Here is a 72,089-nt window from a genome sequence, read left to right as displayed (position 1 = left end):
CCGGTGGCCCAGGGCTTCCCTTGAGGGACAGTGTGCACCTGTGATGTAGCACAGCCTTCCCTCAGCAGAGGCCCTAGAAGGGCACAGCTGGGAAGAGGAACCCACCCAGAAATCCCAGGGACCCTATGGAATACTAAGGACTTGTGGTTCAGCAGCAGAGACAATCTGTGGTGAGACTGAAATGAAGGTTTAGACTCTTGCAACAGCCTTAAATCTCCAGGAATGCCTGGGAGGTTTATTAAAGCTTCCCTGCCTCCCTAACCGCTCAGACACATGCCCCACATTCAGGGTGGACAACACCAACAACACACCCAAACATGGTGCACCAATTGGACCCCACAAGAACCAGGCCCCCACACACCACAAAGACAAAGTAGGGGAGAACTGACTTGCGAGGAATAGGTGACTCGCGGATGCCATCTGCTGGTTAGTTAGAGAAAGTACACGCCACCAAGCTGTAGATTTGACAAATCAGAGATTGGTGTCTGAATAATCCTTTATATCCTAAAAGAACCCTATCAAGTAAAGCAAATGCCAAGAGCCCAAAAACAACAGAAAATGTTAAAGCATATGAAAAAGCCAGACGATATGGATAACCCAAACCCAAACACCCAAATCAAAAGATCAGAGGAGACACAGTACTTGAAGCAGTTAATCAAAGAACTAAAGACAATGAGAGCATGATACAGGATATAAAGGACATGAAGAAGACCCTAGAAGAGCATAAAGAAGAAATGGCAAGAGTAAATTAAAAAATAGATGATCTTATGGAAATAAAAGAAACTGTTGACCAAATTAAAAAGATTCTGGATATTCATAGTACAAGACTAGAGGAAGCTGAACAATGACTCAGTGACCTTGAGAACCACAGAAAAGAAAATGAAAGATCAAATGAAAGAATGGGGAAAAAATCAAAAAAATCAAAATGGATCTCAGAGATATCATAGATAAAATAAAACATCCAGGTATTCAGGAAAAAACATAATCAAAGCAAACTGGAGTCTATGGTCAACAGTAACATTGTAATATACCTCCATTAAATGTAACAAAGGCAATATGCCAATGCTAAATGTATATGAGAGGGGGATATAGGGGAGAAATATGGGATTCTTGGTAGTGGTGTTATTTGTTGTCCTTACTAGTACGTTGTATTGTATGACATGATATTTTTCTTTTTATCATTTTTTTATTGCTAAAAAAAAAAAACAATTTTTCTTGTAGTAATCAGTATGTTCAAGTGCTGATTGTGGTGATAAATGTACAACTTTATGATGATACCATGAACAACTGATTGTACACTGTGGATAAATGTATGGTATGTGAATATAACTATAAAATTGTAGGGAAATATATATATATATAGGAGTAAAAGTGTTGGAGAAAACATGGTGAGAGGGATGATGCCTCACCAATATGGACTAACTACAATGTGTAAACTCAGAATTGAATCTTAGAACATAGCCTAACATGGACATAATAATTTAAAAAAATAAATAAATAAAATAAAACATCCAAATTTAAGACTCATTGGTGTCCCAGAAGGGGAAGAGAAGGGTAAAGGTCTAGAAAGTGTATTCAAAGAAATTGTTGGGGAAAACTTCCCAAACCTTCTACACAATATAAATACACAAAACATAAATGCCCAGCAAACTCCAAATAGAATAAATCCAAATAAACCCACTCCAAGACATATTCTGATCAGACTCTCAAATACTGAAGAGAAGGAGCAAGTTCTGAAAGCAGCAAGAGAAAAGCAAGTCATCACATGCAAAGGAAACAACATAAGACTAAGTAGTGACTACTCAGCAGCCACAATGGAGGTGAGAAGGCAATGGCATGACATATTTAAAATTCTGAGAGAGAAAAATTTCCAACCAAGAATACTTTATCCAGCAAAACTCTCCTTCAGATTTGAGGGAGACCTTAAATTTTTCACAGACAAACAAATGCTGAGAGATTTTGCTAATAAAAGACCTGCCCCACTTCAGATACTAAAGGGAGCCCTACCGACAGAAACAAAGAAAGGAGAGAGATACAGAGAAATTTAACAGACATACATAGAACATTATATCCCAAATCACCAGGATACACATTCTTCTCTAGTCATCACGGAACTTTCTCCAGAATAGACCATACGCTGGGACATAAAACAAGCCTCAAAAATTTTTTAGAAGATTGAAATTATTCAAAGCACATTCTCTGACCATAATGGAATATAATTAGAAGTCAATAACCATCAGAGACAGAAAATTCACAAACATCTGGAGGTTAAAAACAAGGGGGAGATGAAAACATTCCTGGTTAATCAAAAGCTGAGGAACTTCATCACCAGTAGATCAGTCTGATAAGAAATGCTAAAGGGAATTGTGCAGGCTGAAAGGAAGGGACACTAAACAATTGACTGAAGCCACATGAAGAAGTAAAGATTTCCAGTAAAGATCACATGGTAAATATAAATGCCAATACTACTGTATTTTTGATTTGTAACTCCACTATTTACTTCCTACAGGATATAAAATATATAAAGTGTAATGATAAATCAGTGGTTTTGGACTCAATGTAAAATATGTAATTTTGACAAGAACTGTATAAAGGTGGGGGGATGGAGGAGTACAGGAACATAGTTTATGTGTCCTATTGAAGTTAAGTAAGGTATCAAAGAAAACAAGATTGTTATAGACTTAAGATGTTAAATTTAAGCCCCATGGTAAACACAAAGAAAGTATCAAAGAATATGATCACAAAGGTAAAAAGTAGAGTATGGGTTATGAGAAGTGGGAGAAGGGGCAATGGGGAGTTAATAAGAAATGAGTATAGTGTTTCTGTTTGGGGTGAAGGGAAATTTCTAGTAAATGGATGGTGGGAAGGTGATGGCATTGCAACATTGTGAATGTGATTAATCCCACTAAATGGAATGCTTGGTAGGGGTTGGAATGGGAAGATTTATGTTGTACATAGGTTTCCACAATTGAAAAAAAAAAAAAAAAGACAGTCTAAATAGATAATGACAATTAAATGCCATAGATGATCCTGGATGAGATCTCAGCATAGAGGAGAAAAGGCTCAAAAGGACACAACTGGGACATCAGAAAAAAATGAATTATTGAATGTAAGCTTTATATCAATGTTAAATTTCTTGAACTTAACTACACTTAATGCGATTACATAAATGAATATTCCTGTTCATAGGAAATGTATACGTGAATTATATTATTTGTTCAAGGATGTGTGCAACTTGCTCTCATATGTTCATAAGACAGAGCAATAGATGATGGATGATAGACAGGGAGGGAAAGAAAGAAATGGTAAAGTGACAAAATATTAAAGTTGGTAGATCGGGGTATTGGTGGAGGGGGGTTGGGGTATGTTGGAGTTCTGTGTATGGGGTTTGTATTATTTTTGCAGCTGTTAATGTAAGTTTGAATTTATTTCAGGATAGAAATTTAAAAAAAAAAGAAGACATAGCATAATTTAATGTGTATGTACCAAACAATAGAGCTGCCAAATGTGAGAAACAAAAGATAGAATTTGAAAGAAAAATAGACAAATCCACAATTAGAAGTACAGACTTCAACACTCCTCTCTCAATAATCGACAGAACTAAACATAAAATCAACAAGTATATAGAAAAACTCAACACCATAAGCCAACAGGATCCAATTGATATTTATAGAACACTCCACCTAACAGCAGCAGAATATATGTTCTATTCAAGTACCTAAATAACATACACTAAAATAGACCATATACTGAGTCATTAAAAAAAAAAACCTTAACAACTTTGAAATAATTGAAACCATACAGAGTATGTTCTCCAACCACAATGGAATTAAACTATAAGCCAATATCAAAAGACAACAGGATAATCTCCATACACTTGTGTTATCAATTTAATTGTGTCCCCCAAAAGGATATGTTCAAGTTCTAACCCCATGTTCTGTGAATATGAACTTATTTGTAAATAGGAATGTTGAAGATGTTATTAATTAAGATGACGCCAAACTGGATTAGACTGGGACTTAATACAGTATGACTGGTATCTTTATAAGTAGATGAAATCTGAGCCATCAGTAGAGACACAGAGATAGGAAATCACATGACAGAGGCAGAGGTTAAGTTATGCCACAAGCCAAGTAACACCAGAACCCTACAGACTTCAGAGGAAGCATGGTCAAATTAACATCTTGATATTGGATTTCTACCCTCCAGAACCATGAGGCATTAAGTTGCTATTGCTTAAGACAACTAATCTGAGGTACTATTTTACAGTAGCTCTGGCAAACTTGGAACAACTTGGACAATTTGTAAACTAAATAACACTTCTGAAATAATTCATGGGTCAAAGAGGAAATCTCAAGGGAAATAAAAACTATGTTGAGAGAGGGGGCAAGATGGTGATAAAGAGAGGAGTGGAATTTACTTAGTACCCTGGAACAACTAATGAACAACCAGGAACAATTAGTAAATAATTTGGAATAACTACTGGGGGACAACCGTGACGGTCCACACATCACACACCAACCTGGATTGGGAGGAATGCCTGAGATCACAGCATAAAATCTGTAAGTAAAAACTGCAGAACTGTGCTAGGATCCCCCTCCCCCAATGGCAGGCTTAGCTGCAAAACCTCGCTGTGGTAGAAAGCAGCACTCTCCCAGTTCCAAACTGGGGTTTTAATTAACAAATGTGGACTGCTGAATACAAGCTACAAACTGCCAATAAGTAGACAGAGGCTTTTAGTGACAACTGACCTCAAAGAACCAGAAGATTCATCTGTCCCAGGAGGGAGAGCCCAGAAGACCAGGTGTTACCTCTAGCCAACAAGTGAAACTGGGGGGCCGTGTACTGGCTCTAAAAGGGGGCTTTCTGTCCCTTTTTCTCTCTCTCAACCTGAGGGGCTCAGAGGAGAGAACCACAGCCATTTTCAGTTCGCAGGGCTCTGACCCAGACAGGGGCGGAGATAACAGAGTCAGAGAGACAATTTACATGCAGATGAAAGCTCTCTAAGGGGTGTATCTTCCCTAAGAGTAAGGAGGTGAGGCCCAGCTTTCCCTTTCAGAACCAGACCCCAGAACCTGGGGGAAAACAGCCAAAATAGAAACAGAAGGGCCACATCTCCTTACACCAGTTGGGAGCAACAGGCTGATAGGTGCCACCTGCTGGGCAGGTTAGGAAAAGCACAGCAACTGGGGACCTCACAGGAAAGTCTGTCATTCTTCTAAGATACACCCTGAATATAACCTCATTTTAAGACTGGAACCCATTCTGGTCTGGGAAAATCTGACTGGGGTAATCAAGGAAACCAGATGCCTAGACAACAGAAAACTACAATCTATACTAAGAAAATGAAGATATGGCCCAGTCAAAGGAACAAACTTACACCTCAATCAAGATACAGTTGAGATACTGTTTCACTTTAATGAAACAATCTATTAAAGATTTTCAAAGAAATATGCTAAACCAAATCAATGAGTTCAGGGAAGATAATAACAAAAGAGATGAAGGCTATAAAGAAAACACTGGGTGAACATAAGGTAGAAATTGAAAGCTTGAAAAAAAAACAACTTGGCAGAATCTATGGAAATGAAAGGCACAACACAAGAGATGAAAAACACAATGGAGACATACAACAGCAGATCTCAAGAGGCGGAAGAAAACACTCAGGAACTGGAAAACAAGACACCTGAAATTCTACACACAAAAGAACAGACAGGGAAAAGAATGGAAAAATATGAGCAATGCCTCAGGGAATTGAATGACAACATGAAATGCATGAATGTATGTGTCATGGGTGTCCCAGAAGGAGCAGAGAAAGGAAAAGGGAGAGAAGTAATAATAGAGGAAATAATCAATGAAAATTTCCCATCTGTTATAAAAGACATAAAATTACAGATCCAAGAAGTGTAGCATACCCCAAACAGAATAGACCTGAATAGGCCTAACGCTAAGACACTTAATAATCAGATTATCAAACATCAAAGACAAAGAGAGAATCCTGAAAGCAGCAAGAGAAAAGCGATCCATCACATACCAAGGAAGCTTGATAAGACTATGTGCAAATTTCTCAGTAGAAACCATGGAGGCAAGAAGGAAGTGGGGTGATATATTTAAGATACTGAAAGAGAAAAACCACCAACCAAGAATCCTATATCCAGCAAAACTGTCCTTCAAATATGAGGGAGAGTTTAAAATATTCTTTGACAAATAGACAAGGAGAGAGTTTGTGAACAAGATACCTGAGCTACAGGAAATACTAAAGGGATCACTACAGACAGATAGGAAAAGACAGGAGTGAGAGGTTTGGAACACAATTTTGGATGATGGTAGCACAGCAATGTAAGTACAATGAACAAAGATGACTGTGGGTATGGTTGAGGGAGGAGGGTTGGGGGCATGTGGGACACCAGATGGAAAGAAAAAAGATGGAAATTGGGATTGTGTAACTCAGTGAAACCTAGAGTGCTCAACAATTGTAATAAATTATATAAATATGCTTTTGTATGAGGGAGAACAAATGAATGTCAAACTTGCAAGATGTTGAGGATGGGGTGGTATTCGGGGGAAAGATGCAATCAATGCAAACTAGAGACTGCGGTTGGCAGAAACACTGCATTATGTTTCCTTTGATGTGGCAAGGGCAATGTGCCAAAGCTGGATGCCTTTAAGTAGGGGAGGGGTATGGGACTTTTGGCATTGGTGATGTTAACCTACTTTAGGTTAACTCTGTCTCTCCTTTTGTTGCTTTTTAGCTGCCATGGTTTTTTTTTTCTTTCTTTTTATTTTTCTTTTGTCTCTCTACCTTCTTTGACTCCCTCCTTCTTTGTGGAAGAAATGGAGATGTACTTATATAGATAATGGTGATGGTGGTGAATACATAAATACGTGACTATACAGGGAGCCACTGATTGCTTACTTAGGACAGAATGTATGGTGGGTGAACAAAACTGTCTTTTAAAAATAAATGGATTGATGAAGAAACCTTGAGGGCACCACATTGAATAAAATAAGTTAGACACATAAGGACAAAAAATGCATGGTCTCACTAATGTGAACTAATTATAATATGTAAACTCATAGACATGAAATATAAGTTACCAGGATATAGAATGAGGTTAAAGAATGGGAAGTGGTTGTTTATTATGAGCAAAATGTTCAACCAGGTTGAACTTAAGTGTTTGGAAATGGACAGAGGTGATGGTAGAATAACAGTGCTAAATGGTATGTGAATGTGGTGGAAAGGGGAGCTTACAGTCACATATGTCACCAGAAGGAAAGTTGGAGGTTAGAAGATGGGAATGTATAAAACAGTGAATTTTGTAGTGGACAATCTCCATGATTAACTGTACAAATATTAGAAATCTCTTTCATGAACTAGAACAAATGTATGACACTATAACTAGAAGTTAATAATAGAGGGGTATATAGAGAAAAAATATACCTATTGCAAACTATGTACTACAGTTAATAGTATTTTAACATTCATTCATCAACAGTAACAAATGTACTATACCAATACTACGAGTCATAATGAAGGGGGGTAGTTAGGGGTATGGGAGGATTTGAGTTTTCTTTTTTTGTCTTTGCTGCTTTTCTGGAGTAATGAAAATGTTCTAAAAATTGAAAAAAAAAGTTAATTGTGGTGATGGACGCATGGCTGTGTGATGATGCCATGGGCAGCTGATTGTGCACTTTGGATCTTTAGATAACTATATGGTATGTAAAGAGTCTCAATAAAGTTAAATTAAAAAAAAAAGTAATAGAAGTCTTTGATAATATTTTTAATATTATGGTTACACAATTGTGTGCCACATTAAATCTCAACATATTTCCCCCAAAGCAGAACCTAATTCTTTAATAAGCATACATACTCACTTATTTTTTTTTTCTACAGTGTGCATTTTTTATAGCATAACATATTGTCTTGGTTTTCCAGGGCTGCTATAATGAATATCACAGGCTGGTTGGGTTAAACAGCAGAAATTTATTGTCGCACAGTTAGGAAGGCTACAAATCCAAAATCGAAATCAAGGTGTCGACAGGCCATGCTTTCTGTTGAGTCTGTAGCATTCTGGTGGCAGCTTGCTGGCAATCCAAAACTCAATCTCTGCTCCATCTCTCTCCTTGCTCTCTCCTACCTCCTAACTCTGACTCCCATGGTGTCCAAATTTCTTCTGCCTGTAAGGACTCAGTCATGCTGGATTAACAGCTACCCTGATTCCCAGGGATGAGTCCAAATGTGACATCATGGGATTGAGAATGCCATCTTGACCAAGAGGAGGAAGAGAAATGAAACAAAACAAAGTTTCAGTGGCTGAGAGATCTCAAACGGAGTTGAGAGGTGATTCTGGAGATTATTCTTATGCATTATATAGATATCCCTCTGTAGTTTTTAGTGTATTAGAATAGCTCGAAGAGGATTGTTTAACTATGTAGCTTACACAGTGTGACCATGAGATTGTGAAAACCTTGTGGCTCACATTCCCTTTATGCAGTATATGGATAGATGAATAGAAAAATTGGGAGAAAAATTAAATGAATAATAGGGGGGATGGGATGTTTTGGATGTTTTATTTTGCTTTTATTTTTATTCATTTTTTTTGGAATAATGAAAATGTTCAAAAATTGATAGTAGTGATGAATGTACAACTACATGATGATACTGTGAACAACTGATTGTACATTTTGGATGATTGTACGGTATGTGAATACTCAATAAAATTGAATAAACATAAGAACTATGTTGAATTGAATGAACATGAAAGTACTGCATACCAAAATTTGTGGGACACAGCTAAAGTAGTGTTGAAAGGTAATTTTACAGTATAAAACATATATAGTAGAAAAGAGGAAAATCTCAAATCAATAATCTAAACTCCCACCCCAAGAACCAAGAAAAAGAAGAGCAAAATGAACTCAAAGCAACCGGAAGGATGGAGATAACAAAGATAAAAGCAGAAATCAATGAAATGAAAAATGAAAACAACAGAAAAGGTCAGTGAAACAAATAGCAAGTTCTTTGAAAAGATCAATAAAATTTACAAACCTCTAGCAAGACTTACAAAGAAAAAATGAAAGAAGATACAAATTATAAATTACCAAACACGCTGCAGACACCAAAGGATAAAAGGAGAATACTAAGAACAATTCTACACACAAATATTTGACAGCTTAGATGAAATGGACTGCTTCCTCCAAGAATACAAACTACCATAATTTACCCAGTATGAAATAGATAATTTGAATAGCACTATAAATATTAAGGAAATTGGATTTGTAACTTTAAAAAAGAAAACTCTAGGTCCATATAGTTTGGTTGGAGAATTCTACAAAACATTTAAAGAAGAATTAATACCAATTTTATAAAATCTATTCAAGAAAATAGAAGAAAAAGGAACACTTCCCAATTCATTTGATGAAGCTGGTATTACCCTAATATCAAAGTCAGATAAAGACAGTAAAAAAATTAAAACTATAGACCAATATCCCTTATTATTACAGATGTAAAACTCCTTAGCAAAATATTAGCAAACTGAATTCAGCAATATCTAAAGATAATTATAAACCATTACCAAGTGGGGTTTATTCCAGGGATGCAAAGCTAGTTTGATACCTGAAAATCAATCAATTTCACCCACCATATCAACAGGCTATATAAGAAAAATTATAGGATCTCTCAATCAATCCAAAAAAACTGACAAAATTCAACACTCATTCATGATTTTTTTAAAATGCTCAGAAAAATAGGAATAGAGAGAAACTTCCTCAACTTGATAAAAAGCATCTACAAAAACCTGCCACAAACATTATACTTAATGGTGAAAGACTGAATGCTTTCTCCTTGAGATGGTGAACAAGACAAAGATATCCACTGTCACCACTTTTACTCAACATAGTACTAGAAGTTCTATCCAGTGCAATAAGACAAGACAAAGAAATAAAATTCATAAAGTCAGAAAGGAAGAAATAAAACTTCTCCATTTGTAGATGATATGGTTGTCTTCATAGAAAATTTAAAAGAATCTACAAAAAAAAAGTCTGCATCTAAGAAGTGAGTTCAGCAAGGCAGCAGGATGTAAGATAAATGTAAAAAAAAAAAAAATCTATTGCATTTCTATATACTAGCAATGAACACATGGGCACCAAAATAAAAAACACAGTACCATCTACAACCACTCAAAAAAGTGAAATATTTAAGTGTAATTCTGAAAAAGCATGTATAGGACTTTTATGCTGAAAACTACAAAATGTTGATGAAAGAAATCAAAGAATTTCTAAATAAATGGAGACACATACCATGTTCACGGATTGGATGACTCAACACTGTAAACATGTCAAGTCTCCCAAACTGATATAAAGGTTGATGCAATTCCTATCAAAATCCCAACAAGAACTTTATGTAGATATAGACAAGATTATTCCAAAATTTATATGAAAAGACAAGGGAACTAGAATAGCTAAAACAATTTTGGGAAAGAAGACTAAGACTTCAGTAATCAAGACTGTATTGTATTACAGGAGGACCAGACACACAGATCCAGAAACTGGATCACTCATACATTGCTGGTGGGAATGTAAAATGGTACAGCCATTATGGAAAACACTGTTCCAGTTTGCTGAAGCTGCTGGAAATACAATACACCAGAAAAGGATTGGTTTTTACAATGGGGGTTTATTAGTCCACAAATTTACAGTCCTGAGGCCATGAAAATGTCCAAATTAAGGCATCAAGCAGTAGATACCTACTCTAAGGAAAAGGCTGATGGCATCCCAAACACCTCTGTTAACTGGGAAGGCATGAGGCTGGTGTCTGCTGCTCCTCTGCACCCAGGTTGTATTGCTTTCGGCTTCTGATTCCAGTGACTTTCTCCTTAAGCATCTGTGGGCTCTCACTTAGCTTCTCCAGGGCAAACTCTGGGCTTCATCTCTTAGCTTTGCATCTCCAAATGTGTGGGTCTGTGTCAGCTCTGAGCTCTCTTCAAAATGCCTCTCACAGAGGACACCAGTAAACTAATTAAGACCCACCTTGAATGGGCAGGGTCACATCTCCATGGAAACAACCTAATCAAAAGATCCCACCCACAATAAGTCTGCATCCACAAGACTGGATTAAAATAACATGGCTTTTCTGGGGGGGGCATAACAGATTCAAACCAGCACAAACACTCACCTTCTCTTTAAAAACTAAACATACAACTACCATATGCCCCAGTAATTGCACTCCTGGGCATTTACCCCACAAAATGAAGACTTATGTCCACACCAAAACATGCACATGAATGTTTATAGCAGCTTCATAAATAATAGCCAAATACTGGAAACAATTCAGATGTCCTTCAATAGGTGAATGGCTAAACCAGCTGTTGTACTTAACATGGAATACTACTCAACAATTAAAAGAAACAAACTATTAATGATTGCAACAACCTGGATATATCTCCAAAGAATTATGCTGAGTGAAAAAAGCCAATCCTAAGTACTTCATACTGTATGATTTCATTTATATAGCATTCTTGAAATTACAAAAATAAAGAAATGGAGAACAGATTACTGGGTTAAGGTGTGGATGAGGACAGGAGGAAAGTGGGTGTGACTATTAAAGGGTAAATTAATTAAGAAATTCTTGTTGTGATGGAAATTTTCTGTATTTTGACTGTGTCAATATCAATATCAATATCCTGGTTGTGATATTGTATTATAGTTTGTAAGATGCTACCTCTAGGGAAAACTGGGTAAAGGGTACACAAGATTACTCTGAGCTATTTCTTAAAACTGCATATGAATATACAATTACCTCAAAATAAAATGTTTGATTTTAAAAAATTCATAGGAAGCCTTTGAACTTTCTGAAAGGACTCAGAATATAAGAATCTTTATTTGATGTCATCCTTGTGTAAATAACAGATGGAAACCAGGAGTTGGCTTTGCTAAGAGATGTCAATACTTTCATCCCTTCAATCTGATTCAAAATATTAGAATAGATTTTAGAGATTTTGGAATGGATGAGAACATTTGGTAGAGGCATTGTTTTAGTATCCAAATTTTCCTCCAAGGCACAAACCAGCCTATTTCCAAAGCATATTACATCACTAAGATCTTTTATTTGACAATGCAGATGATTTTGCAGAATGACTCAAGACAATACTCTTGTGTTGAGGAAAATTCAACTTTGGTAGTGTCAGCTTTTTCCAAGTAAACCTTTTACTTAAGAAAAAGAGACAGACCATGCAATATATTTTCATGACAAAAGGGACCACTTCTGCTTTGTTGGCTTCATACTAAAGGTAAGAAGTTTGCCACACAAGATGTATTCTGGCTTTTGAGGTACATCACTTTAGTGATGCAAGTAAATTACAAGGATATGTAAATGTTGACCCACATTCTTTTGGTGATATTTCCTAATCTAAGCTGGTGTTAAGGTATAAAAAGACAGGTATTCATAATCATATTGAGAGGCTACATTTTCAATTAATATCAAATGAAAACTGTTTTTGATAATATAACATGTCAATGATGATATTTATAGAATGCCAAAATGTAGATTGCTTTGCATGCCACCCTTTGCTTGTTTAGTATGAAACGATACATCAATAAAAATATAATTTGTATGGAAATGCATCCCATTTTCATGGATCAGACTTAATACTATTAAAATGGCCATACTCCACAAGATAACCTGCAGATTCAACACAATCCCTATCAAAATCCCAGTTGGGGTTTTGCAGAAATTGACAATCTGATCCTAAAATTCCCAAGGTAATTCAAGGGATTCAGCTTAGCTGTTCTGGTTTGCCAGTGCTGCCCATTATGCAAAATACCAGAAATGGATTGGCTTTTATAAAGAGGGTTTATTTGGTTACAAAGTTACAGTCTTAAGGCCATAAAAGTGTCCAAGCAATGGCATCAACAAGTATACCTTCACCGAAGGAAAGCCAATGGCACCTGGAAAACCACTGTTAGCTGGGAAGGCACGTGGCTGGCATCTGCTGATTCCAGGTTGTGTTCCAGCTCCTATCTCAGCTCCTGTGCATTCTTCAAAATGTTGCTCTTGGGGCGTTCTGTCCTCTCTTAGCTTCTCTGGAGCAAACTCTGGGCTAGCATATGTCTGCTTTCAACGGCCGTCTCCAAAATGACTCTCAGTTGCTCTTCAAGATATAACTCACAGCGGCTCTACATCTGGGCCTGTTTGGCTCCTTTTAAAGTACTCCAGTGATCCAATAAAAACCCGCCCTGAATGGGTGGGGCAACACCTCCATGGAAATAAGCCAATGAAAGTCTCACCACAGTTGATTGAGTCACATCTCCATGGAAACACTAAGCCAGTAGGTTTCAACCTAATCAACACTAATAAGCATACCCCCACAAGACTGCATCAAAGATAATGGCATTTTGAGGGACATAGTACATTCAAACTGGCACAATAGCCAAAACCGTCTTGAGAAAGAAGAACAAAGTTGGAGTATTCCCATTTCCTGATTCCAAAATTTCCTACAAATCTACAATAATCAAGACAGTGTGGCACTGGCATAAGGATAGACATATAGATCAATGGAATAGAAATGAGAGTCCAGAAATAAATTCTCCTATCTATGGCCAACTGATTTTCAACAAGGGTTCCAGACAATTAAATAGCAAACAGAATAGTCTTTTCAATAAATGATGCTAGGACAACTGGATATCTACCTGCAAAAGAATGAAGTTGGACCTCTTCCTCACTCCATATACAAAAATTAACCCAAAATGGGTCAAAGACCTAAATGAAAAAGCTAAAATATATAACTTTTGGAAGAAAACATAGGCATAAATCTTCATAACCTTAGATTAGGTAATGTTTTCTTAGGTATGACACCAAAAACACAAGCAACAAAAGAAAAAATAGATAAATTAGACTTCTTCAAAATTAAAAATTTTTGTGCTTTAAAGGATACCATCAGGTTAAAAAAAAAAAAAAAAGGATACCACCAAGAAAGTGCAAAGACAACCCAAGGAATGGGAGAAAATATTTGCAAATCATGTATATTATAAGGGACTTTATCTAGAATATATAAAGAATTCTTACAACTCAATAATAGAAGGGCAACACAAACTTTTAAATGGGCAAATTACCTAAATGGACATTTCTCTAAATGGCCAATAATCACAAGAAAAGATAGTCAACATCATTGCTATCAGAGAAATGCAAATCAAAACCACAATGAGATATCTCTTCACACTCACTATGATGGCTATAATAAAAAAAGACACATAATAACAAGTGTTGACAAGGATCTGGAGAAATCGGAACCCACATCCACCACTGGTGAGAATATAAAATAGTGCAACTGCACAATTCTTCAAAAAGTTAGACATACAGTTATATTACTCAGCAATTCCACTTCTAGTATATAATCTTTAGAAAAATAAAAGCATATGTCCATATAAAAATTTGTACATGAATGTTCATAGCAGCATTATTCATAACCAAAATGTGGCAACAACCCAAATGTCCATTAACTGATGAATGGATAAATAAAATATAGTAAATTTATATAATAAAACATTATTTTGCAATAAAGGAAATGAAATGTTAGTATTTGCAGCAACATTGAAAACATTATGCAAAGTGAAAGAAATCAGTCACAAAATGTCACAAATTATACGATTCCATTAAGATCCAAAATAAGCAAATATATAGAAACAGAAAGTAGATTAGTAATTTTCTAGGGCTGGGAGGCCTGGGGCAGGGTGTGGGAGTGGGGAGTGACTGCTAATGAGTACAGGGTCTTTTGGGGGGTGAAGAAAATGTTTTAAAATTAACTACAGTGATGGTTTCACAACTCTATGAATACACTTAAAACCACTGAATTATAGACTTTAAATAGGTTAATTGCATGGTATGTAAAGTGTATCTCAGTAAAACTGTTATAAATACATATGTACAATTTGTATGGAAAAAAATCCATGTGTCCATACCAAAATAAATAAATAATCGAGTAAGTAAATGGGGGGAAACAGACAAATCTGTGCAGAATTTCAAATAATTTATGCATATCATCCACCCTCAAGAGCAGAGTATAATTCCCCCCTCCTTATGGGTGGGCTGCACATAGGGACTTCCATCCAAAGAGCACAGTATGAAAAGGGGGATAAAAGAGTAGCTTTGCAGTGGAGACACCTGAACAACGCTAGCTCAGCCAAGTGATCAAAGTCAACCTCAACAGCCACGTCCTGTTGATAATATGTACCCTTCATGTGATGTGATGAGAACGGCATTGTACCTGCGAGGTCTCCCTCCCAGTAACCCATAATTCTGGTCTAATCTTCAGAAAAACATCAGACAAATCCCAAATGAGGGACATGCTACAAACAGCGCCCCTCAAAACTGTCAAGGTCATCAAAACCAAGGAAAGCCTGAGAAACCGTCACAGTCAACAGGAGCCTAAGGAGGCATGACGACTAAATGTATTTTGGATGGGATCCTGGAACAGAAAAGGACATCAGGTAAAAATTATGGATATGTGAACAAGGTATGGACTTTAGTTAATAATAATGTTTCAATATTGGCTCATTAATTGTGGCAAATGTACCACACTAATGTAAGATGCTAATAATAGGGGGAACTGGGTATGAGGGATGGGGGAACTCTCAATTTTCAAAAAAAGGAAAGGCAGAGAGAGCTCTCCTCTTCGAGCTCGCAGAAGGCAAACTTCCCCTTTTTTTCTTGGTCCCAGATCCACACTAGCTGCTGCTACCATATGTGAGGAACTGACCCCATGTCTGCACTGGCCCCAAAGATTGGTCCCTGAGTCTATCCCCAAATAGGGTTGGTGACAACATTCCAACTGGCGATGGAAGCTGCTAAGGACAGCAGTGAAAAGGGCCTTCGGAATGGATAGGCCCAGCCTGGGACAGAGAGAAGCAGGAAAATATTGAGGAGGACAGAAATGTCACTATTGATGAGACTGTCTGCCTCACCCAACACAGGAGACACAGAGCTTTGGCCAAACATTAAATGAGATCCTGGGGGCGGCCCAATCTGTGTGCTACCAAGTTGTTGACCCCCATTCTCTCCAGCACAGATGGTGTCAGCAATAGAATATGGTTAGCTAAGAGGCAGAGAGGAGAATGTTTCAATAAACAATCATTTGACCACCACCATCACGAAAGTAAAGACCAACGTTATCTTTTTAAATCTAGATTACTTCTTGATCCTGGAGATAATAAGGTAAATCAATTTTCAGGAAAGCAACTTGATACTGTATTCGAAGAAACTTAAAAGTGTCAGCCCATTTGAATCAGTAATTTCACTTCTAGTTATTAAGGCTAAGGAAATAATCCAAATTGAGGTCAAAGCAACAAGAAATGTTCTTTATTGTTAATGAAAAATTGCTCACAATTTAAATAACCATTAGAGAAATGACTAAGTAAATTATAGTACCTATAATTTAGGTACTAATTTACAATTTGTGTGGCAATTACAGCCACACAAATTCATATAATAGAATCTTTTGTCACCATTAAAAATTATTGCTCAGAGTTTTCAATAATGTGAAAATATGATGAAAGAGCAAAATACAAAACTGAATACGGCATGACCCCAAAATTGAGGGGAATGAAGATTATATACAAGGTGAATAATAATTATCTTTAAGAAGCAGGATTAGTGTTCATGACTATTTTCTTTTTAATATTGCCCATATTTTGCAAATTTTCATCAGTGAGCATGTACAGACTTTTGAATTAAAAAAAAAAAAAAAAAAAAGAGTGTGATGTAAGGGACACTGTGGCAGACTGCTAGTTACCTCCCCAAACCTAGTCTTCACTCCCTTCCTCTTCCTTAAGAGAACCCTGATTTTTAGCTGGACACAAGGACACCCAGTTACAAGACTCATTTACCTGCCCTCCCTTCAGTCAGGAGACTGACTTGTCGAGGAGATGTGAGCAGAGCTTTGGAAGTAAAGGGGATTAAGGCTGAGTTTTGCCTGGGTCCTCTGGTCCTAGCAGGAAGGGCATTGTGGGGCAAAGTCAGCTGATGGGATTTGATGGCAGAGAAATAAGGAGATCAGAGGTGACAACTCCAGGAACAGGCAACCAAGGAGCCTCACCTGTGCTCAGGCGCTCCAGCAGGAAGCTGGAAGTTCCTCTGCAGAATAGATTGGGCCCTGGAGGGCCTGGGAACAGAGAGAGATGTGAGCCCCCTTGGGCAGCTGGGCCCCTGCCCTGGGTCCCCATTCCCCCATCAGAGTAGTCTGTACCTGCCTACAGGAAGCTCTCCCCAGTTGCCTTAGATGTGACATGTCCCAGACAGGCGCAATGCCTGGTGTCTTTCCCTCCATACCAAAAGCTCTGTGATCAGTCTCTATTTAACAACCAAAATCACATGACTGTGGTCAGCAAGTTTTATCCAGGATTAGAGTCCTCCTAAAACCTACAAGAATGTATGGCATTTGGTGAGGGACAATATTCATCAATAATCACGATGTTTCCCAGCGCTGTGTTCCATGCAACACTTGTTTGGGGAAGGGGAGGAAGAGGGGGATTCTTGTGGCCAAATATATTTGGAAAATGCTCCATGCTCTATCCCTATTCAGGAATTTCAAACTGTACATGAACATACTAAAGGCTCTGAAAAGTCCTGCAGTAAGGAAATCTTTCTCACTTGAGCATTTTCCCAAATACTTGAGCGAGAATCCTTTCTTCTTAGAGCACCCACTAACTTCTTTCAGAACACATCCAACAGGAAATGTTATCCTAGAGTTTATTTTGCCCCCTAGAATGTAAACTTCACATCCGTTGGGATAGCCATTAATGTTCGCCATTATTATGACTTCTGGAATTACAACTTCTTCATCTTGGAGTAAATTCCCTTTTGACTGAAAACTGCATCGTTTACTCCATTGCAGGACCAGGGACAATCTTTTTTGGAACATTCTATCATCTTCCTTTCTGGTTTTGTCTGTGTGGTCTGGGTAATATTATTTGCATTTGAACTATTCCCATTTCAGCTAGAAGTGAGTGATGCCAAGTTCAAACAACCAATTCATTCATCATTCATTCCCCATATATTTATGAAGCCCCTACTACATTCCAGGACATTGCACACAGTATTTCAAGTTCTCCAACACTGAAAGGAACTGCGATTATACCATTTCACAGGTGTGGAAACTGAGGCTGGCTAGGACTGAGTTACTTAGCAAAGGCCTCACAGGGACCAAGCTGGAAGCTGCACAGCCTGCCTGGTCCTGGAGCCTGCACTCTTTCCCCTCCTGTCCCCACATCATGGGGTTCTCAATTACTCCCTGGCCTGCATCTTTGACGCTGCACGGGTTTCAATTTGTATCCCTAACTGGAATCAAACATTTCTCAGTCTGGAAATAAATACTGACCAAAATGGCTAGTGCACAGAATAAATGAGTGTCTATTGCTCAAGAGGCTGCAGGGAGGGATGGGAGAGCAGGAGACAGATTCCAGCCCCCCAGTGGCCTCATCACCATGTCCCACCTCAAGTAGAGCTGAGGCTGGGCAGGTGGAGAAGTGAGCAAAGCATCCAGGGGCCTGCAGGGGACGTGCCCTGGAGAAGGCAGCATCTCTTCACCTCACTCCCCAGCCTATCACAGCCCCAGTGGAGGCAAATCTGATTATTCAAGTGAAGTTGGAAACCTCTATTTTCTCTTAAATTGGCTGAGTTTTAATCACTGGCAACCAACTCTAGTTTTTAGTAATTCCACATGGACCAACAAAACCTATTTGTGAGCCAGATACAGCCTGTGGGTTGCCAGTTTGTGACTGAATCAAAGGGTACCTCCTAACATGTCATTAACCTTCTCCAAAAGAAATGACACCACCCCTCAATAACTCTCCCCAGCCCAAACCACTTTCATGAGCCCCAGGTTCTGGGTTTTCCACATCTTCTCGGCATCTTCCTTTGCAAGACCTGCAGGCAACCCAAATTTAATGTGTCCAAAACCCTGGCTGCCTTCCCTATCAATTCCCCAGCAGCTTGCCCCAGTGGTGTGCTGGAGTCCATCATGCCAGCTGTTAAATATTCAGGAATTTTGCCAAGTGGTTGTTAAATGGTGCGTAGCTTAAAATTAACCATTATGGAAGTATTTGTACCACAGAAATTGAAACACTAGGCATTGGGCCTTGTTTTTTCAGAGAACCAGTTTATCAGCACACTGATCATCCAGGTGAGATCACCAGGTCTCACACCCAGCCACCAAATTCGGTTGACTGCAAATAGCATTAGTCTTCTTTCCATTGCAGATAGCAGGAACCCAACTCCCACCAGCTGAGTCAAAAGGGGAATTTACTAATTCATGTAACTAGGAAACCCAGGAGGAATGAGGCTGCAGCCTCAGCTATATCAGGGCTCCGGCTCATCTACCCATTAATTGGCCCAACTTCTCTTTGCCCGCTTCCATTCTCAAGTATGTTCTCTTCCCATGGGAGCCAAAATGACCTGCAGCTGCCCTGAATCACATCCTCCTAGCTTAACACAGTGCAATAGACTGTTTGCGTTCATGTTCCCGATTTTCAACCCTCCCTGTATCCAGGCCCTTTTCCATGTGACTTTGCAGGCTCCTCTTACGAAGGCAACAGAGTCTATTTCCCCAACCCTTGATTCTGAGCTCAGCCACAGGACTTGCTTTGGCCTATGGCATGAGCAAAGGCTCAAAGAAGTGCTGGTGCATCTCACTTGCTCCCTTGCTCCTCTGAAGCTGCCCTGAGAATGTGCCTGGGCCAGCCCACTGGGGAGCAGCCCTGCGGAACTTGGCTAAGCAGCCCAGTCATCCCAGCCAGGGCCAGGCTAGATCAGCAGACCCCCCAGCCACTGCCCAGATGCACGAGCCCACCCAGCCAAGGTGGCAGTCTCACAGGCTTGAAAGCTAAATATATAACAAAGAAGTTAGGATTTAGGGGGTGATTATGATTACTGAATCATTATAGAGATATTTCTTTTTTACTTTCTGGTATATTAGAATAGACAGAGGGAAATATCTGAAATCTCTGAACTGCAATCCAGCTGCCTTGACCTCAGATAATGAATTTATGCAACCTTTATCTTGTGACCTTGTGACTGTAAAAACCTTATGACTGACCCTCATTTGTAGCCCTTTATCCAGTTTTTCAGCTTTAGAGTCTCATGATCACTAAAGATGGCCCCTAATGTTTATTAATGAAAGGCCTTGAGTCAGCCCAGAACTAACCCACCCCAATTCCAAGTCATCTCTAACCTCATCAGCTCAAGCCATTGTGCTCATTAGCCTAAAACCTGCCCATCTTTTGATACTAGAAAAACATCAGAGTTACTGCAGTTCAGGGAGACAGGTTTTTAAGCCAGTAGGCCATCTGATCTCCTGCTTCACACCTAGTAATAAACTCTTTCTCTCTTTGAAACCCCAGTGTCTCAAGAATTGGTCACTTGAGCACATCGAGCAGAGAACCCACTGCTTTAGGTCGGTATCAATTTGGCGACAGTATCATATGCATTTTCATTGTTGTATGTCACAGATGTTTTGTGGTTGCTCATCAACAGAGCATTATTGTGGCATTAAATAAGTGCTACCTTAGTCAACTCACTGGAAAGAGAATTTCTCTCTGGTCTGTATAGCAATAGCAGGGAACACTGACTGGCTCAGCCCAAGCCCCCGGCCCGGCTCCTGAGCAAGGCAGTGACAAAGTGTGATCGGGCATCTGCGTCCCGGGAGAACAGCTCACCATGACTGACAGCCCCACCAGGAAGAGGAGAACAGAGTTGCACTTCCATGAGAAAGTCCCTCCCTGGCCTGACTCCTTCTGCTTCTCTGCTTTATCCCCTACGCTTTCCACCAAACACTCTGGCCGCCCCCTCCCCCCATCCTGAACTACCTGCCGTTCTCCAAACCTGTCACCTGCTTTCCTATCTCTTCACCTTTGCTCACATGCTCACCCAGCCTGGAAGGTCCTCCCCTCTGTCCTTTGCAAAGCCTTCTTTCATCCAACAGAACAGACTTCCCTGAGCAAGGACTCCAGACCCAAAGGGAGGAAAGAAGAGGGGTCAGCCTTGAAGACAGGGCCAAACCAGAAGGCAGGAACTGGGCCCAGGGGATGGGGCCAGAGCCACTCACAGAGCTAACCTCTGGACTCCATCCAGATTACGAATCTGGTGGGGAGCCCAGGGCCAGGACCTAGGGTGGTAACTAGGGCTAATGCCTGAGGGCAAGTCCAAGGGTTTACAGCCCCCTGCCAGGATCAACCGGGCTGGGGCAGAGCCTTGCTCTGACAAGTCAAGGAATAGGAGGCAGAGGTGGCAGCTGGCAAGGAGAGGCATTCCTGGCACAGGGTCTGCCCTGGACAAAGGCTCGGAGGCAGGATCAGCATCTAAGGGGCAGAAAGCAATAAATAACAACATTTTTCTGGCTCTTAGGGCATGCCAGGTACCATGCTAAAAGCTTGTTTACATGGACTTATTGAATTCTTACAACCTTACGGGACAGATGCAGTCATTATCCATGTTACATAGATGAGGAAACTGAGCAGAAGGAAGTGGAGGAGCCACCCAGGATCACTCAGCCAGTGAGTGGCAGAGCAGGAACACAAGGCCAAGCCTCCTGGACTTGCGTCCCTACTTCACCCCCGTGCTCTCCTGCCCAGGGTGTCGTTGAACTCGCCACTTCCCTGGTTATGATGAAGGAAGCCTCTGCTAACTCCAGCTCCAGATGCCTGTTATTCCTCTGCCTCCAGATAACTTCTCAAGTGTTGATTAACTTGATTTAATTCAAGGCCACCTCAAAGTTCAGCCAAGGACGCCCTTGCAAGAAAGCTCCCAGGACTCCCGGGTGAAATTCACCTCTTCCTCCCCCATGTCCCTGTGGCACTTGGCTTCAGCATCTGCTCAGGCACTGGCCCAGGCTAACAGTGTGACATCTGTGCTCCCCTGACTCTCCCACTGGCCGAGGCAGCCCCAGACAGCTGACCAAGTGTCATCAGGCTTCGGGAAACCTGGGGCTCCTGACCCGGGGCAGCAGACCCCGAGTTCCTCCTTGTTGAATTGAATGTGAGTGTTGGTTTGTCCCTAGCTCCAGCCACCTGTATCCAATAAAGCTGCCTTTTGCCAGTTACCAGATTTCTGTGAGCTGTGTTGAGTGGGTGACGGTCACAACAGTGAAACCGTCTTGAGCCAGGACCACAGATCACAGAATCCCACCCTTTGGGGCTTAGGATTGAGCATACCCCACAGATAAGCTTCGGGCTCTTCCTCCCCAGGCTCCAAAAACAACCGAGGCCGTTGGCTCCTACCTCCAGGAAAGGAGGTCCAAAAAGCCTCTTTCATTGGAGAAAAACCCCAGAGGCTTTCACCCTGCAGAGTAGCTGGGCAGAGTGGGTGTTTGGTCCTTTATGAGTGGGTGACTTTTTTGAACTTGACTTTGCTGGTGCAGCAAGCAAATTAGAGCCACAATTACTCTGTGATTTAGCAGGATTTGTTCCGCACACACAGCCAGCCACGCACCCTTCTCCTTGCCCTGTTAAAGGAACCTCAGGCCTGAGGCTGGCAGGAGTTAGAGGAGCATTTACTCATCCCCTCTGACCTCTCAGACACAGAGTTACAGATTAAATATGGAACACCCAGTTAAACTTGAATTTCAGATAAGCAATGAATAATTTTTAGTATAAGTATGTCCCATGCAATATTTGGGACATACTTATATTTAAAAAATACATTCTAATTTCACCAGGCATCCTGTGTTCTCATTTGATAAATATGGCAACCCTACTCAGGCAGGATCTTAAAGTGCTGGAGCTCAGGATCCCTGGACCACTTCCAGAGAGGGTCCTTATAAATGACAGAAGGAAGATGAGAGAAACCATAACATGGATCAGCTCTGCTATTTGGAGTTCACAAATGTTATGTCCAAATATTCGGCATAAAGAGCCTGATCAAGCATTCAATATAACTTACACAAAATATTTTCAAGGATATAATAGCTTCAGTAAAACCCATTAGCACACTTAAATTAATTCTGTACTTGGCATAACAACACATCCACTCTCCGTTACTTGCTCCTCCCAGGGAAATATGTGACGACTTCTTCAGTCACTTGCCTGAACGCTCAAGTTTACAGACCATGTGACAGCTGATGATTTTTGAAGAATGACATAGCTCTTCTGGACTATTATTGCTTTTTTTCAAACCTCACTTAATTATTCGATGATTTTTGATATTTTCTTTTCTTTCCAGAGAAATAAATGCAAGTGTTTATTCTCTGAAAGCCATAAACAGAGCTTGCAGGTCTGGTTTCTATGACAACCCCACTTGATACTGCAAACCTAGATTATCTCTAATGACAGACATGAAGTTTAAATTGCATATTCTGAACAAACAGTGCTCCACTGACCTTTTATTGAAAAATGGAATACAGGGTGATTAGCATAATGTGTTATATAAAAAGGGAAACCGTGGATCTGTGGGCAGTATGCACCAGCGATTAGCCGCACTGCTAGTCTTTAACAAACTGCTTGCTGGGGTGGAGAGCATGGGAAATTAAGATTTGCCATCTATCATTTTCAAATTCAGTAAAGTCTGCAGCAGTAATTGCACTAAGCAGTTTTCAAATAACATGCACTGCTGTTTCTCTTACTTATTCAGTTGAGTCTTTTAGCAGGGGAGTAAGAATGAAGAGGAAAATTTTACCCATTGTACAAAAAAATAATAATTGTTAGCTCCAATAGCTATTCTGAAACAATCTCTGCCTCTTAATCCCCTAATGTAATTCCTAGAAGAAGCCTGGGGTCTTGTATATCCTAGCAGTTGCTGCCTGGAGACTGCTCGTTAGCAGTGGGGCACAGTGGGGACCCCAGGCTGGTTAACCGGAGGCCGGGTCTAGGCTTGGCACCCGTAGGCGCGCCCACTGAGCAACGGGGACCATCATGAACTGTAAAATGAAGGGGCTGGAGAGTTCGGGGGCTGAAGTCAGGCCATCTGGTTCAAATCCTGGTTTTGCCTCTAACCTCCTATCCTGAGTTGAGTAGTGTCCCCCCAGAAAGCTTCATGTCCACCAGGAACCTATGAACGTGCCCTTATTTGGAAACACGGTCTTTGCAGATGTAATCAAGTTAAGATGAGGGCATACTGGATTGGGGGTGGGGGAGAGAGCTAAATCTAATATGACTGGTGTCCTTAGAAGAGGAGGGACATTTGAACACAAGACACAGAGACACACAGGGAGCAGGTTGTGTGAAGATGGTTCCATCTATAAGCCAAGGAGCACCAAGGATTGTGGGCAACAACCAGGAGCTAGGAAGAGGCAAGGAAAGTGCTTGCCCTAGAGTCTTTGGTGGGAGCCTGGCCCTGCCAAGACTTTGATTGCAGATGTCTGGCCTACAGAACTGTGAGAGGATAAATTTCTATTGTTTTAAGCCACCAAGTTTGTATACTTTGTTATGGCAGCCCTAGGGAACTACGACACCTCCTACGACCTTGGGGAAAGGTATCTAGCTTCTCCAAAACCTGGCTTCCTTGTCTATATGGGAAATAATAATAGGACCTACTTTATAGGATCATGGGAGAATTAACGGAAACCATATCCAACACCCAGGGCAGCCATCCCTCAGGGACAGCTGCCTTCCCTGCCGAGGATTCAGGCTTGGCCTTCTATTTCCCCAGGACTGTGTTCATAACCAGACTTCTCGAAATAGCACTTCTAAGTTCTAACAAGCAATATGGTATCATGGAAACAGCAGTAACTTCTTTCTTCTATTGAATAGCACCATTTCCCAATGTTCCCAGAGCACAAAACCCACATGGTGCCAACCAACCTTAGTCCTTGCTGTACTGCAGCCTCAAATGGTGCAGGAGCCCCTCCTAGGAAGGGTCCCAAGTTGTCTCTGGGCCCCAAAGCAGCACTGCTTGAGCCCCAAATCTCAAGTTTCCCCAAAGCAGCTACATCTGTTTCCTGCAGACACCATCATCCCTCCCCATTGCCCAGCTCTGCACCAGGCGCACCTGGCACAAATCTTGCTCCTCCTTCCTTGGCCAAGTGGAAAAAATTCTTCATGAATATATTTTTTAAAATCTGTCTGATGATCCTAAAAGTCAAATAGCCCCTGAGCTGTAGGACTACTTGGCAGCCCTACTGTTATCCCCATTTCTTAGAAAAGAACTAGCTCAGGAAGTCAGGTGACTTGCCCGAGGTCACCTAACACTAAAAAGGCTAAAGCAGAAGCCTAACCCTATGGGGCTGACACCAAACCCAAATCCATGCCCCCTTCCCAGCTCGATGCTGTTAAGAGTTAAGGGGCTTGAGTTCCATAAGAACATTCGAAGTGTACAACCTCCAAGTTTTTAGAATCCTTAACAGTGATTACATTTATAGGCTCACTTCATTCTAAAGCACAGGGTGTTACTTGCTCTAACAATTACTTCCAAACTTAACTGCAAATGGGACCTGAAGGAATGAATTTGCAAATTGTTTCTCATGTCCACAGAAGAGCCACTGGTAGGTAGATAATCTGTCAAACAGGGTGACACAACTGGCTTCTTTGGGTGGGCCAGGGCTGGTGTTACACCCCCCCACACACACACACATACACACACACAGTGTGAGCTCTCTCCACCCGGTCCACCAGAAGTCTCCCCAGTGCCTTCTTCCCCACACCCCCAATTTCAATCTAGACTTCCATCTCCTCCCAGCAAATGAGGGGTGCTGACTAGTCACCAGGCTGCTTTCCCAGAAAACAGTAATTCTTGGCTCCTGCAATTAAACCCTTCTGACTTCCCTGGAACAAACCTCTTCATCACTAAAAAAAATACCAGCTTTCTCCAGGAAGCTGGGGTGGAACCACATCTGGCTCTGGCCCAATTTCCCAATTAGAATCCAGAGGTGCACGGAACTCCCAGCCAGCTGTGTCTGAAACACAAGGTTCTTTTAAAAGGCAGACAGAACAACACTCTGCCCCCACACCCCTATCATGGGAGGACAACCTTAAGATATCAGAACCCACTACACCAAAGAAACCACTGCTGGCTTCCCAGAAAGTGAGAGAACACAGGGCTAGATCTGCTCCAGCATCAGCAACAGATCTGACTGGAGACCCGGCCCTGAGAAGGGGAAGGTGGGGAGGGTGCTTGCGATCCCCTTCCTAGGGCAAAACTCAGTCCAAAGCCCCCACCTACCAAACTGAGTGTGGAAAGGGAGATGTGCTAACCTGGCAGAGAGAGAAACCTGGCAGACAGCACCTTAACCCAACGATGAAGGTCAGTGTCACCAGCGATGTTGTGTTGACAGCACCTGCCCCTGACACAATGCAGTGAGAAGGACACTTCGCTTCTGTGATATTGGTCCCAAAATACATAACCTCACTCTACACGTGAGAAAACATCGGACAAACCCAACTTGAGGGGCAACCTATGAACTACCCAACTACTACTCTTCAAAAGCGCCAAGGTCATGAAAGGCAAAGAAAAACCGAGAAACTGTCACAGAGTGGAGGAGAAGCAAGGAGACATGATGACTGAATGTTATGTGGGATCCTGGAGGGGCTCCAGAAACATGAAAAGGACATCAGCGGGAAATACGGGAGAGATCTGAATAAAGTCTGTAGTTTAATTAATAGTGATATACGAATGTCAACTTCTTATTTTAATAAATGTACCACAGTTAAGTAAGATGTTACATGAAACTAGATGAGGGGGTTCAGGAACTCTATTATTTTTGCTACTCTTCTATAAATCTAAAATGACCTCAAAATAAAAAGGTTAAACACAAACCAAAACAAACCTATGGAAAAAAAAAAATACTTGCTTTCTCATAGCAGTGCTTCCTGGCAGGCATTTAGAAAGCTCAGCTCCAGAAGAAAGTTGCCTGTTTCTTTCCTTTCTCCTTACCCTGAGGCTCTCTGCCTTCCTCCTCATTTGCTGAGGTCTCCTTTGTCCCTTGCCAACCCAATCTGCCCCTCCTTGTCTGTTGTTTTCACCCTGTTCCCTTGTTGCAGGGAAAAGAGGCACCTCTGAGGAGAGAGAGAATGCCTCCCGTTCTCAGACTAGTTCCTTCTCCGGAGATGGCTCCCAACCCAGGGAGGACCAGACCTGTCCCGTCAGCCTCCTCCCTCCTAACTCGTACAGACCTTGGCCCTCTCCTCCCAGCTTTGCCCAGTGAGATTCGGTGTTGGGGCTTTAGCTAAAATTACCAGAAGAGGGACACAGTCTTTCTATGGGGCTTGCTAAACTGGTGGCCTATAAAGCTGAGGCTGGGGGGAGTAGGGGGCACCACATGGAGTGACCACCCCCACCCCCACCCCGAGAATGAGGCCAACAACTAGGAGAGCAAGACAGAAGGATGGCAAGAGTCCTGGTGTGTTCCGTTGGGACCCTGAATCTAGCCATGCCTGAAGCTAATGCTGTCATCAGAACTATTCAGTTCCATAAACCAACGTTTTCCCCTTTTTGCTTAAGGTATTTGGTGTTTGGCTTCTGTTGCCCACAACCTCCAGTGCTGAGCCCTCCTGGGGGTAGACTACAGTTCTCTTCTCCCTTCCCAATGACTCACACCTCCCCGCTTCTCCCCAACCCCTGGGACCAATTGCACTTGAAGCAGGAGGGATAGGATGGGCTTCAACTAGCCCTCTGGTGGACAGGCCACGAGGCCCACATGTGGTGGCTTAAAGGCCAGAAGACAGCAAGGCCTTCTGGAACATCAGGGAGGACAGAAGAGCAGTAAGAGACTGGAGCCAGCTACAGCCAAGGAAGGTCTCTGACCCACAGCCGCATTACAAGCCGGAAAGTCTGGATTTGAATCCTTCATCTACTTATTTCTAGCTATGTGACCTTGGGCAAGTTAAACAACCCCTCTTGGCCTCAGCTTCTACCTTTGGAAAATGCAGAACAGAAGAGTGCCTACTACCTGGTGCTGCAGTGAGGATGGAATGAGCTTTTATGGGCCTGCATACAGGAAGCCTTCAATAAGTGGAATCATCATCATCATCTGGAACAACTCAGTTCCAGGGCTCAAGCTGTTGGGCAAAATGCAGAGCTACACTCAGTCCTGCAGACAGAGCCCAACAAAGTGCAAAGCTGGGCAGGGGGCCTCCATAAAGGAAGTAACCCACCCACCCACCACTGACTCGAAGCCTCCAGGTTGCACTCTCCTTCCCAAGATAAACCTCTGCCAAGAAATTCCACTGAAATTCCAAGAAAGTTCACTCTGAGTTTCTCCCAGTCCTAAATAGAAACACCCACACACACAGCACAAGGGGAAACCCAGAGCTTGTTTATTTTTCCCCACAATGAAAACCACCTGGAAGAGAAAAACATTAAAACACCTGGTTCTTCATCATTCCAGGTCCGCAGCAAGGTGGCAGGGAGGCAGACGAGAAATCCATCTTACCCCTGCCAAGGAGGACAGAACCTTGGGGTGGGAGTGGATGGAGGGCAGAGGAAGCTGTGACGAGTGTTTCCTCTCCCCAGCCTTGGGTATTTGGAAGGGATGCAGTCGATTCAGCCCATAAAATACAGCCGGACAAATCCACACACAGGGCTACCTGTGCCAGCATCGCTTCCCACAAAGGTCACCAGTTCACAGAAAACTCCCAGGGGAACTTTTCAGGAGGACATTTGACCATCATCAGCTGGTGCATCGCTTTCAACAGGATCCCAGAGCTGATAACCTGCTGCTCTGAGTGAGAAACCCTCTGACACAGAGTTTATCATCAATGGCCTTGGCGATACTAAGCAACAGCTCCTGTGACCTTGATCTTAGTGTGTCCCTGGCTTTCAGGTCAACACCAGCCACCCCTGGGAGGACGCCTGTGTTATTCTGATTTATAAAATATGCTTCTGCTTCAGCTTCCAAGAAACCATCTTTTAAAATGACCCTGATTACAGTAAATCATACAGAAGAAACTTTGCACTTTGTCAAAAAAAGTTAAAAGACCACAGATAAAGAAATAAAATAAAATGACTCACCAACTCATGAATACCACTGACTATATTTATTAGCACATTTTGGGGTTGTGCCTCACCAGTGAAAAGGGAGGGGATGCTGAGGTGAAAGGTGAATAATGTGTAGTCAAGCACGTGTGGCCTGAGCTCCTGTGCTGGTTTGAAGCTATTATGTCTCCCACAAAAGTCATGTTCTTTTAATCCAATTTTGTTATGAGTGAGAGACTTACTATGGGTGGGGTCTTTTGATTAGGTTGTTCCCATGGAAATGTGACCCACCCAACTGTGGGTGAGACCTTTTGATTAGATTATTTCCATGGAGGTGTGACTCTGTCCATTCAAGGGGGGTCTTGATTAGTTACTGGAGTCCTTAAGAGAGCTCAGCGGCCGACACAGCCCCAGACGCTCAGAGATGCAGACAGAAAGATGTTTTGAGATGCTAAGCTAAGAGATGAAGCCCAGAGTTTGCCCCAGAGAAGCTAGGAGAAGACCCCGAGACGCTTAGAGAGAAACACCCTGGGAGAACAAGTAAGGATGCACAGAGGTTGAGAGAGAAGCTAAGAGAGACAGAAGCCCAGAGACATTTTGGAGAAAGCCATTTGGAAACCAGAACCCAGGAGTAAAGGACAAGCAGACTCCAGCCACATGCCTTCCCAGTGACAGAGGTGTTCTGGATTCCATCGGCCTTTCTTCAGTGAAGGTATCCTCATGTTCATGCCTTAGTTTAGATACTTTTATGGCCTTAGAACTGTTAATTTGTAACCTAATAAATCCCCTTTATAAAAGCCAACCCACTTCTGGTATTTTGCATAACGGCAGCTTTAGCAAACCAGAACAGCCCCCAAGAACCCTTCGCTCTGGCCTCTGGCCTCAGACCCCATGACACTGGCTTGTTCCTGTCATGATATGGGTCCCATTCGAGACCAAAACAGCTCATTCAACACTTGCCTCATTTGCCTGCCCTGGACCCTGCCTCACCTTGGCACACCTGTCCCCTCCTGTCTGTCCTCACTGCCCCCTCATCAGACCCCCAGCCCCTCTCACCTGGACCAGCACAGCAGCCCCGTAACTCACCCCTGGCCTCTTCTCATCCAATCCATCATTCAGATTCATTCCTATCAAGTGCAGGGATCCTCGTTACCCCAAGTCATGCCTCACACTGGCATTCGAGGCCATCTGCTCCAGGGACCCAACATCCTTATCAGCACACTCCTAACTCCCAATGTCCACTGACCATTGACCAGATGCCAGGAACGGTGCCAAGCCCTTTAGATGCATTAGCTCATCTTATCCTCAAAGCCACCTAATGAAGCAGATATTACTATTAATCCCTGTATTACCCTGGGTTCTCCAGAGAAACAAAACCAGCGAAAGATATATATGTATGTAAGCATTAAGAGATTTGTTATAGGAATTGGTTCATGCGAACATGAAGACTGGCAAATCTAAATTCTGTTGGCAGGCCACATCCAGGAACTCCAATGAAGGTTTCAACGAATTCACCTGCTTGCGATACAGATAGATATTCTCTAACTGCTCAAATCATCGGTTCTCCTTTTAAGGCCCTCAACTGACTGAATGAAACATCCCTCATTGCTGAAGGCCTTCTCCTTTGTTATAGATGTAATCAGCCATAGATGGAATCAGCTGACTGATGATTTAAATCCATGAAACATCCGGACAGTAACAATCAGGCCAGTGCTTGCTTGACGAAACAACTGGACACCACAACCCAGTCAAGTTGACATGTGAATTAACCATCCCAGTCCTGTTTTCCAGATGAGGAAATAGAGGCTCAGAGGAGTCTGATTCCAAGTACAAGGTTATAGTTACACAACAAGTATGTGTCAAAGCACCACAGCTCACGATTCTCCAGCCACTTGCCTGAGCTAATTGAGCACGTCCCACCCACTCCAGGTTTCTCCTTCTCCGCTGACCTGGAAGGTGTCACTCCTCCTACAGGACCCATCACCACCTTTAGTGGGCATCTAACCCAGGGTACCCCAGGACACCTGTTCTCCCACTTCCTGTGCCCCACCCTCAGTGGCACAGCTGGAGCATGAATCAATAGGACATAACTGGGAGCACAGCCATGCAACGGTAAAGGGCTGTTCTTGTTTGTTAACACTGCCTTTATACAAATACCAGAAATGGATTGGCTTTTATAAAGAGGGTTTATTTGATTACAAATTTACAGTCCGAAGACCATGAAAATGTCCAAATTAAGGCATCAACACGAGTATACCTTCACCAAAGGAAGGTCAATGGCATCCAGAAAACCTCTGTTAGCTGGGAAGGCACATGGCTGGCGTCTGCTGATCCCAGGTTGTGTTCCAGCTCCTCTCTCAGCTCCTGTGAGCTCTTCAAAATGTTGCTTTTGGGGTGTTTGTCTTCTCCTAGCTTCTCAGGAGCAAACACTGAACTAGCATCTCCAAAGTGTCAGCAAAGTCTACTTTCAGCAGCCATCTCCAAAAGGTCTCTCTCAGTTGCTCTAAGGTCCTTCTGTTTGTGAGCTCTTTTATAGGACTACGGTGATTAAATCAGGACCCACCCTGAAGGAGTGGGGCCCATATCTCCATGGAAATAATTAAATCAAATGTTTAACCCATGGTTGATTGAGTCACATCTCCATGGAAACACTCAATCAAAGGATTCCAACCTAATCAACACTAATACATCTGCCCTCACAAGATTGCATTAAAGAATATCACTCTTGGCAGGACATAATATATCCAAACTAGCACCTTGGAAGAAGTGGCCCTTTAATGATAAAAGGTGGCAGAAAGGGGATATGCCAAGCACACTCGTTCAGACGCAGACAGAGCCCAGAGGTGAGCTGTCCCCTTGTTCCACTTGGCGGTTGTATAGTAAGGAATTTGGTCTCCTAAAAGAGGTCTGGCCTTCATCCTGGCTCCTGGGGAGTAACCCCCAAGTGATAAGAGTGTCTGTTATTCATGATGCCCCCCACCACCACCACACCTAAGGAGATGGGGTGGGGAGGCACACCAGAGAAACCAACCATGTGATTAGGAGGAGGGGAAGTGGCAGGAGACCGAGTTCCACCACATGGACTCTGACTCAGTCAGTCAAGCCCATGCAAAGAAACTGCAATAAACACTCAGGACGCTGAAGCCTGGGAGAGCTTCCCCGACTGGTAATATGCATCGATGCACTGGGAGGGTGACATGCCCTGACTCCATGGGAGAGGACATGGAAGCTTTGCACTTGAGACCCTCCCGAGCCCACCCTGTGCCTCTCTAGGCTGGCCCTGACCTACATTCTTTTTGCCATAAAACAGTAATCACAAGTAGAGCACTTTCCTGAGCTCTGTGAGTCATTCAAGCAAATATCAAACCCAAGGGGTTCATGGGAACCCCCAAATTTGTGGTCAGCTGGCCAGAGGTGGGCATGGTCTGGGGAGCCCCCTGCACTTGCAGCTGGTGTCTGAAGTGAGGACCGTCTCATGGAAGACCATGTCTGGGGCCTATGGACATGGCCCAACCCCAGATAGCAACAGTCAGAACTGCATGGCAGTGGTCACAGACCTGGGCCTGGGCCTTGGACCCAGGCAGACCAGGGGTGAGTCTGGAGCAATTTACCTAATCTCCAGTGCCTCAGTTTCCCCATATGTAAAATGGGGACAATAATATTAACCACACTCAGTTGTAATGTGAGGATTTCTAGGAATAATACATGTGATAGGAACAAAATACAAAGATATATTTTTTGCAGCCAACACCCTCGATGCCCCATCCCCAAAGAACTCTCTTTCCCAGCCCCGTTCATGGGTGTTTGTGATGCCGAAACAAGGAGATAAATTGGGAAAGAAAGGGAATCTGCCTCACTTAATCAGGGAGGTGGGGGAAGGAGAACTGTGCAGGGAGATTTGGTGCCCGGAATGGAATGTGAGGGGGAGTTTTGGGGGGGGGGGGGCAACCACATGAAAGGCACTGAAAAGCACACTGCACTGCGAATATTCTTTCCTGCCTTTGATATTCCTCAAGAGACGAGTCAGCATTTGATCGACCTTTAATTACTTTCTTAGCTGCCACACTGTATTTCTTTGAAAGCAGCTCCCCACTGAGACTGGGACACGTAGGACCCCATGATAACCACAGGGTCCTGATTAACGACAAAGAGTAAATGATAATAAATGATTGTTCTCTTGGCTCTCATTAATAGTAATCTATCTGGACTGATCTAATGGAGAGATCCTCAAACACAGTCTTCTAAGCCCTGGGACAGTAGTCTCCTTTCCCCACGTGGAAAATCAACCTGACGCTTTTCTATTAGCTTCTATGTCTCAGCAGTTTAACTTCTCTCTTAGTCACCGAGAAAGGTTCCTCCTGTCAGGCCACAGCACTCAGGAACAAACCAGCCCCTTAAACCCCTGGCATCACGGGAGATTCCGGAATGCCGGTGGCATCCATCCCAACTCTCACCTGGCAGGAGTCCAGGTGAGGCCTCAAGCCACATGATTCATCCCAGGAGATGGAGGTGACTTAGATGTTGATGGCCAACTTGATATTTCTCCAAATAACCTTGAGCCCCAGAACTAGCTGGTGACAGTTCAGAGAAATGCTGCCTTTTTCCTCCGTGGGGCTGCCTTGAGAATTCCCTAGAAATGCAGCTGGAGACACAAGGGAGGCTGCTCCATGGGGGGAACCATCTGGGGCTTTCTTTGCATGTGTCTATCCCAAGGTCTGAGAGGGCAGCTCGGTATTAGGGGCCATATCATTTACATGAGCCTTTGAGACTTAATGGGTTTTGTTCTAAGGATTTTTATTATTGTTGTCATTTTCCCTTCCAAAAAAAATCCAACAGCTCCGGGGGCAGTGAACAAGCCAGGTCACCTCCTGACACTCCCCCGCCCTGGTCGGGAAGGGGCAGCCCCCAGCCAAAGCGCCCACACACACGGAGCCACAGCAGCTCTCAGGCCCTGTAGGACTCTCAGGAACCTGTCACCCCTATGGGTCATGGGCTTGGGGGCTCAGCCCCTGGCTCAACAAAACTGACGCTACCTGTCCCAAGTAGGTCACTTCCTCTGTTGGTGCTTTTTCCTTCTTGGCCTTCCCTGAGTGCTGAGTCCATAAAAATCAACTTAGCATTGAGCTCATCAACACCTCATGGCAGACTCCGGGAAGGAGGTGCTGTTATCATCCCCATTTTACAGATGGAGAAACTAAGGCCCAGAGAGGTAAAGCAGTTTGCCCAAGGCCACAGAGCAGTAAGAGAAGGAGATAGGATTCAAACCAACCTCTGGCTAGTTCCAGAGCCCACCCTTTTCACCTCGACCCAATACCACAGGGGACAGGAGACGCCTGGTCCCCACACCTTGGGCTGTGGCCAGCTCCCGGTGTGCACAGGGACTCCACGCTGAGCACCACCCAGGCCACAGGAACCACCTGCCAAGTCAGGTGACAAGCCCGGCTGCTCAGAGCCTGTGTCAGTCTTCATCCCCTGGTCACCTGCAGCTAAACGATCCCCCCAGGAAACCAGGAGGCTGTGTGGGAGGAGGCTTAGCTTCCAAGGCTCCTTGCTTCCCTTTGGGGCCCTTCTGAGGCCCCCATACCTACCCACCTAGGGCTTGACTGCTTCATGCTGACACCAGTTCCCAAGCAGCTCCAGAAAGCAAAGTCTCAGGTAGGGGACAGTGATTGCTCTGGTGCCCCCCCCAGGAGGAGTTGGAATTCAGAGGACGATAACTCACACCTGGCTCACACTCCAGAGGATAACAAATGAGGGCAATACCTTGTCCATCATACTCAGCAGTATACAAAGATTCTACACACCCCAGCACACATAGTCCCACCTGTGTCCCTGTGCAGTGGGTGAGTCTGATTACTCCCGTGTTATAGATGGAACAGAGGCTCCAAGAGGGCTTTGCCTGAGGTCCCACACTTTAGTGGAGAAGCAGAGCTCTGTGCCATGTGCCCTGCCCATGGGTGGCCAGCTCCTTCCTGCACTCCTCACTGCTTCCCTCAATGTTCTCAAGGGTCTGAGCACTTGCCTTGAAACACTGATCCACAAACCACCAGCCCAGATATGGTGACCATGCACAGTCATGCCTGTTGTGCACTGCACAACTACAATATCTGGAGTGGTGCCCTGAGTCCAGACCCTCCCAAGGTTGGCCCAACATCCCCTGGCATTATCGTCAGGGCTCCTTTAAGATGAGCAAGGCGACATCAGCCTGAGCAGACCATCTCACTCCAGAGCCTGCCCCAACCTGACTGCACCTTAAATCTAGTCCTGCCTGAGGCTGGGGCACAACCTGAGGGGTCTGGCTTGAGGAGACTCTGGCTCCGGAGCCTGCTGGGTTTTGTTGATGACTGGTTGGTGGGAATCACCCTTCTACAGCCATCTCTGCACCTCGCTCTCCCACCCCTCCCTCCAGGTCTCCCTTCCAATGGGCCCCACAGGGCCATTTTTCATGGTATCCACTACTCGGACACCTGCACCAAATAAATCCAGCCTGAGTTCACAGAAAGAGGAGAGCACAGCTGTCTAGTGAAATCTCAGTGCTGGACCAGAACTGGGGCTCAGGAGTGATCCTTCCCTACTCAGTTAATTCTCCAGCTTTACTGATCCAGCAAGAGGCTTTGTTGGCAAGAAGGGGAAAAAAAAGCCCATCATTTAGAAGGATGAGAAGTTCAGCCTAGGGCCACAGAACTGGTGTATCTCTTCATAGTCTCCCAAATGTCTGACCATCAACTGAGTGCTAACTATGAGCCAGACGCTTTTTAAAATTCCTGACATGCCTCCCCACCCTCAGACCTCACAACAACCCCATGAGGTGGGCACTGTTATTGCGCCCACTTTCAAGATGGGAAAACAGAAGCCTGGAAGGACCTAACGAACTTGCTCTGGCTTCTTCCAGAAGGGAGCCGGGATTTCCGCCAGGCAGGCCGACTGCAAAGCCCCAGCTCTTGGCCCTCACTAGTGTCACTTCCATCACAGGCGTGCATCTGTTCATCGTGTGCCTCCTGTGTCCCAGGCGCTGGCCAGGGGCCCAGGATAGGGGCAGCAGGTCCCGGCGCAGGCCTGCCCCGAGAAGGGTAGAGGCTGGGGTAACCTGGGCACAGTCACATAGATGCAGGTAAACCTGTGCCTGCGGTGAGTGTGGGACATGAGGTGCAGTGGGTGTGAAGGGGCTCAGGGAAGGTTTCTCTGAGGAACTGACACTTGAGATGAGACCTGAAGGAATTAGCCAGGGGTGGGAGGGAGGGTGACACAGTCCCGGAAGAGGGAAGGTCATGCACAAAGTCCCTGGGGCAGAAGGGGACCGGTAGTTCCAAAGTAAGCCCAGTGTATAAAAAAAGAGGGGGAAGGTACTTACTGACAGATTCCATTTATGTAAAAGTCTAGAAAATGCAAACTAATTATAGTAGCAGAAAGCAGATCAGTGGTTGCCTAGAACAGGTGGCCAGGGAGGGAGGGATTCCCAAGGGGCACGAGGAAATGGGGGTGTCCAATCTGTGCATTATCTGACAGTAATGCTGGTTTCAGGTGAATAGTGTCAAAACTCAAATTATGCATTTTGTGTGCAGTTTTTTGCCCATCCATTAACCACTTCCCCAAAAGCTGTTTAAAAAATGAAGACTTAGAAAGCCAGTGTGGGGGGCTGCACAGAGGGAGGGAACAGGATGGGAGACGAGCCTTCCAAACCCAAGGGTAGGGCCTTTGTTTTATGGGCAGTTCATGGAATAAAAGTAAAGAATACATGGACAGGAGAAGGGAGAGAGGGAGGTAAGGAAGGAGGGGGGAGGGAAGTCACTGCATAAAGGGTTTCTGTTTGGGGTTAAAAAAATACTTTTTCTGGTAATGGATGGTGGTGATGGTAGCACAACATTGTGAATGCAACGAAGGCCACTGAACGGTATGCTTGGGAGTGGTCGAGATGGGAACATTTACATACATTACCACAATTCTACAAAGAGAGAGACTAAAGAGATGACAACAATTAAATGTAATACACGATCCTGGATTGGATCTAACTTAAAAAGACTAAAAAAATTAAAAAAAAAAGGTAAGAGAGAAAGGATGAGAAGCAAGGTGAGGTGGTGAGTTAGAATTCTGCTGTCACTTCCTCTGTGAGCCCCAGCAGTCATGACCAGTCATGTCACCTCTCAGAGCATCTATTTCTTGGCCTATAAAACAGCTGCCAAGATTGTCAGAAGATCAAAGAAAAGGATCAGGGCAAGTGTGCTTAGGGCAGAAGGCAAAGGGCTGTGCAGCTTTGGGTAAGGGGAAGGACACTGAGATGGGAGACTGTCCCAGATTGTCCCAGGTGGGCCCAGTCTACTCGCGTGAATCTTTAAAAGCAGATGAGGGAGGCAGAAGAGTGGGTCAGAAAAATGCAAAGACATAAGAGGAGGCAAGAGAGAGTCAAAGCATGAGAGAGACTCAACCCGCGGGCCTTGACGACAGAGGAAGGGGCCACAAGCCAAGGAATATGGGCAACCTCTAGAAACCGGAAAAGGCAAGGAAATGGATTTCCCAAGAGCCTCTAGAGGGAACGAAGCCCTGCCAACACCTTGAACGTAATCCAGTGAGCTTAATCCCACATCAAACTTCTGGCCTCCAGAACTGTAATATAATAAATTTGCATTAATTTGAATAAGTTTGAGGTGATCTGTTACAGCAAAAGAAAACTAATACAGGCGGGCTTTACACTGTGGTCCAGCAGAAGAGGGCAGAAGAGGGCAGGGATGTGTCCCAGGAGATGAAAGCAGCATGAGGTTTAACACCAAAGAAACTAGACCTTGGTCCTCACTCTCCAACCAGGGGACCCAAGACAAATTGCTTCATGATGAGGAGCAGATTGCTGGAGGGGCAAACAAGATGCCCCATAGATGAGGCACGGGGTGGAAAGAGCTTGGAAGCCCCAGGCGCCCTGACCTTGGGTACTGGCCTTGGGGCTGAGACATGAGCAAAGGGACCCAAGGATGACAGAGAAGCAGGGCTGTCAGAGCCAGAAGGGACCCGTGTCCCTGGCCTTGCTGATGAAACACTTGAGTCCCAGAGGCAAAAAGGAGACCCTTCGGAGTCCCACAGGAAGTTAAAAGGCCAGAGTCAGGATAAGAAACAAGGTCCCCCAACATCCAGACCAGATGTTGGGGTTCTGCTCAGGAACACTGCATCCCTTCCCAGGTGGCTCCCTGCTTTGCAGCTCAGTATTCTGGGTGTGCTTTCCTGCCCAAAGCAGATCTCAGACCACACAAGAACTCTGCATCCTGCAGTGCACCCTCTGGAGACCGAGTGCCAGAGACAGCTCACAACCCCAGTGGGTTGCTCCCCATCTGTGATGGTTTAATTCATGTGTCAACTTGGTCAGGTGATGGTGCCCAGGTGTCTGGTCAAGCAAGCACTGGCCTAACTGTCACTGCAAGGACATTTGTGGCTGATTAATAAACCAGAAGGCTGATTTTTTAAATCTTCAACCAATTGACTGCATCTGTGGCTGACTATATCAATAAAGGGCATGTCTTCAGCAATGAGAGGATGCAATCAGCTGGATTTAATCCAATCAGTTGAAGACTTTTAAGGGAGCAGAGAGAGAACCTTCACTTCCTCTTTGGCTAGCCAGCATCTCCAGGAGAGTTCATCGAAACTCTTCATCAGAGTTGCCAGTTCGCTGCCTGCCCTACGGAATTTGGGCTCGTGCATCCCCACAGTTTTGTGAGACACTGTTCCGGTTTGCTAATGCTGCTGTTAAGCAAAATACCAGAAATGGACTGGCTTTTATAAAGGGGGTTTATTTGGTTACAAAGTTGCAGTCTTAAGGCCATAAAGTTCCAAGGTAAGGGGGTACCTGTGGTCGTAGTTGATTCGTCTGGGGGGGGGGTGGCGGCCGGTTGCTAAATCCTAGGCTCTCAGGATTGCTCGGAGGGTACCGGCGGCGGGGGCTCTTTCCCGGAGGCGAGGGCGAGGCGGGGGACTTGGCCAGGTCCCCGGCGGAGGCGTGCAAAGTATGGAGGGCGGCGAGAAAGGAACAGGCGGGACACGTTTCTTTTTAGGGTGAAGAAACCAAGAGAGTTTATTAGGGGAGAGTACAAGCTTATAACGGGCGGTTTAGAGGGCGGGGTAGCTGTAGAGGTTAAAGGCTTGGATTGGTTCTGAGAGGGCGCGGAGGTTGTCTTTGGTTGTTGGGTGTTGCACAATGATTGGTGCATGCGCACTGGCAGTAGGGGACGTTGCATTGTAACGGAGGGGTTGAGTGGTTAGACGAGGGAGGCGGTCTTACCCGGCAAGCCTCCTCCAACGGTTGGTTTTGGGTGAGGAATTGGGGCCTGCCTCCGGCCTCACCTTCTCAGGCCCGGGGGGCTGTGGAGGGCGCTGTCACCCGTACCCACTACCCTCCCCAGGGGTGGATCCGGTCCCCCGGCCCAGGCCCGCCAGGTTGAAGCACGTAATCAGTATCCCGCAGGTACCTTCATTGAAGGATGGCCAATGGCGTCTGGAAAACCTCTGTTAGCTGGGAATGCATGTGCCTGGTGTCTGCTCCAGGGTTCTATTTTCAAAATGGCTTTCTCCTAGGATGTTCCTCTCTAGACATCCTCAAAAATGTCACTCTTAGTTGTTCTTGGGACATTTGTCCTCTCTTAGCTTCTCCACAGCAAAAGTCTGCTTTCAAAGGCTGTCTCTGAAATGTCTCTGTAAGCTGCAGCTCCTCTCTCAGCTCCTGTGCATTCTTCAAGGTGTCTCTCTTGGCTATAGCAAGTTTGCTCCTTCTGTCTGAGACTATATAGTGCTCCAGTAAACTAATCAAGGCCCAAGCTGAATGGCCAGGGTCACACCTCGATGGAAACTATCTATTCAGAGTTATCACCTACAGTTGGGTGGGTCCCATCTCCATGGAAACCATCAAAGAATTACAATCTAATACGTCTGCCCACACAAGACTGCACCAAAGATAATGGTGTTTTGGGGGACATAATACATTCAAACTGGCACAGACACTTTTATAAAATCTCATATTTGCAGATATCTCCTTTTGGTTTTGTTCCCCTGGAGAACCCTAACTAACACACCACCCCAACAAAAGATCCCGCAGCTGCCTGGACGGCAGCTAGCGAACAGCCCAGCCCACCGGCTATGCTGAGATTCATTCCCACGTGGCACCTGAGAGGCCATTCTGCATGATTCATTTCCACCCTGCAGCCAGGAGAGAAAAAGCATGTCCAGGTGGATATCTGAAAAACATCTGCACCAGCAAAAAGCTCCAAGGTGGGGTACGTGCTGGAAGTGGAAGGGGAGGCTCCCAGTGGAGGGAATGAACAAAGAGCATTTAGAGCCCAGAGACCCTGCCTTCTCTTTCAAGGCCTCTTTCAGGTCTCAGAAAATGCAAATGAAAATTCCAAATCCATCCACTGGCAGGATCTTTCCGGTTCGGGGGAGGTTGAAAAGGCAGACCTGCCCTCGCCTGGCGTTTTAGGCCAAGTCGTCCTTCCCTGGGTCAGCCGTTGGCCTGGCATGAGTCAGCGGGGGCAGATGGGCTCTGCACAACCAGTAAAGGATATTAAAACAGAGTCTCCTTTCCAGTGTTGGAGGGCCCAAAATAATCCGAGCCCAGGCACGGTGGGAGCAAGGCCGAGGGAATCAGTCAACCTGGCTATTTCAGAAGATGTTCAAGCATGTGCAGAATCCCTCAAGGAGGCTTCTCCTTTCTGTTCTCAGAGCACTGGAATGTTTCATTGTCATTGGTGTAAAGGTCCATTAGTGATAGTCCTGGAAAATGGCACTTTCAAGGTCAGAGAAACACAAGCAGAGGAGGAAACGGAGCAATTACTCCAAACACGGGACTGCTCAGCTGCTTTAACCCTAGAGGAAGGAAGGCATCCCATCGAAAATAAAGCCATGCACCAAGTCTTGGGACGGGCATACCTGCTAATTAGATGGGCAAGTGGTCACAAAAACAGGCTGCTGCTGCCCCTCTTCCCAGACACTGCTCAGATGACAATGCGGTCAGAATCCACGAAGCCCCTCTGGGTATCTTCCTTGGCCTCCCCCACTGTTCCAGTTTGCCAATGCAAAACACCAGAGATGGATTGGCTTTTATAAAGGGGGTTTATTTGGATACACAGTTACAGTCTTAAGGCCATAAAGTGTCCAAGGTAAGGCATCAACAATTGGGTACCTTCACTAAAGAATGGCCAGTGGTGTCCAGAAAACTCTGTCTAGCTGGGAAGGCACATGGCTGGCACCTGCTCTAGAGTTCTGGTTTCAAAGTGGCTTTCTCCTAGGATGTTCCTCTCTAGGCGCCTACTTGCTCCTAGGTTGCATTCTCCAATATGTCTCTGTAAGCAGCAGCTCCTCTTCAAAATGTCACTCTCCATTGCTCTGAGGTCCTTCTGTGTGTGAACTCCTTTATAGGACTCCAGTGATCCAATTAACACCCACCCTGAATGGGCGTGCTAACATCTCCATGAAAATTATCCAATCAAACGTTTTACTCACAGTTGATTGAGTCACATCTCCATGGAAACACTCAATCACAGGATTCCAACCTAATCAATACTAACACATCTGCCTCCACACAACTGCATCAAAGAACATGGAGTTTGGGGGCACATAACATATCCAAACCAGCACACCCATCCTTCCCCACCCTGCTCCATGCCTCAGGGTTGACCTGTCCACCCAGCAGCCTCAAGGGGCAACCTTACCCTCTGGCTTCCAGCTGGGGTCACCCAAGGTGGGAGACTTGAATCCCCAGCTCCCTCTGGGGGGAGGGGGGCACATGGGCAGCTCTAGCTCTGCTAGAAATCCAGGCTCTGATACCACTCCGACCCTTCCCCACTCCGCCTGGGGTGGCAAGCACTCCTCCAACCCTATTGCCAGCACTGAGGCCCTGCCCTGTCTGCGTCGATTCCTTCAACCTTGTTGTCTCCTTTGAGCAGCCTCTGAACACTCCTCAGTGGCCCCGCTTGAGTGTTTCCTCTGTGTCCTTCCAGGACCTAAGTAATCTCCCCCCTTCTCCAAAATATTCTCCCTGGATTACTCAAGCCACCTTCCTGGAGCTGCAGAAACAGAGTCCGTATCACTCAATTTAGAATGGAAATGTCCTCGGCCTCGTACAGCCTGCGATGGATCCGTGGATGCCAGTCTAGTTTGCCAAGCCAGTTTCTAACCTTCAGGGCAAGGACAGGCTTGTGTGCACCCTTCACATCCACCCAGGGCCTGCTAAGCACCTGCCTGATGGAGCCAGGGGAACCTTCAGCAGAAGACACCTTTGCCCAGGTTCTAGCAAGTTCATGGAACCTGTGGGCAGGTGGGTGGGGCTGAGGGTGAGCGCCAGTGAGAGGAGCACAACGAGGCTCCAAGCATGACCAGTTCTCCTCTCCCCTACCCACCCCCTTCCCTCACCCTTGGGCCAACAGCATGTCCTGTATTTCCAGTTGGCAAGAGACAGGATTATCTTTAAGCTGTGGCTTCTCGCTTCTTGGAAAGAAGGCACCTTCATTCAGCAATGTCGACTGCAGGATATCCCAGGCCACACCGAGAGGCCAGGTGTTGAGGCCTTAAATGTGGAGAGGACCCAGACCACGTCCACTGGGAGCCTGGGCCTGGGGGGATGGCAGGTCCCGCCACCAACGATCTGGCAAAGGGATTAAGAGTCAGCCTGACCCAGGTCAAGTCCTGGCTTTGCCATTTACCAGCTATGGGTCTCTTAGGCAGCAGTCTTAGTTTGGGTTCCCCCAAAGCAGCCCTGGTACAAGGATTTGGTGCAAGGAGCTTATTGGAAGGTGGTCCCAGGAAGCATGGTGAAGGTGGGGAAGTATATCAAGGAGGAGGAAAGCCAATGGAGAGTAAACAACCGGGGCACAATCCTGGGAAGCTGGGGTATTGATCTACCCACACCCACGCCCCACTGGTTGGGGGTCTGAGGGCATATTCCAAGTTGTTAAGTCCCTGGCATGTCAGCCCATGTGCAGCCAGCACACTCCCCCAGCCAGGAAACACCCTCAGGAGGGGAAAAACAGAAGTCAGCTGTGTGCCCACCCACTGACCACAACCCTACTGCCTGCACTTCACGTCTCTAATCCTCACCCATAAATAAGGGGTGACAAGACTGCTGTGAGGGCTAAGTGGCACCTGGGGACAAAGCTGTGACAGCCTCCGTCATTCTAGAATTACAGTGGTACCCTGTGCATTGCATGTTACAGTAGCACAAGGACCCAGAGAAGAATTTTGACTTGGAGTCCAGGGGAGCTCTCCCAGAGGAAGAGGATGGTATTTGGGTCAGCAGATAAAGGATCCGATTTGATAACCAAACAGTTCTTTTGTGCAATCACTGAAGCGCTGCCTCTGGAAGGGACCTCAGAGGGTCCCTTTGGGTAAATGAGGGAAGCAGGGCCCAGAGAGGTGGGGTAACCCACCCTCTGAGTACCTTGTAACACAATTGGGGCTCCTGACCCAAGAACTGTGCCCCCACCTCCTCCAGATGGCCGCAGTGGCCCAGGGCACATTGGGGCAGGTGTCACACTTAAAGGACCAGCTACCTGCCCAGTCTCCCAATTCCCTCAACATGCCAGAGCCTCCACACCCACTTGCAAATGTGAAGAAGCCAAGAGTCAAAACCCAGGAGAGGAGATGTCATATGGATCCCAGGCTTCTGCTGCCTGGAATCTGCCATTTGAGTCTCATTCTTTTGATTTAAACCCTCTTTCATTCTGCAAACATTTATTGAGCTTTTAGAACCAGGCATAGAGGATAGAGTCTAGATAACAAATAAACTCAAGTTGATGACAATAATACCTGGAAGCATTTTTACCAAGAAAGGTTAAAGTGCTACAGAAATGCAGATATGGGAATGCAGATAAGGAAGCAATTAAGTGTGCTTGGGACAGAGGAGGTGGCAGTTGAGTGGGTCGTAAAGAATGCATAGGAGTTTGCCAGGCAAAAGAAAACTTTGGGGAAGGACATTCAGGTGGAAGAAAGAGCATGAACAAAGAAGGGAGGTGTGGAATATTCGTGGGAGACTGAAAAGTTTGGAGGGCAAGAGCCTGGGACAGGCCGGAGAATTGAGTGGGCAGAGCAGCTGTAGGCATTGCCATGGCAACACCAGTTATTTACAGCCAGCATCTGTCCTGATTGGTCAATACCTGTGCAGGTACCAGTTGTTACATAATATGACTATCACCCCTGTTTAGACAGGGGCTGCAACAGCAAAATATCCTCTGAGGATTCATAGGATCAGACTCAGTTTTGCAGAGAAATCTCTCTTGGAGCTTGGACGGGACGACCCAGTTCTGTGGAGTGATGCAGGTGAGAGGCAGAGAGCCTGTCCTCAGCCCTAGGCCTACTTGTCTTAGCTCTGCACTACACTGTCTGCAGCAGGCTGGGATGTCTAGGGGTTCCCCCACACAGTTACAACATGAACCAAAGTCCCTGCATTGCTCTGTGAATCAGAATCTCACAACTTGAGCTCTGGAAGGTCCCTCAGAGACCACCTAGTCCACGCCCTTGTTTCACAGTTGAGTGACCCAGAGATGAAACTAGAACTCACACCACATTCATTCATTCAACCAATACTGGAGTGCTCCACCATCCCAGGCCTTAAGAACACAGCAGAGCAGAAAGCAGACAAGGCCCCCGCCCTGGCGGAGTTCCAGTTCTGGCAGGAGGAAATAAAGACAAAAAATAATAATTGTAAGAGGTCCTGTGAGGGAAATAAACTGAGTGATGGGATGCAGGGGTTGGCAAACCACAACTTCTGGGCCAAAACTGACCCACAGCCAGCTAAGAATGATTTTACATTTTTAAAGGGTTGGTTTAAACGTTTTTAAAACAAAACAAAAAAAGAAAAGAAAAAGAATATGCCAAGGACCATACAACACAAAAAGCCTAAAATATTTACATTTCGCCCTTTACAGAAAGTTTGCCAACCCCTATAGAGAGTAACTGGGGCGGGGGGCTTCCTAAATAGCAAGGTCTGGGTTCCTGGGTTATAACATGATCTCTTTCTACTCCCTCAGGGCTGTCTCTGCTTGGGGAGGATTAAACAGTGAAATGGTTCGTCAAAAGTTCACTGTACTTGGCAACCTGCCTGTAGCTAGGGGTCCAGATTTCCCAGCACCCCCCACTCCCACCTGCTGCCTGGGGTCTTACTCAAGGAACCTGGCCTCGACCTGGCTGCAGTTAGGCCCACCTCTCCCTGACTGGCAGGCCAGGGGGCCACACAGACAACAGCTTCCCCCACTGACCCCTAACCCCTTCACTCACCCCCTCCTCCAGCCTGAACCACCTTGTCAAAAATAGAACTGTGTGGATTCCTATTTCAAGACACCTCCCTGGAAATCCAATACCCAGAAACTCTGACTTCTTTAATTTCAGTCAAATAAATTTCTCAGTCAGCAGCTCAGAGTACCACTTTAGAAATCTTGGCATTTGATAACAAGGGAAGAAGTGTTTATATGCAAACAAAATCAAATGCACAACTTTAGCTCTCCTAGAAAGAAAGTCCATAAAACACGTTCCAGCAGCAATTGTGAATAGAAACCCACCTGAAGCAGGAAGCATGGCATAAATCCCCAAGTTCACCACTCAGCAGTATCTGGTGAAGGAATCACATTTCTGAGCTGAGAACCAAGTTGTCTCTTAAAACAAACCAACCAAAGGTTTTCCTGTCAATGTTCAACACAGAGCCTTTCCTCTTACACCAGTTGATCACCCCGGAAGTTTCTGGAAGACCATTCTGTTCATAGTGAAATCTGCGCCTCATGGAAAATAATTTACATCTGAGCAGTTAACTCCGTAGTTGTTAAGCGAACCATTCCCTAAAATTAAAATGACTCACACATCCATATAAAGGGATACAATAAAACTCGTAAGATGGTGATGATGAAAAGAGCACAGGAGTGTCTGGTACAACACAGGTTGAATGCATTCATCTCTGACTCCTCCCCAGATTCCACTAAAACCATAGCAAAGGATTCTTTAAAAGAATAAACACACAAGAACGAAAGGACTGAGACACAGCAGGAACAAAATCTTGGAAGCTGGAAAGCAGATGGATAAGTGGTGTCTGACCGAGTACAATCAAGAAAGCCGAGCGGGGAAAGCTGAGACCCAGATTGATTTACAATGAGAATTCCACCAAGGCAGAGCAATCAGCTGCACCAGCTACCTCTGATAAAGTGGGGCAGGGGGTGAAATTTCAGTGGAGATGAAAACAAGAGGATTAACTGAAAGGCTACATAAGAAGCAATTAGATACAGATTACTTTTCCCACTTCTCATAGCTGGCCATCCGCCCCGCCTGCCCCAGCAGAAAACTGGAAGCTTATTCTCTGGAGAAAGTAAAAGATCTCTACCCTGGAAGATACCAAAGATGTACAGAGAAGCGAAAACTGCACTCTAAACAGGAAATTAAATTAAATCTTACATATTGGATATGAGACCCACAGTCTTCTTGCCCCACTCAGCTCTCGGAATGCAGGAGAACGGAAAATTCTTCACAGGGCAATGTGACCCACCCACAGAAAAGCTACGGGTGCTGACATATTCGTTTTGTGTGTAAGGACAAATGATAGACATGTAAAAATGTTTTCTCTGCTTTTCTCCCAAGGAACACTTAATTTAGAATTAACTTCTGTCAAAGAAAACACAATTTCCTGCACTCAGTCTGTATTATTTCCCATAGTTTCTATTTTCAAGGGGAAAACAGTACGCTGTGTTTGACACATATGATTGCAAGTTTACGGACCTACTAATCTTTCTGTTATTGTTTCGAGATGGCCAAACTAAGTCCCCTGCAGCCGGGCTCTTGTGTTGGCTGCGATTAGAATCCCTGGAAACTGCCAAGGCCAGGGCCCCGCCCTCCGGAGGCTCAGATTTAATGAGCGGGGGAAGGGCCAAGGAGTCCTAGTTTTAAAAGCTCCCCAGCTTCCTTTATCTAGCGGAGCTCCATGGACCGCTTCTTCCTTCCGTCCGCCCAGGGTCGCCTCGGCCCCCCACCGGAACCGAGTCCGAGGAGGCAGCCGGTGCCCAGCCAAAAAGAAATGCAAGTCCTCAGGGAGAAGCAGCAGGTCTCCTCGGAGTTAGAGAAGCTGAAGTCCTCCCCCTTCCACAGTCAAAGCGAAGTGGGACCGCGAGGGTTGTACCCGGAGTGGGCAGCAGGACTGGCAGGGCGGGAACCATCAGGAAAGAACACAGAAGGGCCAGAAACAGCAGCCAGGGCTCCTCTCCCCAGAAGAGGGATTGCAGGAGAGGCCGGGGAGTGGGCTGCTGCAGGCAGGAGGAGCCGTTCAGAACCCGCGGGCTCAGGGAGCAGGAGGGAAGACAGAGCGTGGCCGGAAGAAGGAAGTGGCCATGATACCAGGTTGCAGAAATTGGCTCCCCGCCCTGCCAGCCACAATAAAGAAAAAGAGTTGCCCGCTAAGGAAAAGCCAAGCTGCAAATGCTCTGGGGCACTTCTCAGGGACACTAACACCTTCTGGGGTGTAGTCACCCACTACAGTGAGCCCCCAGAAGCCCTTTCAGGAATGGTGACATGCTCCAAGTTGTGTACATCCATCGACAGCACGCCCAGCCCTGGGTGGACACCGCCGATCGCAGACATCCCCACAGGCCATCCCTCTTGTTCAAAGCAGCCTGCAGTGTTTCAGTACCGGTTCATGGAATACACTCGTGCTCATGGAATACACTCGTGCTGAGGGGCCTGCTGGCCGCAGGGTGAGGCCCTGCATCACTAACCTTGACTCGGGCAACGGGACCTTCTTCAACAACCCGCACATCGGGCCTCAGTGTTACTATGAACTGAACGAAAAAGATGTGCTTACATTTGGGTTCAGTAGCAGAGAATATGTCTTCATGAGCCCCCAGACACCACGAAAGTAGACAGGAGAGAAGATGAGGACGACGGGGAAGAAGTGTCCGACAGCTAGCCAGCTAAGGAAAGACCCAAACTATGGAGAGGCCCTCCCTCCCTGGAAAACACTGGGACTGACTCACAGAGCACCATATGCTCTCTGTGACACCCTTTATCTCCTCAAGTCTCTCTTCTGTTGCTGACCAGCTTATGTTACTATTTAAGACAACCGACTTCTGCTTGGTTGAACTTTTTCTGTGGCATGTCAGCCACATGCCTTTGGGCATCTGTTTTTGGAACAGTCTCACCAATTACAACACGTCACGTTTTAGTAGAGGCCTTGTAGCTTCACTTGGTGCCTTCAGAACTGCTGTCTAGGAAACGAAACTCTTGGTTAAAGGGAGAACTGTGGCTTGTTCTCCTTGTACCCTTACTTTATTTATATAGTTAAGCTTTATGGATCAGGGTTTTGTTTCGGGGGCAAACCCCTGAACAGAATTTTACTAAGCTTTGGTATTACCAAAACAGCCTGCATTATATACCAAAACTTTGACTTGGTTGAGCTCCTGAGTCGTAGAAGTTGATTTTGTACTTAGTGTTTTGGGAGTGGAAATTTATCACATGACCTCACTACAGCAGCCCTTGCTTCTGAGCCCCTCCGCCAAGCGCTCTGTGGCAGCTCACAGTTCTGCCCAGGTGTGGGATAGAATCTCCAGATTTTCTCATCAAACCTTCCTAGTCATCTTCTAGATCTCTCATTCTAACATTGACAAGGACAGCTAATTAAGTGCAACTGGTGATGTAATTTTCAAATACTTGTTATTGTATCCTGGTAATAAGTGAAAGCAGAAGTAATCAGCTCAGATAACTGAAGTTTTTTGTTTTTTTTTTTGGTTTTGTATTATTATATTAAGTAAGCCAGTATATGATACAGCTTTGTTTTAAAAGGCTTAGAGCTGAAATATATATTTCAGGTTGATATGGTACACAGATGGTTATATTTTTTAACATCCTACCCTTTGAGGAAATTAGTTCTGGATCACTCAGTGAATTAATGTCATGTTGATCAGAGCCTAAGTATAACACACAAAAATATCACACCATCAATGCCTGCTTGTGAAATAATGTTTTAAGCACACAGTGTTCCTTAGTATGTGAGTCTGTATCAAGTGAAAAGGCTATTCAGTTTAAATTAAAGTTTTGGAATGTAAAACTTAAAAAAAAAAAATGCTCCCCAGGTGATCCTAATGGGCAGTAAAGGTTGAAAACCCACTCCCTTCAAGTGAAAGCCGCAGCTGACAAGCCCACCCATCCCCTCCTACATATTTACTCTTAAATCTGACTGGGTAGATGGTGGTCACCAGATACGAGGAAAACTCCTAAGGTGGAAGACAGACCAAAATAAGCAAACACATCCAAGAAAGTTCTTTCTGGCTGCAGCTGTGACTCAGCACTTGGGCTCAAATGCCCCCAACTTTAAATTCACTGTGGGCTGGGGTAGAACATGCAAGGTGTGGGGGCACAGTGGGGTTGGAGTACAAATCTCCCTGTGGGGGGCAGTGCACATGACATGCCTAACATGCGTGGACAATGCAGAACAGAACCCAGAATCCAGGTGGTGAGGACCACACAGGCTCCCTCCCCTCTGTGTAGGCCTTCAGCAGATGTCACCTGCCTGACACTGCTCTGGCCACCCACCCAAGTCACCACCCCTCCCCAGCACTCTCTGCCCCCACTTTCTGCTTTACTTTCCCCTAAGCCCTTATCTCCTCTAACAGCCTGCCTTCTCTACTAGACAAGGTTGAAGCCCAGCTTGCCTCTCCATGGAGCTAGCCTCAGGCTTCTCGAGGGCTCCTACATGCCCAACTCCAGGCTCCAGACCTGTTGGGCCATCCTGCACCCCTTACCCAGGTGAGCACCAAACCAGGGCCTCCCACACTTGAACACACAGCAATCACCTGGAGAGTTTAAGTGCAGACGCTGAATCATCATTTGTAATGACACCAAAGTGATGTCGGTGGAGCCAAGGGTTTTCTTTCTCTCTCTCCTACCCCCCCATATCTTTCCCTTGTTCTCTCTCTTCCCATCTCTCCATCACCCCATCCCTCTCTTACTCTCCTCTCCCCTTTTATTTCCTCTCCCCATTCTCACCCCCAGCCCTCCCATTAGCTACCCCAGGAATTAATTGGCACCCATAGGCACTGTCTCATCCTACAAGGCTAAAAGGTCAAACCTCTGATGCCAAGGGTTGCAGGGAAGGTACCTGGTTCCACATTTCCAGAGGCAAGAACATTAAACCAGAAGACTCCTGAACCAAGCAATTGAGAGCTGGGCTCATCACGGTCCCTTTGTAATAACCACATAATAACTCTTATTAACAGCCCGTCGAAGGCAATTACTCCTCCAGCAGATTGTAGCAAACGCTCTTCTTCCACACCTGCACCCTGACCCCCAATCTCCCACCCCCTACCTGAAGGCAAATCTTCCTCCAGCTGCTTCCCGGCTGACCGCTCCTCACCCACCCTTTCCATCTGGGGTCTGGGGGAGTCTCCACAGCCCTTTTCTCTGTTTCATTTCCATGGAGACATTCGATGGAGGAACAAGGAATCACCAAGAATCCATAGTCTGTCCTGGGGAAATACCATAAGTGCCTACATTTGCAAGTAGGTTTACACAGCATGGATTATAAGAGACGATCAAAATGACCATCAGTGACAAAGGAGGCTGATTAAATAAATCACGCCAAATAGAACACTAGACAGCCAGAGAACAACTGGGGGGAGGAGGGGGTCAAAACAATAATAAGAAGAGCCTAGATTAAGTTTTGCTTACTGAGCACCTGGCCCTATTCTGAGCACGCTGTACCAGCATCTCATTTAATGTCACAACCTGGCAGGGGACAATTATCCCCACTTGCCAGCTAAGGAAAACAAAGATTTAGTAGTATTACCTGTTTTTGAACCAAATTGAATTTCACTTCACAGCAAGTAAAAGCTTCTAGAAAGTAACAGAATATTTTCATGACCTTGGGGTAGACAAAGATTCCATAAACAGGAAACAGAAGGTATAGCTTCCCAGGCTCAAGAGCAAGCAGTGGGAGTAATTTACTTATAAATTCCTGTGTGTATTCTACCCTGGTCCACAGGAAGAGTGGGAGGTGCACCCGGAATTGCTCAGTACACAAAGCCTACCGTACATCTCATCTGGAACTCCACTGGGAGAAGACAAGTTTGTAGGGAAAGGCCTGGAAGGAAAGGCGGCTCCATCACCAGGCCATTCCCAAGCAAGCCCGATGGTCCGGGGCGGGCACCAGGGGGCGCCCCTCAGGCCGCGCGTCCGCGCCCGCCAGCAGCTGCGGCTCCCCGCCCCGGCCTCCACCACTACGGAGCAGAATTTCCTGGAGGCCACCTCCATTTTATTTGGTCATGCGACCGGGGTTCACAGAAAGTAAAATGGCTTGCCTCAGTCCTGGCGGCAAGCGCATGGCAACTCCTCGGGCTGGCTCCCTGGAGGCCTCTCCCGCCACCTCACTGCAGTCTCCTTCTCTGGAGCACCCTGCCCCTCTCTTATGAGCATAATTACATCATTTACAGAACTAAGTGTCCGCAGAGCCATGGAGCGGGCGCGGGGATGGTGATGCGCTCTGCAGGGGAGGCAGTACCGGGGCACGCTCCGGTGGAGGAGGCGCGGGGTAGAAGCTCGAGCTGCCATCACCATGTAACTCTGTGGGCACGTGGCCAGGTGGGCCTCCCTGGGGACCTCGGGGACCTCTTAGCTCCGTCTGCCACCTCTGCCTGCGGGTCCCGCCAAGGCGCCGCGTTGGTTTCTGGGAGGGACGGGGAGGGGCGAGCTCACCCAGAGCGCCGCTCTGGGGCTGCCCCCATCTTCCGCCTCATCACCCAGCGGCGCCCAGATCTGGGGCAAAGGAAGGCACAAACCCCTGCTGAAGACATGGCTCTCTTGTGTCAGAAACAAGGCCTCTCAAAGGATGAGTCTGAGTTGACCTCTGTTCCTCCCGCCCCAGTGAGCTTTCAAACTAGGATCAATGAGCTGCCCCCGGGGCCACCAACAGGCCCACATTGACCCATGCTCAGAGGCTGGGGCCTGGCGCTTCTGTCAAAGGCCCTTCACAAGTCCACATGTGCCCAGCACCACTGTCCGTGACCAAAAATCCTGCAAGGGGGCACCGTCCCTGTACTCAGACAGACCCAGTTCAAGTCCTGGAGCCTCTGCTTGCCAGCTGAGACCTTAGACACATCATTTCCATCCTTTGGGACTCAGTTTCCCCCAAATAGGGGTTAATGTTTCCATGTAATCCATGTGCATCGAATGGGATGATGCACATAATTAGCCCTCAACCTGGGTTAACTACTCTCACAGCCTTATTTCTCAGCTCACAAACCCAGAGTAACTTAAACCACACTGAACTTAATTTCTGTTGCAAGCCCCCTTTTCACTGGATGGTGGAAACATAATCAGTTGAGGGCTTCCCATCCCTCTACTCCTTGGCTCACTTTTAAGGTCCAGGTGGTACTAAGACCTGGGGGATGGGGGCAATAATGAGCCCCAGCTGTCCTCTGCTGCCGTCTTCCACGTCATCCTCACTCCATTTGGCTGCTGGGTCACACAGGTCCCTGCTGTGTCCTTCTCCCTCCACAACAAGGCTCTTTGAGCAGTCAGTGCAGACCCTGGGCCAGGGTCTCTTGCCCTCAGCACTGATGACACTTTGAGGGATAATTCTCTGTGTAGGGGCTGTCCTATCCATGTAGGGTGTTTAGCAGCTCCCCTGACCTCTATCCACTAGATGACAGTAGCAGTCCCCTTCCCAGTTGTGACAACCAAACATACCGCCAGACATTGCCTCTGGTTGAGAACCACTGCCCCAGGCCACCCAACACCTTCTGCCGTGTAGGAAGGAGCCCTGGTGAGGTCTCCTGAGCACAGGCATAGACTACCATCCGCAACCCCCAGCCATCTCTTCTGCTCCACCCACTCCAGGGTCTCCCCCCATTCCCTGAGCAGCCGAAGGTTCCAGGGCTCTGTGAGGTCTCAGGACACCAGCTGCAGAAAAGGGCAGTATCTCCTAAAGGGCAACCGTGTGGTGCAGCCACGTGTGATCGGGAGGAGCAGGTAGTGGAAGAAGGGCTCCCACCCCAGGGGGAGAGACTCACCATCTGCTCTCCCAGCCTCTCCTATCTCAGGTTTGCAGCCCAGTTCTGCAGTCTCTGCAGATGAGCTCCTCAGACCACCTGTGCCTTTCCCCACGCGGCACCCATCCCATCCTATGCTCTGCATCTGTGGGGGGGGGGGGGGGTCGCACCTAGGTGTGTGCCTGCTGCAGTTCACAGGTGGCTTGGGTCTGCCTCCCTCCTTGGCCTCCAGGCCTGGGCAATGCCACTGTCATTCTTTCCAGTTCCTTCCCTGGCCAAACCCCGGCTTCTGGAAAGGGCACACTTCCCTGAACCAGACACAGCTGCTGTCCTATTAAGAGTTCAGCCATCAGTCATCCTTAACAATGACACCAGCTACCAAAGTAGAGAGCCAGCATGAGCAAGACGCTTCACCCACCTGATCTCATCTGATTCTTACACCAGCCCTAAAGGCAGGAGCCAGGGTCTCCATTTGACAGACAACGGAGTGTATCAGTCAAGGTTGACCGGAGAAACAGAATCAACAGGTTAAGTGATTATGTACAGACACATGCAATTAAGAGATTTATTATAAAGAATTAGCACACACAGTTGTGGAGGTTGGCAAGTCCAAATTCTGTAATGCAAGCCACAGGGTGGAAATTCCAGTAAAGGTGATGCTGAAGTCTTGAGGGAGAAATTCTTCTGATCCCTGGAACTTTCAATTCTTGCTCTTAAGATCTCCAACGGATTGGATGAGGCCCCCCTACCTTACGGAAGGTCATCTCCTCCACTTGAGGTCAACAGATTGTAGATGCTAATCTCATCTACAAGAGACCTCCACAGTAACATCCAGGCTGGTATCTGACCGAATTAACTGGACAGCATAACCCAGCCGAGATGACAAGAAATTAACCACCACAGGCTCCTCCCAGGGTAGTGAGAACCATGAGAAGGCGGGTGGAGACCAGGCCTCGGAGGGGTACTGAAAGGCCTGTGACATTTCTGAAGCTAGTCGGTCCGGGTGCAAGTGCCACCTCCTCCCCCTGGCACGTTACTTCTCTGTACCTCTGTTTCCCGTTGACAAAATAAGGATAATAATAGTCTCTACTTCATGGGTCTATTATGAGAATTAAATGCAATCCGTGCTCCTAAAGCGGAATGTAATTCCTGGCACATAATAAATCTTAGCTGCTATTATTATTATTGTTGTTGTTGTTGTTATTTTGACACCGGCTGCCCCCTTGCAGCCCTCCCCTGGTTCATCCTGCAGTGAGGGCGACTGAACCACTGAATTCATCACTTTGGAGTCATCTTCCTCCCATGTATTTGAAACATTAAAAAGAAGACCAAAGAACAAAAATCACACAATTACTCCAACTTCCCGCCAGCCCCCCAAAAGGCTCCGAGAGCCAAGCCCCAAGGGAGCATAGCCTCATTAAATCACAGACATCCTTAAGCCGTAGAAGCCAAACAAGAAGCCATGTAGCAACTTACTTAATGAAATCCGTTTGAATTAAAATTTGCGTTTTGCCTCATTCTCCCCCAGGAGAATCGCCTTTTAAGGGTTGTAGTCACAGGTCCTAAACCCACACACCAAAAGGGCCAATCTGTTCTCCCACCAGAGGCAGGGGGTAGCTGGGGACCCCGTGGCTGGGAGGGGAGCTTTGAGACAGCCAAGACCATGTTCTCAGACAAATGAACCTTCCAACCACCCCTGCTGTTTTGAGCTTCCAGCTCCTCCCTCCCCACCCCTCAAGAACAGACTTTTCTGCTATTCTGGGACTTGGGAGAAGCAAGGTTCTAGGGCCTCTTTAGCCTGGACAGTGACCCCAAGGGACAACCAATGGCTGTGGCCAATGTACAAACCAACAACAAAGAACCATGGACCCTACTATATGTCATGGTCAGGCCACAAACTGCCACCACCATCATCTCTACCAAACACCCCCTGCCCCTTCTGACTTTAACCATTTTCTGGGCAAAATGATCCCTGCTATTCATTTACCACTGATGGTCCCTGAATTTAAATGAGGGAGGGGCAATGGAGCCTGGACCTCCAGGGCCCCTACCCCATGGGAAGGCCCAGTGCCTGCACCTCCCACAGAGTCTTCCAGGGCCATTGGCTGCAGCCTGCTCTCTCCAGGCCAAATTGGGCTGCTTTCATCCAACAAATATGCTGAGTGACTGCACTGTCCTGGGCAAGGCGGCTGCAGCATGAAGGGCTCCCACCTCCCTGCCTTCACAGAGCTCACATTCCACCAGGCAGGCTGACTTGAAGCAAAATCATTACAATTCAATGTGAAGTTGCTTCCCAAACCATGTGAATCCCAGCTGGAAGTCCTTGGCCTCTGCCCTTCAAAATCAAAAGGTGCTATTTGCCATTTTAAGGGACAAACTCAGGTGAACACAGAGGGCAGCCATGGGTTTGGGTTTGGGGACTGGGGATGTGAGAGGGACAGCCACCAGCCACCTTTCTTTGCCCTCCCCAGGGCCAACACGGGACTCGCCCCTGAACCCATGCTGAGCGGTCCCCGAGGGGTATCAATCTGTAGGGGTCCCACGTTACCAGCCTGCCCAGGGCAGTACACACCTAAATCTGGTCTCCCTCACAATGGACCACAAGAGGAAGCCAGGGCCTCCTGAAACCTTTGACGCCCTGGTGTCCCTGGCGATGCTGGTTCACCTCCTTTCTTCAGGTAACTTACCTGGATCCTGCAAGGGGGCAGAGCAGGGGCTGTGGCTCCCAGCCCAGGAAGCCGGCTGGTTGACAAGTCCCCGGGGGGTTTCTAATGCTCAGTCAGGCTTGGGATCCCCTGATATAGAGAATCTGGAGGCCTGGGGTTGAGCACCAACTCCAACACTGACTCAAGAGGCTCTCTGGGACGTACCTTCCCCTCGGGCTCCACTTACTGCCAGCAAGGCCCCAGGTTGGGCCCCTGAGCATTTCAGTGGTCAGAGATCCCTTTGCAAAACAGATGAAAACAATAAACTCACTCCCCAGGGAACATGCACACATGCACATACACACAAGGCACATACACACGATGCACACACACATGCACACACACAAGTGTTATTTTGCCTACAATTCAGTAGCCTTCACAGAACCCCCAGTGAGGAATCTGGCCTGAATCACCTCTAAAGCCTTCAAACTCTCACGTTCGATGATTCTATCAACAACCCAACCAAGCTATGAAGCTGTTCTGTCACCTTGGACCCACCAGCTCCTGACCCAGTGTTATTTGCACCAGTTCCCTAATGTCTGTAAAATTGCAAACACCAAGACTAATTTTCTCTCTTGTTAGTGGAGAGATAGAGGGTTACATCAAGCACAGTTATTAAATTTCCATATGCAGACGTGCAGATCCAGTTTCCTCAAAGAGTCCTTAGAAGCCATTCAGTTCTCAATAATCAGATTTGCAGCTGCTGCAGCCGAGGCTCCCATTCTCCCTCAGGTGCAGTGGAGGTGCAGGTCCTGCTCCCCAGATCAGCTCTGGGGCACCCACAGGCCTTGGCTGCCCATGAGTGCACTTGGCAGGTAGAAAGGAAAGAAGAGAGAGAAATGCCGGTCAGCTCAAAAGTCACCTTCTCTGAGACGTCCTCCAGGCCCCCAGGCAGTGTTAATTTCTGCCTCCTTTGGGCCAACAGTCCTTTTTTTTTGGCTGCTGTTAGAGCCTTTGAAGTGGTCTGGCTAGTAGAGGACTGCATTGTGCTATGTCTGCCTCCCGCGGAGGAGGGTGAGCAACTTCAGATTCAAATTCATCTCTGCGTCCCAGGCAGAGGCCCAGTGACTGTGGCGTGGAGGAGAGGAGAGTCTCAGCCACCCTCTGCAGGGTGCTCACTGCTTCCCTGATATCCTGTAAGTTTAAGAAATTACTCTCCCTCTACTCCAGGGGCGAGCCCGTGACCAAGCCTCTGGCCACAGTGATTAGTTCAGGGATGGGCACATGACGTAAGTCAGAACAATGAGATTCAACCCTGAGATTTTTGCTGAAACTATCAAAAAAGCAGAATTATATTTCCACTGGGGATCAGAGGCTGGTTGGATGGGAGCCTAGATCTGCAGGCGGCCATCTCCGCCGCTGGTGGGGAGCCTGTGGCTGAGAACGAAGCCAGCTCAGAGGACAGCAGTGCTGAGAGATGGTGAGAGAAGCAAAGTCCTAATGATCTTGTTTGAAGTGCGGGATGACAACCACATCTGAAGCCAGTGTCACTGAGCTTCCCAGTTGTATCAGCCAATCAATTCTTTTAGTTTGAGCCAGTCTTGAAAAGGGTTTTTGTCACTTGCAACTAAGAGTCCTGGATAAGGCTCCCAGATGCCTAACTTCCCTCTGATTTACTGAGTACCTTGGTACAAGATAAAATACTGGTGGTGTGGGGGCAGTGAGGGCTTACTTGAGGTCACGGAGCTGCTTAGGGAAAGGGCTGAGACCAGAACTCAGGTGCCTCATTCTCAGGTGTTCTCCATATGATGCATCACTTCCCCCTTCTCCTCTGCCCAGGGTTCCAGCATTGCCAAGGCCACCTGTGCTGGTTAAGTTCTTGCATCAACTAGACTAGGTTTCGGTTGTCCAGCTGTATGGTCAAGGAAGCACTGGCCTCCTGATTGTTACAGTAAGGATACTTCAAGGATTTAAACTATTAGTCAGTTGATTGCATCTATGGCTGATTACATCTACAATCAACAAAGCAATGAGTTGAAGGCCTTTCTAAGGGAGAACTGATGATTTCAACAGTCAGTAGACTGAATTTTTATCTCTACTTCAGCCAGCCAGCCTGGGTAATTCATACAACCTTCCTTGGAAGTTCCCAATTTCTTGTGACATGCACTATGGAATTCAGACTTGCCCAATCTCACAGTCATATGAGCAAATTCCCATAATAAATCTCATAATATTTATATATGTGTGTGTATATACAAATATATATAAATATATAATATATATCTGTATGTATATGTATAGCAGGTTTCTCAAGAGAACCCTGGCTAATACACCACCATTAGAACTGCTGCCTCAAAACAAACCCCAAAGCAGCTGTTAAAGCTAATATATGGAGTGAGATGCTCACTGGGCAACAACCCCCACCGACACCCTCACGGCCTGGAGGGTCAAGCCACAGACAAGTAGAGGTGAAAACTGAGCTGTCCACAGGGCACCCCGGAGAGAGAGGCAGCTTCCAGCTGCAGATGGGTTTTTCAATCACACAGTGAATCCCGAGTCAGTGGGGAACTAGGAGAAAGTCAAAAGATAGAGTCCTGAAGTGTCACCCCCAGTTCTTCCAGTGATTCTGCTGCTGCTTGCCACAGGAGTCAGCCCGAAGAACCAGCATACTGGCTCACGTGCAGCCGAGTCACAGCCTTCAGTGATTTCCACCCTCGGGTCCCTCACTGAGCTGGCCCGGCAGGGACGGTTCTCCCCCAGGAATCGTGGGAGGGGATCTGCATACCACGATGGTAACGTCAACCTGGGCTCCTTGCCTTCCCTCTCCTGACACCCCGAGTGTGGGTGAGAAATCCTGAGATTAACCTTTCCTCTGGTTGGCTTTTTAATTTTATTGCATTGTGATTTGAGAATTTGTCTGATAACAGTTCTTTGGTATTTGTATGAACCTGCTTGGGGCCACTAAGTGATCAATTTTTGTAAATGTTCCATGTATACTGAAAGAATATGTATTTAAATGATCAACTACAAAGTTCTCTATATCTCTATCTGATCAAGATTGATAAAGATGTTGTTTCAAACCTTCTCTCTCCTTAGCAATGTTTTGTACTAGACCTCTTATTTTCCAGAAACCTGTGCTAAACTCTCTCACTAAGACTGTCAATGTTTCAATTTCTCTTATAATTCTACTTTTCTGTTTCTATTTGCAACCATGTTGGTAGCTGCATACAAGCCCAGGTATCTCTTTCTGGTGAATTATTTCATTACGTAAGACCTCTTCATCATTAATTATAACATTGCTACACGGGCTTTCCTTTGGTTAGAAGGTGTACATGTACCTTATCCATCTCTTTGACCTTCCCAAAGTCCTTATGTCTTAGATACACACTGTTGAAAGCACAAAGCTGAATTTGAGTTGTTTTTTTGAATCGAGGCTGGAGAATTTGTCTTTTAAATGGCAAGATCCATTTACATGCATTTTGACCACTGAAGAACGTAGATTTCCTTCTATCACCCTATTTTGTGTTTTCCATTTACTCTTTTTCTTTGCTTCTTTTCTCTTCTTTTCTGTTTTCTGTCGGATTGCAAGTTTTTTAAGATTCTTTTTTTCCACTGATTTCAAAGTCATTCATTCTATTTTTATCATTTTAGCTGTTTCAATCATATTTTAATATGAATACTTAATGACATTTCAAATTCATCAGTGTCATTTCTCTCCACCTCCATGACACAAGGACCTTAGAACATTTTCCCTCCAATCCTGCCAACATTTTCCAAATTGTTGTCATCTAATACTTTACTTCCACCTTACTTTTGAATCCCCAAAACTGGCTGCCACTTCATTGCTGTCTTTTTAATACAGTCAATGCTTACTTAGAATTATTTCAATAATTACCAAAATATGCCTCACAATTACTTCTTACCCAACATACTTCGTCCTCCTGGGCTTATAGTCCATCTTAATGAAATACATCCTTTAGCTATCCTTTCAGCAAGGGTCTGCGAGTTCTCAAGTCTCTTAGTCTTTGTCTGGACATGTCTTTTTCCCCCTCACTCTTAGCTGACTATAGAATTCCTCATTACTTAGAATGTAGTTCCAATGTCTTCTGGCCTCTTGTTACTAAGGCTCCTGTCAGCCAAGTCATTGTTCTTTTGTAGGTCATGTGTCTGTTTATGCTAGTAGTTGTTTTTAAGATTTCTCCTTGTTTGGGGTTTGCTACACTTTTACCCATTGTATATAAATGTAGATTTACTTGATTTCATTTTTCAGAGGACTCCTTGTCCATTTTTAATATGAAGGCTCATGTCTTTCATCAGTCCTAGAAAACCCTCAATCATTCTCTTTGAGTATGACCCCTCCCTGTTCTCACCACGCAATCCTTTCTGGAACACCTATTTGTGTGTGTTGGACCTTCTCACTCTAACTCCCATGTCTCCTAACCTCTCTTTCTTATGTTCCATTTCTTTACCATTATGAATTGCACATGAAGTCATTTCAGCATTAATGTTCTCTTTGCCTGTGCCTAGCCTGCAATTTAACCTATTTATTGGGTATTTTTATTTCAGTGGCTGGTGGGGCTTTTTTTTCATTTTCATTTTTAATTTCTATAAGATCATCTTTTTCATATCTACTTTTTCTACTATGATGGTATCCTGTTGTTTTCAGTGTCTTTTCCATTTTTGTTTTTAGTAATTTCAATTTTCTCAGGTTCTTGGAATACTAATCCTGTAGGCTCCATCTTCTTCAAGGTGTTTCTTCATGTTCTTCGTGATTTTGAATTGTGAGTTCATCTTCAGCAGTCCTGTGGGCCTTGAATTGTGGAAGAGTTGTTATTGCAATTCTTATATTTGCTTCTGGAAGGTGCCCAGGGGTTTTCACTGGTCCAGAGACTACATTTTACATTAATACCTCAGCTTTGGAATTCTTCTACCATATGTTTCAATTCAGATTCTACCCTGAAAGGTGTCATAGACACAGGGCTTCAGTTTTTCATTGAGTTGCTTGGTTGACTGAATCCTAGACCCAAATATGTCTTCTACTGAATGAGACTGAGATACCAAAACTTCCCTGGCATGCTGTAGAGGAAGGGATCCAAAAGCTTAAGGGAATTAGAGTGCATTTATTATGTAAGATTTGCTCATCCACCTGCTGTGATCCATGGGAGTGTCCACAGGATGTTCCCTTCACCAAGGCTTTGAGAAATACTTTAGTGAGCATTGCACTCATATCCTTGAAGATGTGACTATTCTCGATAGTGGTTATTCTCTGTAAGCCAGGAATAATGACAGTGGATTAAACTGGGAGCCCTGAATGTAAAAGGGAAGATGAAATCCCAGGAAAGGAGAGGCTAAGTGATGTATTTAATGACCAAAAATGAGGTTGGTATGGTTTCCATAATAAGCAACAGAACCAAAATGTTAATCAGAATGTTAATCAGAATGGTTTTACAACCAGAGAGTTTGGGCATTGGCTAAAAGATCATGGCGACCCTAGAATTGAAAGAGATGGGCAACCTACTAAAGTCTTACTTGACTTGTATAAGCAGAAGAGCTCAAGGTCATGTGAACAAAAGTTTGACTTGAATCAGCACAATAGAGAGTCAAAGCTCCTCAACCCTTTCCAGACTTGAACCAGTTCACAGATCCAGAGCCCAAGTAAATAATGCTGTTTTAAAAAACTACCCCAAAGAATGCAGGGGTATTGGGCTTCCCCACCTCGATGGTTGCTGATGTGCTCACGGACATAAGAGACTGGTGGTTTGATGGGTTGAGCCCTCTACCACAGGACTTGCCCTTGGGAAGACTGTTGCTGCAAAGGAGAGGCTAGGCCTCCCTATAATTGTGCCTAAGAGCCTCCTCCTGAATGCCTCTTTGTTGCTCAGATGTGGCCCTCTCTCTCTGGCTAAGCCAACTTGGCAGGTGAAATCACTGCCCTCCCCTCTATGTGGCATCAAACACCCAGGGGAGTGAATCCCCCTGGCAATGTGGAATATGACTCCCAGGGAGGAATCTAGACCCGGCATCATGGGATGGAGAACATCTTCTTGACCAAAAGGGGGATCTGAAAGGAAATGAAATAAGCTACAGTGGCAGAGAGATTCCAAAAGGAGCTGAGAGGTCACTCTGGTGGGCACTCTTATGCACAATATAGACAACCTTTTTTAGGTTCTAGTGAATTGGAGTAGCTAGCAGTAAATACCTGAGACTGTTGAACTACAACTCAGAACCCATGAATCTTGAAGATGATTGTATAAAAATGTAGCTTATGAGGGGTGACAATGTGACTGGGAAAGCCATATGGACCACACTCCCCTTTGTCTAGTTTATGGATGGATGAGTAGAAAAATGGGGGAAGGAAAACAAACAAACAAAGGCCCCAGTGTTCTTTTTTACTTTAATTGCTCTTTTTCACTTTAATTTTTATTCCTGTTATTTTTGTGTGTGTGGTAATGAAGGTGTCAGGGATTGATTTTGGTGATGAATGCACAACTATAGTGGTACTGTGAACAACTGAATGTACGCTTTGTTTTGTATGACAGCATGGTATGTGAATATATCTCAATAAAATGAATTTAAAAAAAAACAAAACTACCCCAAGATTTCAAATAGAGTTGACAAGTCATTCTGGAGGTTACTCTTAAGCAAGCTTCAGTCAAATACTGCAAATTGCCATGGTAGGCCAAGCCCCAACCTACAGTATTCCTGAAAACCCTAAAGAAAACCCAGGGCTCTACCTAAGACTCTATAAAAGTTTTACTTATTAAGTTTCTTTCTCAGAAACTTAAAACCTCCAGATTGTTCCTATGCCAGATAAGCCCTAAAACTTAGAGGTATCAGTCTCTCCCAGAACATCAACCAGTTGCATTCCCCTACCCCAAAATGTTGACACCCCTTTTCAACATGAAGAAGTTAGAATGATCATTGCCCAAATACCCCAGAAGATTAAGAGAATAATCAAATGAAAGGGAGAAGTTGTAACAGAGAAGTTGGGATTTAGCAAATAATTGTGACTGCCAAAGCATTGTGTAGAAGTTTCTTTTTAGTTTCTGGTGTATTAGAACAGCCAGAGGGAAATTCCTGAAGATGAGGAACTATAACCCATACTATACTTTGAAATTTGCTCTATAACTACTTGTTTAACTGTACTTTGAAATTTATCATTTTCTCCATATATGTCATATTTCACAATAAAAAAAAATGTTAAAAAATATTCCCCAAAACTTACTGACTTAAAACAATGTCATTTATTCTGCTAGTAAATCTGCATATTGGGCAGGGCTCAGTGGGAACAGATCATCTCTATTCCACTTGGCGTCAGCTGGGACAACTCAAAGGCTAGAGCCTGGAATCATCTGAAGGCTTGCTCACCCAGATGTCTGGCAGTTGAAGATATGAAGACTCAAACATCTGTGGACTGCAGCAGCTGGGGCCCCTCAACCCCCTCTATCTTCATGTGGCCTCCATGTGTGTTCTCTCCAGGATGGCAGCTGCAGAGTAGCTTCCCATGGGTTCCCATGGCACATGTCCCAAGAGAGCGAGTGTCCACCAGAAAGAAACTGGATCACCTTTTAATGCCTAGCTCCTGATGCCAACCATCATCACATCTGCCATGTTCTATTTTTTAGAACTAAGACCGGCCCATATTCTAGAAAAGGAGCATAGATCCTACTTCTCAGTGGAGGAGTCTCAATGCCACGTTGTAGGAAGAGCATGTGAGAAAGGCTAAATTTAATACTGCCATCTTTGGAAAATACAATCTGCCACGGTGATCTTGAGAAAGAACTCTGCCACATAGCCTTCCTCGAAGCAATCGGCAGCCATCTATCTTTGAAGAAGGGGAAATAACTAGACGTATTAGGGATTCCTGGACACTGCCTCTGAACCAACACCAAACACAGTGGCTCTGGTGTCAGGCATGGGCTCAGCAATATGGGCTTCCACTTCAACAGGCTCTTCTGGCTACAGCCATCACCATTCCCAGGGAGAACAGCCAGTGATCCAGTGGCAAGTTGATTACATTGGATCCCTTCCATCATGGGAGGGACAGCACTTCTTTCTCTTGGAGTAGAATCTCTAGATTTGCCTTCCCTGCCAGCCATGCTTCTGCTAAAACCACCATACATAAACTTTGCAAATACCTTATTGACAGTCATGGTATTCGTTGGGTGACTTCCATAAATCAAACTAAAAGACGAGCAAACTATAAATTAGTATTTTATCTTCATCAATTTCAGATTTATTAAGGGTCCCTGCTGGCAATTTGAGACCAACAGATGTTATATTTCAGGGAAGAATTATTTAAAAGAATCCTACCTTACCACAATTGAATTTAGTATGAAAAAGCAGCTATGAGGGGGGAAAAAACATTCTCTAATTTATTATAGGAAAAGATTTCTTCAACTGGCCGCCAAGATCTCTACAAGTTGCAATTCCATTTTTTAAAAATCCATCATAACTTTTATTCTTGCAGCCACGCTGAAAATAGTGCCTATGTCCCAGGGTTGCAGCACACTAAATAAATCTGAATTTTACCCCTGGGAGCTGAAGTTGTACATCGTCAAGATTCCTGGCAGATGGTCAGCTTTCCGTCCATTCCAAATGGCCCCCGTCCATGTGGTGACTCATGACCACAGGACGAAGGAGATCCTGACCTCCCGGCTGGCTCCTGGCTATCCTCCAAGGGGCCAAGACGCGCTCTGAAAACCAGCTCTGTCTCTGGCAGGTGACAGTGCTGTGGTTTTGGGTTTTCTCGTTCGTCCGGAAAGAGTTCTGTCTGTTCCCTTGCTTGTGGCATGTCAGAACCAGATCCTCAAGGCACTGCCCAAGCCTAGCCTCATTCCTGAGGTAGGAATGCAGGGCCTGATCTATCTGGGTGTTTTCTTTGAAAGCCTCCTTGTGAGGTAAATTCAGCCCCAGCCTGTCCCTGAGTAGAAGTGGCCTTAGCAGTTGCAGAAATGGTCCCAAGACGGCGATATCTGCTCACCCCTCCTCAATCACTGATTGCCAATAAATACGGCCCATGGTCTCAGAGGGGGCCCAAGGAGGAGCAGGGAGGTCCTGATGAGAAGCAGGACAGTAGCAAGTAGAAACAATATAGCACCAAAGTATAAACATGAGTTATTAATTCCATGTTCATCCAGGGTGGGTAATGCTAAGGGGCAATAGGGAAGGTGTACTGGTCAGGTCTCCTTTCCATGTGTGCTGGTTTGCATATTTATGTTCTCCAGAAAAAGCCATATTCTTTAATGCATTCTTGTGGGGGCAGACATATTAGTGTGGATTGGGTTGGAACCTATTGGTTCAGTGTCCGTGGAGATGTGACCCACACAACTGTATGTGATAACTCTGACTGGATAATTTCCATGGAGGTGTTGCCCTGCCCATACCGGGTGGGTCTGAATTAAATTACTGGAGCACTATATAAGATCAGACAGAAGGAGCTCACAGCGAGCTGGAGCTGAGACAGACATTTTGAAGATGGCCGTTGGAAACTGATGCAGACATTTTAGAGAATGCCATTTTTTTTTATGGTATTCCACATAATTTTTTTCTTTTTTTTTAATTCATTTTATTGAGATATATTCACATACCACGCAGTCATACAAAACAAAGCGTACATTCGATTGCTCACAGTACCATTACATAGTTGTGCATTCATCACCAAAATCAATCCCTGACACCTTCATTACCACGCACACAAAAATAACAAGAATAATAATTAAAGTGAAAAAGAGCAATTAAAGTAAAAAAGAACACTGGGTGCCTTTGTTTGTTTTTTTCCTTCCCCCATTTTTCTACTCATCCATCCATAGACTAGGCAAAGGGGAGTGTGGACCACATGGCTTTCCCAATCACATTGTCACCCCTCATGAGCTACACATTTATACAATTGTCTTCAAGATTCATGGGTTCTGGGTTGTAGTTTGATAGTTTCAGGTATTTACTGCTAGCTACTCCAATTCACTAGAACCTAAAAAGGGTTGTCTATATTGTACATAAGAGTGCCCACCAGAGTGACCTCTCGGCTCCTTTTGGAATCTCTCTGCCACTGTAGCTTATTTCATTTCCTTTCAGATCCCCCTTTTGGTCAAGAAGATGTTCTCCGTCCCACGATGCCGGGTCAACATTCCTCCCCGGGAGTCATAGGAGAATGCCATTTTGAAACACAACCTAAGAGCAAGCAGATGCCAGCCACGTGCCTTCCCAGCTAACAGAAGTTTTCCAGATGCCAATGGCTTTTCTCCAGTGAAGGTACCCTTTGGTGATGGACATTTATGGCCTTAAGACTGTAACTTTGTAACCAAATAAACCCACTTTATAAAAGCCCACCCATGTCTGGTATTTTGCATTCTGGCAGCATTAGCAAACTAGAACACCATGCAAGTAACAGGACCCAATGTCAAACCAGCTGAAACACAAACAGGATTTACTGGTCCACCTAACTGGGAAATCCAGGGGAGTTCGACTTCAGGTACAGCTGGATCCAGGGGCTCAAGTGATGGCGTCATTAAGGCTCTGTGTGTATATCTGTGTGGCTTTCTTCTGTAGGGAGGTGCTGTGGCAGGCCAAGAAGGTCACTGGCAGCCCCGGACTTACAACCTCCCAGATTAGCTCTGACAGTGAAAAGAGCACTTCTATCTTCCAATGTTCTCACATCAATAACCTGTTTGGCTCCTATGATCATCCCTGAACCAATATCTGAGGCTGGAGGTCTAGGATTCTCAGACTGCTCAGCCTGTGTACCGTACTCACCCCTGGCAGGGACAGGGACCATGACTGACAGCCCTACCAGAACCACAGGGCACACAGGGAGGCATCCTCTAGAGGAACCCGAAGAAGGAATTCAGGAAAGCCTGCTGGGCTAGCTGATGGCTCCATGAGGGGAGCAGGCCTTGATGGCCAGACAGGATTTACCAGGAGAGAGGGAGGCAGAGGGCCAACGCGTGGGGCATGAGCAAATGGCTGGAGGAGGTGAGGAAAGCACAGGAGACCCCACTGAGTTCCACCCACCTGCCTCACTATACCTCAACTCTCTGGGGCCACCATGATGTTTGAATCTTGGGGTAGGGGGAGAGTCAGTAGGTGCCGTGGTGAGAGATGAAAAAGTATAAAAATCCAGGCTTATACTTGGGTTGTTTTGAAAGTGGAGGTGGGCACCAAATCTCAGCTGAAAGCATGCTCAGGTGTGCAACGCCAGGACCCCAGCGGGAAGGAGGAGGCTGAGCAGGCAGGTGCAGCTACCATCACCTTTCTGGCAGGTGGGTCCGGTCCCTGCACAAGCTGCCTGCATCTCCTGAGCCAAGAGAGGACAACCACAGCTGGGCATTATTAGCAGAGCCGATGGGCAAGGAGATGGGATTTGGAATCTGACAGCCTGGGTTCAACTTTTGGTTAAATTTTAGAATAATGTGTTAACTATGGGGAAAGAAATTACCCATAATTTTTAATAATTAAAATTAATTAATTTTGTATTTATAATTATATAAATATTAAATTTAATAATTAAATAACTCATAATTAACAGGACCACTGTTAATAATTTTATGTATATCCTTAGATACTTTTTCATGCTTTCTTAAAAATTTTTCAATATATTTTTACAGAAAATATATAGAAGCAAATATACACACCAACGGCTTCATTTAACAAAACGGGGGCAGGATATCTTACTGTTTCCTGACCTCGTTGCAGAGTGCTATGTATTAACATTTTTCCAGCCCGTTCCTGTCCCTTATTTAACGGGGAGGAGTGTGAGGTCCAGAGGAAGAAAACCATGTGCCATTGTCACTCAGCAAGTTAGGAGGGGGTCAGAAGCAAAGACCCAGGCTCCAGCTCTGTGCTGGTTTGAATGTATTATATCCCCCAGAAAAAGCCATATTCTTTGATGCAATCTTGTGGGGCAGACATATTAGTGGGGATTAAGTTGGAACATTTGGATTAGGTTGTTTGCATGGAAATGCACCCCACCCAACTGTAGGTGATAACTCTGATGAGCTATCTCCATGGAGGCGTGGCCCCACCCATTAAGAGTGGGCCTTGATCATTGGAGCCATATAAATGAGCTGAAGGGCAGAGGGAACTCAGTGCAGCTGAGAGTGAACTTTTGAAGAGGAGCTACAGCCAAGAGGGACACTTTGAAGAATGCACTGGAACTGAGAGAGGAGCTTCAGCTTACAGAGACAGTTTGGAGACGGACTTTGAAAGCAGACTTTTGCTTTGGAGAAGCTGAGAGAGGACAAACGCCCCAAGACCAACTAAGAGTGACATTTTTGAGGAGCTGTAGCCTAGAGAGGAACATCCTGGGAGAAAGCCATTTTGAAAGCAGAACTTGGAGCAGATACCGGCTACATGCCTTCCCAGCTAACAGAGGTTTTCCGGACACCATTGGCAATCTTCCAGTGAAGGTACCCGATTGTTGATGCATTACCTTGGACACTTTATGGCCTTAAAGCTGTAACTCTGTAACCAAATAAACCCCCTTTTATAAAAGCCAATCCATGTCTGGTGTTTTGCATCCCAGCAGCATTAGCAAACTAGAAGAGGCTCCCTCCAGCCCTTCCCAGCCATGACGCAGCTACTTGGTGTTTGAAACGTGGGAGGGCCCTGTGGCCTTTGGCTGAGGGGGCAGCCAGGGGGGCAGGGGGGGTGGGGCATGATCATGCCTTGGGTTCTGTCATGGATTGACCTGTGCATCTCCCAAAAAGACGTGTTCAAATCCTAACCCCTGGCCTTGTGAATGTGATCTTATTTGTAAAGAGAATCTTTGAAGATGTATTAGTTAAGATGAGGCCAAACTGCATTAGGACAGACCCTAATCCAGTAAGACTGGTGTCCTCTTAAGGAGAGGAAATTTGGGCAGAGAGACAGAGAGAGAGAGTCGGCATGTGACAGAGGCAACGGCTGAGATGCTGCCACAAGGCAACACACTCCACGGACTGCAGGCCACCCACCCAAAGCCAGGGGGAGGCCAGGAAAAACTCTCCCCCAAGACGAAGCACAACCCTGCCGACATCTTAATTTCAGACTTTGAGCCTCCAGAACCGTGAGATGATAAATTTTTGTTGTCTAAGCCAGCAAGTCTGTGGTACTCGGTTACGGCAGCGCTGGCAGACTAAGACAGACAGACATCACTCCCACCCCACCCCTTTCACCCTCCAAGCAGATCCCAGAGCCCACCCAGCCCTCAACCTCAAGAGCAGCCTGCAAGCCACCAGCCACCGTGAACGGCTTAGCCAGGAGCTGCCACCTCCTACCCTCCAGCTGGGCCCCATCACCAGGCAGAGGGATGGCCCTGGGCTTTACATCTGGCTGGAGAGACAAGGTGTGGTGGGTTCAACCACAGCCGTGGCTGAGCCCCTGAGCACGTCCAGGCGTCAGGAGTCCTCTCCGTGCCATCAGGGAGCACGGGCTGGGTTTTCCCTGTGGCCGGATGATGAATGTGCTTTGGCTCCTGGGAGGAAGCCATTCATCAGCAAGTGTCCCGGCAGTGGGCATCACGGGACTCTGACACCACAGCCCACCTTCTGAGAGGCAACCCCATCCCCCTGCCTCTTCCCAGGGAGCCAGGAGGGAAAGCCGAGAGAGTAAAGTACAGCAGGAGCCACACCCAACAGGGCTGAGGAATGCTGAGACAAGAGAGGACGAGAGCACATCTTTATTAGCACAGGCAACACAACTGATGGGTTAAGGGCAATGGTTTTGGACTCAACTCTCCTTGGCTGTGTGACCTTATGCATGTTGCTGTCCCTCTCTGAGCCCCACCCTCCACATCTATAAAATGGGATTACTCATAATACCCACCTCCCAGGGTTGTTGAAAATTAAATGAAGCAACAGGGAAGAGCTCAGCACAGTGCTGGGCATGTTACCCAGTGACGCTGAGAAAGGAGAGCTACCACACAAGTGAATGGGCACATGATAGACATTCAAATTGCCAAACTGTGTTTGTCATTTTCCCAACTGTACATTTCCTGACTTCTTAAACAGAGTAAATGAAATTTAACATCCTTCCAACGATTCAGAATTAACATCACCAAATTACTGTCTTCTGCGATCACACATTAGTATCTATAGATGTGACTAAATGCATACAGGACTACCGTGCAAATGCTAAAATGGCCCAACCCCAGGCAGCTCTGTTCTCATGGTGCCCATATCAGTTTTTACAGTTTGCTCATCCCCTCCCTCCATGTCAGGTTCTCACTGACTGCTTTTCACAGCTATCTCCAAGCTTCTTTCACCACCACCTTATGATCAGAGCTGAGAAACCAGAGAAACAAGCATGTTACAAATGTGTGTAAAGTAAGAGTTCATAGGTTCCTAGAGAGGAGCTGACTCTCCTGCACTGCAGAAATGCTTTAGTAGAACTCTCTAAGATAGTTATCCAAGGCCTGACACCCACGTCCTACTCCTCAGTCTCATTGAGATGGCTGAGGTTTTCAGGGGTCAGACCCTTAGAAAAGTGTCTATGGCTCTGTTCATCTAAAGTGACTTCCAGCACAGAGAGTCCTTCAAAATGCTTTGTTTTTTAGCTACATGTCTAGTCCTTGATGTTCACTAAAATGATTGCCATTTTCCTTCAGTGTTTTTCTAGAAATTAGAGAGAGGCTTCAACTGAAGTCAATGAAATTCTCTGAGACTCTGGGATGCTTGCTCCAGCCTGTTGGGGCCACTCTGGAAACCACGTTTCCTAGTTACATGATCTCCCAGCAACTTTCATGTAGCCTTCATTCAGTGCATCAGTTTGTCTGTAAGTCCCATAATCCTGCAGTCACCGAGCTTACCTCATGAAAAAAAATAATTCTTTTTTTTTGCAAAATCCCATAATGCATCAGGCACCAGGATGGGCACCAAAGGCCTCCAGAAGCTTCACAGGCACCAGCGGTCAGTCCTACCATGACCAGGACACAGCCAGTACAAAGTCCCTGGGGACTCAGAGGAGAAAGTGACCAGCTCTCCTGGGTGGCAAAGGGGAAAGCTATATCAAAGAGGGGACATTGGAGCTGAATCTTGAAGGACAAAAAGGAGGAAGGGGAAAGTATTCTTGAAGAGGAAACAGCTTATGCAAAGGCATGGAGGTGAGGCAGGCCTGGGGAAGAGGCTGTAGCCAGAATGTAAAACCCCATCAGTGTTCAACCATCACCATCAGGAGAGTCAGAGCAAGACGGGGAAGGGACCCCAGAGCACCTCCCTCAGGTCACCTACCTGTTGGCTGGAGCTGACCACAGGAGACTCTCGGTCTGGCTTTTAAGTTTCAGAAGCAGCTTCTGAGCCAGGTGCACCCTAGGCCTGGGCATATCCTGAAGAGCTTGCTTGCTTGCACCTGCAGGCGAGCAACTGGGCCAGAGTCCACCGTGTTTCCAGAGAGAGGCTGGTCCCCTGGCTAAAGATGCTAAAAATAGTCTCTGGGTAGATTTCCAGATGAGGCTGATGTATTCAAACCAAAAAGACTCAGAGATTTGCACAGTGGATGAAAACTAAAATATCAGTAGGCTCTTCCAGCTTGCAGCACACTTTGCCGAACTGGTTAATTAATCAGCAAGAAAGATTTGTTCATTGAGCTCCTGCCAAGACACTGGGAAGAAGAGACAGGGAGTTAGACACCATCCCTTAAAATAAGCCGTGGTTCATCTTTAGAGCAGCTCTAAAGAAGGAGGAAGCTCCATATATACTGACCTGGAGGGATCCTAAGACATAGTAAATGAATAATTTGCAGAGCAATAGGTAGGATCTCATATATACTTAAAAAAATTTGTGTCAACCCAAAAAGCACTGGAAGGATAAACTAAACTCAGGCACTCATTCAACAAACATGAATTGAATGCCCACTCCGCCTGGCACCCCTCTGGCTCCTGGAGAGAAAATGATTAAATATACAAACGAAGTGCCTGCCCTCCTGGGGCTTACATTTCAGGGGTCATGGGGGGGGTGGTTGCTGTACAGTGTGGGGATTGGAGAGATGAAGGAAAATTTTATCCTTGTCAACAGTTTGATTTTTTTTTCTAATAGGAATTAACCCATTATGTGAATAATTTATTTTTAATATTTTCACTGAAAAGGTACCTTTTGCTTTTGGGGCATTTAATCGTCAAACCTACTCCTACTGTCCAACTGCTAAGAGTTTTTTGTGTTTTTGTTTTTGTTTTTTTTTTTAAATAACTTCAGCTTTAGTTACAATAAAAGTAATGTGCATTCAGGAAAGTAAAATCCAGACAAATACCCTTTGGAGGACCTATTACTATGCAAAGCCCATTCTGTCTGATGCTGACAACTACCTCATAATTAGTTTTCTAGATTAGTGCTCCTCAACCGGAGGTGATTTTGTCCCCAGAGGTATGTGGCAATGTCTGGAGGCATTCCTGTTTGTCACCCTGGGGTGGACTGGGGAGGGGGGTGCTGCAGGCACCTAGTGGGTGGAGGCCAGGGATGCCGCGAGACATCCTCCATGCACAGACCCCAAACAAAGAACTATCTGATCTAAAATGTCCACAGTGCTGAGGTTGAGAAACCCTGAAGAGATGATGAAACTGAGGTTCAAGAGGAATCTGCCCGAGGTCACACAGCTGGCACGGTCAGCAGAAATAACGGC

The 72,089-nt window shown here is 45.5% G+C and overlaps 1 pseudogene; it reads left to right on the top strand.

Annotated features, from left to right (window-relative positions):
• The first annotated feature begins 46,805 nt into the window (after nucleotides 1-46,805).
• On the top strand, nucleotides 46,806-47,783 carry LOC119509836 (annotated as a pseudogene).
• The last annotated feature ends 24,306 nt before the right edge of the window (nucleotides 47,784-72,089 follow it).

Source organism: Choloepus didactylus, chromosome 15 (assembly GCF_015220235.1).
Source record: "Choloepus didactylus isolate mChoDid1 chromosome 15, mChoDid1.pri, whole genome shotgun sequence".
Lineage (NCBI taxonomy): Eukaryota > Metazoa > Chordata > Mammalia > Pilosa > Megalonychidae > Choloepus > Choloepus didactylus.
Note: the sequence above shows the minus strand (reverse complement) of the source record. Positions and strands in the feature narration are given on the sequence as shown.